The sequence below is a fragment of the Blennius ocellaris genome (genome assembly GCF_963422515.1).
Source record: "Blennius ocellaris genome assembly, chromosome: 19".
NCBI classification, from domain to species: Eukaryota; Metazoa; Chordata; class Actinopteri; order Blenniiformes; family Blenniidae; genus Blennius; species Blennius ocellaris.
This window is the reverse complement of record NC_137668.1, coordinates 7,887,182-7,959,270: the sequence shown is the minus strand read 5'-3', so window position 1 is coordinate 7,959,270 and position 72,089 is coordinate 7,887,182.

Genomic DNA, 72,089 nt, shown 5'->3' with positions numbered 1-72,089 from the left:
GCATGACTTGAAGGCTAATGCTACTCTATCTTTCATGGTAGCATCTCTGATATCTCAGCTCAGGTCTCAGCGTTGTGTTGTGTCCGCTACTCTGAAGAAAATTGTTAAAAAAAAAAAAAAGAAAAAGCTTTCTTTGAATTTTTATAAATGTGCTTCAATGTTTGGTGGGCCGATATGGAGAATGGTACGAGCCAGTTTTGTCCCATGTGCCTTCTGTTTGACACACATGTTTGATAGGTTCTCAATGCAAACTATGGATTTTTAAAAGGAAATGTTGAGCCATGCACACTGGACGAGTCACTGGTCAATCAGAACACAAACACATTCAACACTCCAGTAAATTGTCGCGCTGAAAAGTCTAAAACTATTATTATTTATTTGTATTATTATTATTTGTTCCCATGACACCGTTCTGTTGCCTGGGAGTCAAACCTATTGAATGAAGACTGAACCAGGCTCTCCTCTCTCTGTTATCCCTTCACATCAGCCACTCTCCCTTCCTCCACGTCTTCCACCTCCACCATCCCGCTACCCTCGTCGGGACGATGTGAATAAAAGATTGACAAATGGACGTGCAAACCTTGATTCGTGTAGAGGAAGCAGATCTCCGATGACTTGCAAGTCAAAGGAATTGCACAGATTTATTAGAATGATACAGTGCTCATGTTGATACGAGCATGTACGGGTACATAAAATAAGACCGAGACATAAAAAGCGGGGGCGTTAGTGGGAGTGATGAGTAAAGGTTACATGTTGAAGAAAGCAGTCTTTTTTTTTTCTCTTGGATTGACACTGCATATATTAATATATATGAACTCGACAATGCAATAATCGTCACTTCTTTAAAGAATGATACGAAAAAGAAAAAAAAAACCTCAATGCACACGCAACGGTCTAACTTATTTCTGACAGATTTATTAAACCCCTGGTGAGGTAAATGAAGATGAAGGGATGTTGTGATCTGCATGAACATTCAGTCCCTTCATTGATTGTGATTTCAAATTTGCATATTTATATTTATCTAAATCTTTACCCATTGGCAAGCACTCACATTTCCAAGCAGTATCTATTGATATCATTGCCAAGCTGCCCTTTATAGATTCCCTTCGTTTCCATTTGAAAAAAAAATAAAGGAAAATGAAATAAAAAGAGGCAGTATGTACTCATCTTTCTCCACAAGTATATGCAAAAAAAACTGCCTCCTTGAAGGGAAGTGCAAAGGTAATGAGGGCAATGATAAGAGGAAGTAAACATTCACAGCTTTGTATTACATAAGTTATGGCATTTATGTATGTGATTTGATTTTTTTTTTCCCCCTCCCAGCATAAAGCAAGAAATAGAAACAGGAATATGTGAAACTGGCCTAAAAACATGCGGTTCTTGCATGGATCTTGCGTGCATGACTGAAGGTTTGGACGGATCGGAACATCCGTGCACAGTACTACGACGTGGTCTTACTGGAAAACCTCTGATCTGAAGTGATCCGGATAAAACCTCAGTGGATTCATGAGGCTAAAGGTGAGCAACTCAAAGGGGCCTGGGGTGAAATAAAAACCCTTTAAAAGCACAACTTGGACTCGAGAATCAATACCACAAACAGCATTTAGCTCACTTAACAATTTCCATTCGGAGGGAGTAAACAGTGTCTCTGGTGCTTCTGAACAGCAGAGGAAGTCGGACAATAGCCGTTTGGTTGATTACTTCTTCATTGTAATGGCACTTCTTGGCAACAACATTCATATTGTTGGTTTTTGTCTCTTTTGGGTGCTGCCACATATGCAAGGAGCGCGCATTCGCAATGAGCATCAAAGCTGAGCAAACACCAAACAGGATTCAGTCACAGAATAAACGATTCAGCACGGTGAGGATTCGCTCTCATTTCTTCATGGGAGCGAGAAGGTGTTTTTGTGGGACTGCTTCTTGTGTCTGAAGTCATTTTCACTTTCACCCCAGGTCCTTTGAATAACTCACATTAACTCTTTGAATGCGAGCGTGGAGCTGTTGTCTTTGTATCTTGGGTTTGGTATCTTGGACGAGGTACTTTAATATCAGAACTTCAACATATGGAAACGGACCCGTCACAGAAACGCTGCTCGCTGCTTAACTCGGTACACGCTCTGACTCTCACCACTTCACCTGCAACCACAAATAGTTCAATAAGACCAAACGCTATTGGCTCATATTACAGGAGCATTTTAAGATACATAGTATTAGTCTTATATACAGCTCTGATGTGGCAAATGCTTTTATAATTCTGTGGCTGCTGTTGTAATCACCTGTTTTGGCTGGACACGTCGATTTCAGAACCACACTGGTCCAAATCAAATGTGTTGATCGGATCTGAATTAATTTGAAGTACAATCAATTCAATGAAGACAATTCCAACATCTCACACATCAAATATGATGTTTTTATAACTTTAGGAACTTTTACACTCACCAATTAACCTCGCATGAATGTTTTTGGACTGCGAGAGGAATTAGTAATTATAATACATCATGTAGCAGCGGAATGCACATTCATTTATCTGTGGTGTCACAAGGTAATTGGCAAAGAGAACGACAGGCGAGGGAACTTGGTCAGGTGTTCCACCTGGAAGGAAAAACAGTGCAAACATGCAAACTGTCACCATTAGAAATGTTAAGAATGTGTTATGATAACTACTCACATCCTTTGGCTTCATTAGCATAGAAAGAAAGAGCTGACATACAATATTGACTTTATTAACTCTGGTGTGATCACACTTGCTTATAGGGTCAGTTTACATTCCGCGGCGGAAACATGAGGTTAATTGTGGTAAATGTAGGATGAGACATATAGATATGCTCCTGCAGAGAGTATTTATGTGAATGCAGCTCAACAAAAAACAACAAAACAGAATGAAATGTTAATATTCTCTCTCCGTTTTATGTCCAGCTTTTAGATTACAGTCACATCAATGCAATCTAATCAAACCTTCAGGGTTTTTTTTTATAATGTCTTTCTCTCAAGGACACACTCTGTTGATGGACACTATGCTTTTGACCTTTCCCTGATGGAAAATCTAACTACTAGGTCACCCTTGTTTCTGTGTTACCTTTAAGAAATACTTTTTTTTTTTTTTTTTCATTATTCAAATAATACATTTGCATGATATCAAACAGTAGGAGGTCGGACGAGTTTTCTCCTCTGTTATTCTTGCAGCGATAATACTAAATATTCCCCCCTAAATTAGACGATAGCGAGAACATCAGTGGCACTAACACTGCCTGAGACTATTAGATAAGATAATGAATCAAGCAAAAATACGTCTTACTTGTTTTGATGTAAGAATAAGAATAAATGCACATGAGAATAGAAGTTATGCTTGGTATCTTAAAAAAAAAAATAAAAATGGGAAAGCTCGTTTATGTGCCTGTTTATCTTATATTTGTAAGGAGTGTGCATTTGTGGAATGAGCAGCAGAGCATACGACCAAATATAATCTTTATTTATGTCATATTTAGCACACATGCACGGCAACTACGCACGGGGAAGGGGAACAGGCTCTCAACTGGTCTAAGAACCACTGTAACAATAAAGAAATGGCTCACCAAACACCCATTTTCTCAGTTAAATCATTACCAACATTAATTCTTATGTGAGCGAGAAGTTTACATTGACATGTCACGGCGCCTCAGAGGAGCTGAGGCGATCACAGCTGACCACACCCACCCTGCACACCACCTGTTTGAACTGCTGCCCTCAGGCCGGCGGTACCGGTCCATCAGGACCAGGACCAATAGACTAAGGGACGGCTTCTTTCCTCAAGCCATCACTGCACTGAACACTTAAACAACTACCTACCTCAGACTGTGTGCAATACACTATTTTCTGTACATTAACATGTACCTTGTGCTCAAACCGCACATACTCAAGTAGCTAGTTTTGTATTTTCTGTAACTTATAATCGGTATTATAGCCTGCACTGCACTGTTTCTTTTTTTTACCTTACTGCACTAATGTCCTTCACTTACTCACTCATCTGGGTGTGTGTGAGCGGGTCTGTATGAGAGCTGAATGTGCGCGTGAATGTTTAGGTTATTCTGTATATATGGTATATCTGCTGAGATGAATGCGATGCTGAATGTGAGAATGGCTGCCTGTGTTCCATTGTATGTCGACTGTGTGTCTACTGTAGCTACACCGCAATTTCGTTGTACCATGTACAATGACAATAAAGCTTCTGATTCTGATTCTGATTTTGTTTTGTTATGAATTCTTGATTGAGGTCAATTTCACTTTCATTTGATCACAGGTGTCCATTTGTGGGATGGGCAGCTGAGCTGAGTATATATGAGGCACCGTTTACACGACGTTTCAAGTGAAAGTGCATCATTTTTCAGAATTGCATTCGCACTGCGTTCTGAAAACAATGTCCATGGTGAAACAGCAGAAAAGCGATACATAATGGAGTTCGTATGCCAGGCCACGAGTTGGTAATGAACCACACACACGTTTGCAGAGAACAATACGCTATAAACATGAACAACTTTTGGATATTTGAGATGGACAGATCACAATGTTGGATTGCTATTTGGAATGGCTCTCAACTCTCAAACTTTACTTACGTTTCCAGGGGCTCTGAGCACAGTAGTTGTGTAAACACATCCTCAAAACGCAGGAAAAGCTTTCTTGTTTCCATGTAGAAAACAGGGCCTGATTGTGACTTTCCTTTTCCATGTGTAACTGTTCGACAGTCTCAGAGCCGGCAGTGCTTCAGGTGATATCTTCTACCGCCAAGAGCCCACAGGTGAGGATCTGTTGATTTCCGACAATGTACCAGACCTCAACTCTCCCTTGGCTCGAACAAAGCGAGCGATAGGTGTGATCACACCGTGCCATGTTGGAAGGAGCTCATATTCAATGGCATGAGTGTGGTGGGTTTTTTTGTGGGGGTTTTTTTGTGACAAAAGAACTTTTTAGAAAATTAACTGGAGCTATAATAGACGGGCGGCGTGCCCAGAGTTTGAACTGATTCTCGACCCGACTGTAGACTAATCAATTATATTGATGAAGTGCTGTTAGTTCGCCTCTCATCACGCCACCTTTTGGCACCGTTATAAAGGAAGGGGAAGATGCCAGAGCCGCTAAAATTAACCAGTGTCTCAACAACTATGACTCCCGCTCCCGTGGATAGTGTCACATGCTGCCAATCCCCTCTCGACTTGGCAGGCTGCTCTTCTGTCTCGCCTCTGGTAAGATCCTGCGAGCCAAGAAGAAGAATAAACACACACACACAAGCAGGAAAAAAAAAAAAAAAAAAGTATACCAGAGGCACTGCGCTATCTGGGAGGAAAATCCTGGCTGACTTTGACAAACTGATTAGCGAGCAGACGAATAAAACAAGATTAATGTGTGTAATTACCATCAACATTGGTATCATCCCCGAAGGAGATTCCTTTTTTTCTTTCTGTGACAATGGGACAAACTTGAAGGTTTTTGGGGGGGTTTTTTTCTCTCCACCTCCGTCTCCATTTAATGTCAACATGTGTGGTGTAAAACTTAGTCTTCAGCGGCAAAAGCCTCAGGCGTGAAGCAAAGTACAGGAGAGGAACAAGAAAATCAGATGAATTGTTAATAGAGATGATGTTCCTGATGTATTTGTTTCATAAAAGTCGTTGGATTCAGGCAGTTCGCCCCGACTTTCAGTCAACGGTGTGTAAAGCTGCCAGATCGTCAAGGAGGAATGACATCAAACTCACAGTTAAGTTCTTGATGGATATTGTGGATTGGTAATTTACCCTGTCAGTACCTCACAGTTTGATTGTGTGATAATAACTCATATCAAACAATTTAATTCAAGAAGATTTTTTCTTTCTTTTTATACGTCCAAAGACACCGAAATAATGATGATGATTCATTAAATATTGTAATAGCCAGATTGCCTTCAGGCACAAAGCAAATTACTTTGTTTATTCTTGCAGTTTTCTCAAGTGTGATGAAAGATTTCACCTCCCAACTAAAAGAAACAACAACAAAAACAAGTAAGAGAACAGGAGCACTACAGCAACACCAGGTCTGCAAAATGTATGCTTTAATGCTTTGATTTAATATTATTGGTATGAAGCCTAAAGCGTCCACATTTGATCAAATGATCACTCATTAAATGATTGTTTGGTCATTTGACCTTTTATTCGTAAAAATCAAAGATACAGGGTCTGATTTACCAAAGGTTTGTGCATATTTAATGTGAATCGGATCGTTGAAAGTTCAATTCCCTATCTGTCCACAAGTCAAAGTGCTCTCGATGGATGGACGAGGCGCCTTGCTTAGCAACCGCCTCTGGTGTGTGAATATGTGTGTGTGTGTGTGTGTGTGTGTGTGTGAATGGGTGAATATGATTAACAATGTAAAGTGCATTGCGGGACTGCTCAAGCAGCGGAAAAATGCTAAATAGGTGAAATCCATTTTATTATGATGCATGAGCAGCTCTCTTATGCCCCATTTACATGAAAACATTTCAAGTGACAACACAATGATGGAAATGCTTTTGCGTTTTCCTTTCAGAAAAGCTTTGTGTTTCCACAGCAACATTTTTAAAACGATGTAGGTTTCATGTTGGGTGACGATTTGGCATAGTGGGTTGTTGATGGTTTTTTTAAAGAGGTCATATTATACAGCTTTTAAACATTAAACATTTTCACATTGGTCTCAGTTCAAAAATATTATATTAAAAGTTTGTTGCCCCAAATCCAGCTTTACCTTGATTTTCCTCCATTAGAATATTGGCTCAGAGGAGCTGCATTCAGAATCTGCTGTGTCTGTGTGAGCTGGACTGGCTCCACCCACACATGCTCATCTTGGGAAGAGGAGGAAGTACTTCCTCTCGTGGTGCCGGAGCAGAGCTGTCTAATTGTGGGAGGAGTCAAACGGAGGGCCTACCTTGATTGCGACTCGCTGAACCTCTGATGACACTATATAGGGTTTGATTTCTGATTGGCTGGTTGGAGCAACACACTTTTTAAAAACTGAAATAAGCCAGGGACAGAGATGACAGATTTTATTAACTTTATTAATCATTCCAGGTATATGGATGATGATTACTGTTGAAAAACCATTAGAAAATGAATTTTGCTCAAATATGACCCCTTTAAGGAAATAACAAACACATGCACTTACAGAACAATAAGCAATAATGACATTAGCATTAACAATGAAATTAGCAACGGTGTGTACACGGACATTCGTATGGGTGGAAGTTGAAGTTGGATTGCTATTATGAATGACACTGGGCTATAAGACTATCAAGTCCCAGGAGAATATGGACCTGGAGTCATGCCACTCTGGAGGCCGCCATTGTGGCCACAGAGACGTAGTTGAAGTTGGGAGCCATTTCCAAAGAAGTTGTGTTTACAGTGTTGTGTAAAGAGACCCCCAAAACCCAAGAAAAGTTTTCCATTTTCACTTGAAAACATTGTCATGTGAACGGGGCCTTAGAGTTCATTGAAATGGAGCCAAAGTATTGCAACTGAATCTGGTTAATTTCATTCTTTGCCTCTGGGCATGCGTGTTAAGAAATTGGAATAAACTAAAATGACATGGTCAAATCGTGACCTGCTAACACAAACCGTAACCATCGCTATGTTCGAGAAGACGACTTGAAAACAACAGGAACTTTTGAGTCTTGCATCAGTACAGAGATACTGATAATGAGAGAAGTGTGTAAACAAGCACTTTTTTTAAAGTCTATTACTGTATTTCTGAAGCCCTTGAAACCAAATCAGATCCGATTATTAAAATCCACTGATTGCTCTGGTTTGTCATACTTTTATGCTTGCACAAACAGGTCCATTGAGCCCCAATGACAGGAGAGCAGATAGATTAAACAAAAACAAAAAAGAAATGCAAAAGTGGACCAGACGGGACGGAAAAATCCAGCCGAAGCCCAACGTCAAGAGAATGACTGAAAATGTAGAGCAGCTTTCAGTTGCAGTCAGGTGGAAGTGAAGCGCTCGCCGCATCCATCATGATATAATGTAATACACAGAGTAAAAGAAGATAAAAAAAAAAAAAGTTTCCCTCCAAGGAGCAGATAAATAGTTCCTCCCTGTGCCGTCGCTGAGGCGCCGTACAATGTTGTGATCATTCCCGCGTCGAGTGCGATACTTCAATAAAAATGTTTTTTAGCGTCAAACCTAATCAGCGCGATCCGATCCCGCCGCATTCCTGCCAGCTATCAAAACCCACATCAGCTAATAAGCATGAGAGAGAGGGGCAGAGATGAGAGGAGCCGGTGACAAGTAAGAGGGAAATGAAAGATGTGCAGGAGCAGAGTTTCTGTAAATGAGCTGATCCTCCCAAGTTTTTTTTTTTTTTTCTTCTTCTCTCCCCCACCATCCTGGAGCGGTGGCCATTGTACGAGACCCCGTGTGAATTCATTCCGTAACAATACAGTATTGGAAGCGCTGTCGTACGATTCAGCTTATTTTCCCCGTGCAACGCAAACCTCCAGAGCTTTGGGACGTTATTATAGTCACGCCTTGCTATCTATAACCCGGGCCGCATCAGACAAATGTGTTGTCCTTGTTGCAATATTGAGTTCATCCAGGGCCAAAGACTAAGCCTTACTCACAGCTTTTTTTGTGTTGTTGTTTATTTTTCCTGGTGATGTTATCTATCTATGCACTTTGTGTGAGCTTCATCACGACCACATAGAGAACAGCACACCATTTCCATAAATATCATTAATTGGCGATGCACTGATACTGATTCCAGTATGAGATACTTATTATTTGGTACATATTATCAGGTATATATCATCTGGGTATATATTATCAGTTACTCGGAAAAAATATCTCACGCGTTGGCGACGTCGCCCGCAAGTACGCAAGAGAGCATGAGCGATAGAACATTAACCCTTAACGTTAGTATTTGTATCCGTTCTTTAAAAAAGTGGTTTTGGTGCATCTGGAATATAAATTGATAGATAAAATCAAAAAAAAAAAAAAAAAGTCATAATTATGAATGAGCTAATTAAAACACCTGAGGTGTATTGCTCCGAGAATTAATGAAAAATAAGTAGATAAGAGTCGATAGCTTCATCAGAGGATATTGAGGATCTGATAATGTCAAAAAGTTACATTTCACCAGGTAAAGGGAAGAGCCAGCCTCTATTCGGGGACGTTGTATACCAAAGTACACTAGACTATATATAGTAGGTATCATTACTAAGATTACAGTTACTCTAAAGTTGATCCAGCACTAAAATCTTGAAATAGTAACTGTTAAGACAACATTTTTGGCTGAAGCTAAAGTTAACGGTACGGTCAATAGTCCAGTTATTTTGAGCTCTTGAAAGGAAAATATTTGACGGTGGATGCTCCATCTCTGTGTGAACGGGAGAAAACGCAACGTTTTTCAGAATGGTCCAACTCCGTCTCCATGGAAACGGAGGGAAATTAATGTCTGTATACGCGCCATCGTTTTATGTTTATGGCGTGTATAGCTGTGTGTGCAGAAAACAGTGCCTACTCATGGCCTGGCATGCTGACGACATAATTTTCAGCATTTCTTCAGTTGAAACGGACATTGTTACCATGTAAACACCAAAGTTTACTGACAAGAAAACCTTTACTTAATAGTGTTATTTTATGACAAAATACACCCCACACTTTGTAAAACACTGTGACTATAAGTCAGTAAAGGATATCAACTGAAGGTGATGTTTGGAGCAGCTTAATATTTTGACCAACACCTGGTTTATTTAGTGTTTTTTCAGCCTGCAGCTGTGCACAGTTGTTTCTCATTTATCGCAGTGCTGTTTTCTGCCACTGCAGCACTAAACTCAAAGTGTACATCCCTTAAAAAAAAAAAAGAAAGAAAAGAGACTCAAACCCCACCAGGAGCAGGCAATAGCCCGAGATAACGAAGTCTACATTTTGTAACCCTCCTCTTCAGTTCTACACCTGAGCCCTACTTCTTTGGCTGGATAAAGATTCGCATCGGTGGCGGCGACTCTCCGTACGTCCCCTCCGAGTGTAATCATCCCTCGTGAACTTCCTTTCCCTTAAAAGTTGCCTTGAACATCATCACGACTGACACATAAACAGACAAATATACTCAATTTAAGGGGAATGGGAAGGAGTCAAAGCTGGTCTCTGTTTGATGTTCATAAGTACCTAATCACTGTGTTACAGACACAAGGTATCTAGGCAACCATTATAATGACCAAACTATGAAAATAAAGAGAGGGGGGGAAAAAAACAAAAGCAAGTGTGGCATTTATTTCGACATGCAGGGTGTAAAAATACATTTCCAGGTTAATTGTGCCTTCTGTCAAGTACCTGATTTGGTTGGAGAACAAGGTAACAAGGTTGGGGAATGAAGTGTAATTTAACAGTTTTTTTTTTCCCACGCAAGTTTTACTCGAGAAAAGCCACTAATGGGCTCAATGCAAGAAAACATAGGGGGGGAAGCATGTTCACCTTACAAAACTGGGTGGTATTTCTCCATAATATATGATGTGAGGAAACCACATACGTATAGACTGTAATAATACAAAAACAAATAGCCTTTTTGAAAGCCATTTGTAAAGAGAAAACACACGCTGCATTATGAACTTAACATACAATATCCCTTTAATTGTTTTTCTCACATTGATTTGGTACATGTTTCAGTAATAACTCCAACTTTTCATATGCATAAAAAGCTATATCAAGACCGCATGCATTTTGGTTCATTTAGCACATGTGAACACAGTTTTAACATAAGCAAAGCTAAAATAAGTTATTCTATGGTTAATAAGAGTCAAATAAAATAATTAAAAAAAAAAACCTTCACACAAGTGTGGTACTCAAAATCATATTTTGTAGTTAAAGGCCTCAGCCCCTATTGTTTTTTCTTGGTCTTGTTCTTTACTTTAGAGTCTTGGTCTTGTTTTGGTAACAATAAAAATAAGAGTCAAAACAAATAGTTAAAAATATCTGCAACCCCCTAAGTCCTACATTTGAAATGTTTGAAGTACATTTTTTAAAATATGTAATGATTTAGAGAATAATTTGAATTAAATAAAATGTAAAAAAATGTAACCATTACTTTGGAACATAATGGGGAAAACTTTAGATAATTCTTTTAAAATTCACAAAAGTGATTTTCCCATTTTAGGTAGACTTGAAGCATAGAAAACAAATGTACTCTATTACCATATTTAATTCAACCTTTTCTGTGTTTTTCGGTGGAGTAAAAAAACGAAATAAATAATGTTTGCTATTAAACTATAAATGTTAGACATCAAATTTACTTGTCAGTTTTTCTCTTGTCTTGAATGACAAACTAAACAATAATAATAAAATGAAGTCAATGAAATCCAGGAATGGATGCATTTTCAAAAACCAATGAATCCTCTGGACAAAACCAGTTGGGTTGGTAAAGACAGAGATCTGAATATGGGAGTTACTCATAATGAAAAGATAAAAACCAGGCGCCGTAATCCAGCCCGGTGTCATCTGACAGTGATTCATCGGTACATATCGACACACGCACGTATTACAGCTTCTGTTATATGATTGATATAGGCAGTCGATATTAAAGACCACCTCCATCACAGCGGAGGGATTTTAAATTCAGCGGTCATCACATGCTTCATTTATATCCTTCACACTAAAGAGGCTCCCCATAATCCTTCTTTAACACCGTGACAATGTCTTAACACCACACACATCTATCACTCCTCCATATCAGCAGTGTTAGCATGTCGTCACCTCACGCAGGAGGAAATCATACACCACCGGTGTGTTTCTGCCGCCCAGCAATGTGACAAATGGCTCTCATTTTCCTCAGGTCACGATCATTCTCAAATGCCAGTCCCATTTTTTTTTTTACTTTTCTTTTTTTTAATGTTGCAGTAACCGAAGGGTTGACAAACGACAACCAGACAGATGTTTTAATCTGACCCCCATGTGATTTTCAATGAGTGTGTTTGCAGGGAAAAACTTGATCATAAGAACGGGATGCAAATGAAAGGTGAGCTTTGGCTCAGTGCCAGATGTAGGTCTGTATACTTTCAGTGAAGTCATGATGATACTGTTCAATAAAGTGTGGTGCCGTATGGTATGACACTGTTCGATAAGGTACGGTATGATTCAAGACCATACCGTGTTGTACGCAACTGTTTGATATGGCAAATACATGGTTTTACATATTGAGAAGAAAGAGAAACAAAGAAAATCAACAAGACTGAAATCAACATGTCTCTTTTGTTTCAAGGGTCCACACAAAAACATGAATAAATAAAAAATAGATACATTATTTAATTAGTAGTAAAAAAGTATTTAAAATCAGAACCATTAAACACATCCATACATCATACCAAAATTATGATGGAAATAACAATAATAAGATGACAGTTATTATTATTATTATTATTATTATTATTATTATTATTCATAATAATAAAAATGAACCTACGATGATGATGATGATTATTGTTGTTATTATTATTATTGTTATTATTATTATTATTATTATTATTATTATTATAATACACCACCTTTACAACATGTAGTTTACTTTATTTTATTCAGGATGAAAAATAAATGGAAATCATCAGTCCCTCACAAAAATAAAAAAAAAACAAACCCAACTAAACAAAACAAAGAACACGATTATTGTGTTTGTGTCCGGGTTCACATAAACAGTTCAATAGCACCAATGGCAACTGGCTAATATCATTAAAATGATGTTTTATAGAATTCAGATTGTAGTCCTGAGTTGCCAATCAAGCATCAGTTTGCCTGAAGAGCTACAATACAGACAAGAGCAACCCTCTTCACCTTTTCACACTAATAACGTGTCAATTCTTCTTTTGTACAAATATCTGGAAAGTTTCAACGTGGATGAATGGAGATCCAGAAATGCTTTGTGTGACCCCGTCAGTGTTGCTCCCACACAAGCCAGGAATCATCAGGCGGTTCGTGGTGGTGGTGGTGGTGGTGGGGGGGGGGGGGGGGTTCACGCGTAGCGCTGACGGGTGTGTGGGCTATCTGGCAGCTGTCAGTCTTCATGTAGCTGCTGGCGGGGGGCTCAGCTGGCTCGGCTCCCCCTTATTTGTCGGATGAAATTGAGCCTCCTCCCACTCACCTGTCCCCGTGCTGTCCTTGTTATCCTTTAATGTGATTGGATAGATTCAATAATGGATTGTGATGTATTATTTACCAGGTGGCGTTAAAGGATGACTTATTGAGTGGAGTTGAGATTTTCTTTGGTTGGGGGGGGGGGGGGGGGTTTCTCGCCACTTCATGAGGAATTAAAAATCCCCCCCCCTCCAGCCACCCAAATAAAAAAGACAGAAGAAGAAAGGAAACAGCTTTAAGGTCATCTGTGAGATTTTATGCGATTATTAGTTTCGCCACATTGACGGCGAGTGTTGAGAGTAATATCTGCAGGCTCGTACAATTAACATACAGCTCTGTGTAGCCTCTGGCCCCAGAATAAGTAGAAGGCAATTATGAAGAGCGGGGCCTGGTGAGAGCCAAGACAATGACATCTTCCCCAATGATATTGAAGTCAGAGAGGCACTGGAGATTTTTAAATGAACAGACTGCATCGCCGAAACAGAAACAATGAATCCTCCGGTACACTCCACACTTAACATTGACCTGTGAGCCACATATATAGACATATACCTTCAACGGGTGAATTATTAACTTTGCCGCTTTCGATTTAAAGTATAAAAAGGCTAAGATCCTGCACACAAGGACAACTTGTAAATTCACCAAAGAAGCAATCTTTACGTTTCTTTGCGGAGTATTCAGCCATTCAAACTTTGAGCACCAAAGAGGCTTTTTATTCATGTATATGAAGGACAAAACCAGCAATAAATATAACTAAGGCGAGACAAAGTGTGTAACTGATCTTCAACAGAAAACAAGGGGCGTCTTTTTTCAACTCAGAGATATTTCAGGATAACTTCTTGAACTTTTTTTGGTCAGTTTGTTGCTGTTTTGGCTTTATTTAACGAAAATACCACTGGATGTTCTAAATGCAAATTGTGGGTCCAAACATAAATAAATAAATACATCTTACAAATTGTACATATTTTGGGAAATTACCCGCAATTAACCACAATTTGATTTGACATTCAAAATTCTGTCGATAAACTTTATTGTGTGCCCCAATCGGTGACAGGAATTTTCCTTTGGCAGCGCTGCAACAATAAAATACAACACATAATGAAAACACACTTGAGACACAAGCTCAAAAAGTACAGACGTCGAAAGGAAATGTTAAAAGGAAGCAGGAGCTGATTAAAAAATATACAAAATACATGCACAGTTCAGTGTCTTATTTCGTTTTGTTCAGGGTGATTATTGCAATGGGAATAAAGCAGATTATTATAGATGTTTTTGCAGGGCAGTGGTACTTTGCAACGTCGGCCTGATAAAAAATAAAACGAAGGAGTGATGGAGGGGGTGAGAGGGGTCCTCTGTGGTCAGGGTGGCTTTTCTCATCACAGAACAGAGCGGTTATATAGTTCAGAGAGCCGAGTCTGTGGTAAAACAATGGTTTTGCTGCCTGATTAACAATACGGGAGAGATTTGTATTGTGTTTAGTGGGGTTAACATACATCTACTGTGACAAGCGAGAGATATTTCATCACATCCCCGTCATAAAAGTACCACATTTCAAATCATTTACGAGTTAGACATGGCGGAAACAAGTTTGTTTGTTTTGACATCCTTGTTTCTAACCTTCAGTGATGGGTTCATGTAAGAGTCGGATTTGTAGAAAGAAAAAAAAAAAGTTGACGAAACAACAGTTGGAATAAGTCAAACAATCTCCCTGTGCAACAAGTTAATATTGTCTTATACTTAAGCCGCAGAGGGTAAGAAACAAATGCCCACACGTCACGGAAATCGTGCTTGACAGGCGATCGTGTTCCATATCAAGCGTGACGAGACATTTTGACAAGAAACGAGAGGAATGTACTCGGTAGGGTTTGGAGTTTTCGCAGTGAAGTCAATAAAACGTGATTATTAAAACTATGGAGCTGCATCTGAGGACAGCCGCACGTCTCCGTGTCTGTTTCCAGGCATCATACAAATTGGTGTCTTCTTTTCGACAAACAAGTCTCCGAGCGATGGAAAACATGTCATGCTCTCAGACATCAGGTGAACCAAAAGGGCACCCTATATGATGTTTCTGACGATACAGCGGGAACACATTTTATTTTCTTCTTTTTTTTTTTTATCTTACCATCAGTCACGTGGAGACATGAGAGAGGATGAAGGTGGAGGGAAAATAATCAGAATCATCTCAACAATATTAAAAGTCATGATCGGTGTTCAGATCACTATGATAATACATGTTAATGAAAAGTAGTCACGGCAGCTCACTGTTCTTAAAAGTGAGACTAAAATCCCAGCCAACAGCAGCCGTCAAACTGTTGTGAGGAATCCTGACAGCTTGTCAACACTTTGAAGGCTCCCTCTGACAGCTGTGTGAGGCAAATTACTCAATAACGGCAAAGTTTAAGCAGTAGTCTGTTGGTATTCACTACAGGTCTGCAACCATTGGGCCCACTTTCCACAAAGTGAAAGTTGGACTCCCGAAAAGATGTTCCACCTTTAAAATTAGGTAACGCAGCTAATTTATTTACTTATTTAGCTTTTACCAAAACTGCTTAGTAGGATTAGTAAGAAAGTTTTTAATGTTTTTGCAGCCTCGGTTGTTTGAGCTGTCTAACTGCTTGGAATTTTTATCACTTTTAAGAAATTAAAGTTATCTATTTTAGAAATTTTGCTTATTTTTTTTCAGAATTATCAACAGTTTTAGCCAGTAGTTTATCTGTAAATGCTGTTTTTTTCTGATTCAAGTATTTTAGCTATTTAAGTAATTACCATGTATATATTACCACTTTTTCATAAATATATTGACCCGAATTGCATGGAATTTTCAGTCATGATTTGTCATCATTCAATGATTAATCGATTACATTTTAAAAGCGATTGGGTCGAAAGACAAGGTCGAGGTCACAGAAAGGTCAAAAAACATTTTCGTCATAATGCTTAGTCATAAGTTGTAATCTGGTTGCTGTCAAAGTAATGCCACAATGTTCTATTTTGAATCCCCTGATATCCTACATGATGCAGTGATGTCATTATCCCAGTTAGCGGTTTGGGATCAAAGGTCAGGGGGCGGGTCACGCAGAAATTGTCAAATGTGTGTACCTCTGTGGGAAACATTGATAACATGAAGCAATTCAATCGACCATGACAAATGATGGAAGGAGTGGTGTGGTGGATCAAATAACCTTCTAAGCCATTGGTTTCCATGGTGACAAATGGCGTTGACGAAGACGCGTACTCTACCAAGGGCCCGTTCTAGTTTGACTTGTTTAAACCATTTGAGGTAGTTATATGTATTTTGGCAATTGAGCCATGTTTTTATTTTTTAAAATTGTTTTACCTGTTATTATTGGTTTTTGCCATTTCATCTATGTTTACAATCTAATGCCTCTTTTGAAGACTGCAGGAAACCACATGTGGCTCCAGAGTCCCTGGCTGCAGACCATGATAGTGGTTTTAGCATGCTAATGCTAGCATGCTAACATGCTGAAACCAATCTTTGTTACAAAGTTTTGTTACGTTTTTCATTAACAAGACTTTCTGAGCCATGATCTTGGCTCAATGAAATTGCCTATATGGTACTTTAAACAACACGCTAATGGTAATACGTAGAGATGGGCAAATGAAGCTTCAAAGCAGATTCATGAACCACTTTCTATCTACTGTTTGGAAGCCACTAGATGGCACTCTCTGTTCAATAAATGTTTGAAAACACACTTCATTGACAGTCTTTCAGCCTCTATCTTCAAACCAAGAGTGCCACCTGGTGGAGTCAGAAAATATAGAAAGTGGTTCATGAATCTGCTTTGAAGCTTCATTTGCCCATCTCTAGTAATATGCTAACATCAGATAGTGACAATCCTACTGTTGAAATAGTATGAACATTTTGAAAACATTATCACATGATGCTGGTTATATCAGTTTGATGGTATATACATTCATCGAAGTAGCCATGCTTGAGGTTATACAGTAGTATATGTACGCTCACATAATTAGTGATAATGTTAATGTAGAAATCTAATTTTAAGAAGCTTATGGTACTTTTCTTTACAAGTAATTAAAGTTGAGTAAGCCAACAGCAGTGGCTCATGTGAGCAAAATACTAATTTGTTATGATATGCTAATGTTGGCACGAAGAGAAGAATAAGCATTGGGCCGATGCTACTGGTTTATGTGAGACATGTTTGTGTAAGCTATTATCCTGTTTATTCACAACACTTTGCAGGTTGAGCAAGATAAATGAGTACAATTGCTCAACAGCTGAATCCAACTTGCCAGAGCGTCATTTCCTTGAGGGTCACCACAAATAAAATTGACCCAACAAGTTCTATTTATTTACCATGGAGGGATTCAATGGATGCCTGCTTCCCTGCGTACTCTGTTAAATTCCTACTTTATACCCTTTGCTGTGCCAAAATGGGAAAAGGGGATTGGTGGATAGGGATCTGTTAATGTGTTGAATACAGTTCCTCGTGCTTCCAGTGGAAATCGTTGAAGTCACAAGAAATGGCGCTCCAGTGCCAAAACTGATCGCACTTTAAGCTCGGAGGAATAAATGCCATGGCGTATTAGAGAAAGGTTGCCAGCAAATATTCCGACGCGATGTGGCCGATTTCCTGGGGACGAGATGCCAGAATGGTTTGACGTCTTATTAGGTCTTAAGACGTCTTGTTTAGGAATGCTGTGTGAGAGGCTTGGCTAATTAAATTGGCTTTCAAGCGGCGTGTGACTGGTGTGCATTGTGCATTGATGTGTCTGGGAAGGAGCTGACAAATATTCAATGCCTGAATGTCTCAATAATGAAAGGATGGTTGTTAAAGCTATGGCTGAGCATTCTGGAGCCATATAGCTTTTGATCCAGACTAAGAGAATGAGCGGAAGCTATGCGATGCATCAACGTTTGCACACGGAGACACCGACACGTGTTTTTCCTCTGAACTTCAGTCCTGTAACAGATGACGGCTGTAAAGGTCAGGTTCCAGATTACTTCAAAAGGCAGCGAATAACAGATGGGGCATCGTAGCAGCAATAATACACTAATTAGCAGATCTGTCTTTGGCTGCTATAAGTTCGTGAATTCACAGGACAGTCTTGCTCGGAGGGTTGAACTAAAGAGGTGGAAGTCTTGAATCCATTATGCCTTTTTGCATATTTGAGCTTTACAATTGGTCTGATTAGAATTAGACCTCCACAAAGATAGCACTTACGAACTAAAAAACAAGCAATCCATGTGCTTACAGAAGTATCGAAATGGTTACCTCATGTCATGAAAGTAATGTTCTTAGCAACTGCATTTGTTTTTCCAAATCAAACATGTTTTATGAATGAATGGTTTATTTATAGTTTATAGTTCCAGTGCAAACATTTTCATCTCTTTGTTAATTTTTTTTTAACTTCTTTTTTGTACAATTTCTGTAGCTTAAATGGATATAGGCTTTATTTGGCCGATACCTTAAAAATCCATAAATTTACCCAGGACACCATTGAACCAAAAAAAAAAAAAAACACTGAAAAAACAAAACATAACAGGAGTAATACAAAAGAAGAGAAAAACTAAAACTTACTCTAAGTTGTTCTTCTTTATTACTTCTGTTTTCAATAAGTGTCATTATGCCCATTAATTATTTCAGATTTCAGTGGGTTTTTTTTTACGCACAACAGATATTTACACAGTGTTAATCATCACTAAGTTCATTTCATAATGTGACTCATAGAAAGGAAACGCATCTATATTTAACAAAAACAAAAACACCCAATTATCTTAAATTATAATTCTTTTTTCTTCATAAAAAAAAAAACACCAGTGGAAAGACTTATTTTCACTCAAAATAATATTTTCTAATGTTTTTAAGTATACAATACCTGCAAATTTACCTACAAGGAAATTTGAGCGGAGGCCTTCTCAAAGTGCCGACACATGACAGATCATGTGAAGTCGATTGCGACGAGTAAAGCGTCAACATGAGCAGCTTAAGTAAAGTCGTATTCATTGAGCAAAAGCATCACACTGCCTTCACTGCTCATGCTGTTCCTGTATTGGCTGGTGGATAAGGGTCAGCATGGACCCACTGGCTGTTCTGCAGCCTCGTCCATAAGAAACTGTGCCGCTTGTCTGTATTCTTTCTGCATCTTTCTATCAAAACCAGCAGGAACTTCTGCAGAGTGAACAATAGCAGCAGGGCCCGGCCTTCTCTCCCTGCCTGTATCAGTCAGCCTGTCACCGGTTCACCTCTTTGCCTTTCTTAACTTTTGATGAATGCAGCTCCGGTTTTGAAGACGCCCCGGCCCCAAATATCCATGCAAGTCTATTTCTTTTTATTTCTAACACGTCAACATTGAATTTGAATCCGTCTCTTCTGCCGAACATGTTAAATGTTCTTAACTTATGCATCTAATATTGTACATTTTCAGTCTGAATGTCATTCACTGTTACACCCATCCACCAACACTCACACACCAGTGGCAGCAGCTGCAAGTTGCTCAACCTCAATAGGGGTGAATTCTGACTTTATTGTCTTAAAGATTCATGTGGACAGGGAAAGATGGTTGATTTAACCTACAAAGGAGGCGGCTGTGGCACGGTGGGTAAAGTGATTGTCTCGCGATTGGAAGGTGTCCATGAGCCTCCATTGGTGTGTGAATGTGTGAACGTGGTTAACAATGTAAAGGGACTGTTCAAGTGGAAATTCTTTTTCCATTTACAACCTTGCGATTGGAAGACAACATGCCCTACCAACTGACACGATACATAGATCCTACAGTTATAAAGGTCTGCGCTTTATTTTTGGTCAAAAGTGGTAATTCATGATAACCACTAAAGTGCGAGAGAGTGGAGAGAGTGAACCCCCCCCCCCCCTACAGAACCCCAGGATCGATAAGGACTTAAAAAGTCTACGTACGTATCGAACAGAAATACAAGAATCCAGTCTGTAGCTGTTGTTGAACATGAAAAGATTATTTTCTGGTGCCCATGACCTAAACCGAAAAAGGTTCATTAAATAGCAGAACGGGTACCGACACAGGATGCAGGAAGCGTTCTCTGTGCTTACTTGAATTGTGTAGAGACACTTCTGTGCTCTTCTAAAACTCACCACACTCCCACTGGAAGCCCACAAAAGAGATCCAAAGCGTCCTGATAGCGTGAGCATACGGAAATGCTCACAGCAGAGGCTACGAAAAGGTCACCTTGACAGAAAAGAATTAGAAAATGACAGAAATGTCAGGAGGCATTTTTATTAAAATGCCAATATTTTGCTATATCAGTCTAAACAGGTCATCAAGATAAGACCTTTATACTGTTTCGCCTCGCTGTCAAATTCTGGCATTTTCTACAAGAGGTGTGATACAGTCTGATTTCATTTCGGGAAAAGGACAGAAAACTTATATTTACATCTTTCCTTGGAGAGCCTAATTGTGTTATGTCTGCTGTAGAGAGACAGAAATTGTTGGTTACCTCGCAAATTTTCTCGGGAGGCAACTATTCTCTGGCAAACATATAAAATTGGATAATCTACACTATCAAATATATGTATTTTCCATTTAAATAGCACATCCTGTCAAAAAAAAAAGACAGGATGCATGTATATACACAGTGATTTAGCATCTAGTTTAATACGATTTTGTGGTGCTATACAAGCTGCTCTGTTTACCGAATGAGGTTTTTTTTTTTATTATTTGCTTGCAGGTACACTGTGAAATTGATGGAATATGTGTCAAATCGCTTTCTGACATCTGCTCATATTCATCAGCCTCTAAATCCCTGCATTGGTTCCTTCATTAGAGAGGTGACACAAAACTCCATCAGGACTTGATATCCCCTCAGCACCTGAGCTAAATTGGATTTTAAATAAATGTCAGAGTGAGTTTTACATTAACCGAGTGGAGAGAGACAAATATAAAGCCGGTATCAGGTTTCAGGCAGAAACGTCCAGTTCTGTGGAAGATAATGTCAAAATGTATCTTTTTCCACGTCATTTTCTTGACAATTTGCTCTTTCTTATATCGTCTCCAACCTATAATCATTTAGATGCATGGTGCCGAACAGTTAGCACTCTCATCAGTGAGAAATATTAATATAAATATCCATCATCTATTGTCCATCAATCCATCCATCCATCCATCCATCCATCCATCCATCCATCCATGCATACATACAATCATCCATCAATCATCCATCCATCAAATGCATTCCATCTGGCCTAAGTCACTTAGGTGACTTAGGCCAGTCTGTTAAACTGAGCCTAAGAAACCTGGGTGTTTTTCTTGATAAAGACATGTTGCTAGTGCAACACTGTAAACAGCTGACTAGGAACTGCTTTTTCCAGCTGAGGAGAATCTCCAAAGTCAGGAAAATGGTCTCACAAAATGATTTGGAGGTGATTATTCATGCTTTTGTGTCTTCACGTTTAGACTATTGTAACAGTTTGTTTTCATGTCTGAATAAGAAGGAGTTGTCTCGCCTGCAGTTAGTGCAGAACTCTGCAGCGAGAATCCTGACCCGCACAAACTGGAAGACGCACATCACCCCCGTCCTTAAAGCTCTCCATTGGCTGCCGGTGTCCTACAGGACCAATTTCAAAATTCTGATTTTAACCTTTAGAGCTTTGCACGGTCAGGCTCCTTCTTATATCAGAGACCTGATCCAGCCTTACGCCCCAGCCAGGGCTCTGAGGTCTGTGGATCAGAACCTCCTGATGGTTCCACGTACTCTGTTCAAGACCAGAGGAGACAGGTCCTTCCAGGCTGTTGCTCCCAAGCTTTGGAACGATCTCCCGCTCTCTCTGCGTTCTCTTAAGTCTGTTGATTCCTTCAAGGGTCAACTAAAGACCTATTTATTTCTTCAGGCTTTCGCTTAGTTCTTTTAGGGATGTTATGTATATCAATGTGTTGTCTTGGCCTTTTAAATCTGTATTTGCATTTTTTATTCCTGTTTTGTTTTTTATTGAAAATGTGAAGCGCTTTGTGACCTTGGTCTGAGAAAGGCGCTATATAAATAAAGTTTTACTTACTTACTTGCATTCCAATCATCCATCGATTTATCCCTCAAATGCATTTTAGTCATCCATCCATCATCCATACATCCACCTACCAAATATATTCAAATCATTCATCCATCTATCAAATGCATTCCACTCATCCATCCATCTATCCCTCAAATTCATTTGAGTCATCAAATGTCTTCCATCTATCCAAACATACATCCAAACATACATCCATCCATACATACATACCATGGACCATCCATCAAATATATTCCAATCATCCATCCATTCCAGGGCTTCAGTGTGCAGTGGTTAGCACCCTCCTCTCGCAGCACGTAGTTCCTGGTTTGAATCCAAGCTCGGTGGATTTCCTCTGCAGAGTTTGCATGTTCGACATGAATTTTCTCCAGGCACTTCAGTTTCCCCTCGCTGTTCAAATACATGCATTTGAGGTCAATTAGTCTCTCAAACAATTGCCCAGAGGTGTAACTGTGAGTGTGTGTGTGTGTATTAAAAGAGGTCAGGTCTGGCACCACACACACTCTGAGATGTAAAAGGCAGGACAGAAGATGGATGGAAATACTTTGATAATCACTTTTGCGGAACCCTTTTTTTCTTTTCTTTCAAAAATACACTGAACTTTGCACCTTAAATAATGTGAAGAAATCAGTCACGTATATTTAATTTATTCATGGCCTTATGTTACTGGACTCCTTACCTTGGATGATGGTAATGGGCCTCTTAAGGACCCGCGCCGTAAGATTTAGGAGGATCTTTTTAGCAGAAATGCAATATAGCATTCAAAACTATGTTTTCATTAGAGTATAAGCACTTGAAACTAAGAATGATAGTCTTTTTATTACCTCCGAACGAGCCCTTTATATCTTCATAATCTCAGAAAAACCAAACACTGGCCGCGGAGAGGGCGATGGGAACGCTCATCGCGTTCTTTCGCCGACGGATTTAATAAGCCCGTTATTATAATTACTGTAAAGCTCGGAAATATCTGATTGTGATTGTATAATAAGCTATTCAAGCTCAACCAAATTAAAATATTGGAATTAATATTTTCACGTGTCGGACAAAGAATTAGCGAACAGATAGATCTTTATTTCCTGATGAAGTGCTCACAACCCTTTAATGTCCTCAGAGGGAAATCCCGGAATGAAGTGAGAGCATCAACCGTTGATTTTATAGGTGGAAATCAGGGGAAGGGATTATCAATGTGGACCCTCTTCTCCTTGGTTAACCATCTGGTTTGTAATTGTTGCCATTATTTTATAATTAGAGAGAGCTGTTTAATTGCAGTTTCCAGACCTTTGTTTTTTGCAAAAAAAAATGTATATTAACAAACCTTGCTCGAATAAAACAATGTGTAGATGGTATAAAATGATATGCTAAAACTATACAAACTACAATACTTACTGATACAGAATAGAATACATTTGGGAAATCCCCGCAATAGTAGATTTAACCCTTTATGGGACTCTCGTTAAATACTTGGAAGTAGAAATGGAGAATTTTCCTCAAAACACAGCTTGTAAAAATCTCATTGAATTCACAAACGCTTGTGAAGGAAACTATAACAAGTATGTGAATCAAGCAACAGGAGCAAATGTAAAAATCGGTCGAGAAAATGACTTTACTTACTCATGGTAGAAATACAGGTGGTGGGGGGGGGAACAAACCCAACATGCCCATTAAAAAAGTGCTGATTATGTTGTAAGCACCGTATGCATGAATGAAGATTAAGCCGGCACATTTACCATGTGGGCACACACGCTCACGGGCTGTTTATCATAATGTTTAAGGTAGAAATATTGGCACCACACCAATGCCTGATGATGTATTAGGCCAGATAATACACACACACCCAGTCCATTCAGCACATTACTCTCAGTCAGGGTGGGACGGAGGGGATTTCCCTCCATTCAAGCTCGGCATCGCCATCCTGCAAAATTACTTCTATTGAAGGAGAAAATCTACCACTTTAACTGCCCCCATGTGCCCCCACTCTCTAGCCTCTATAGCATCGCATTTTCATTTAAGAACATTTTCACGTTTACGCCAATGTTTTGAAAAAGATGCTCATTTTCATAGAAACGTCACAAATGCTGAAATCGATGGAGCCTGTCTGCTCGGCCATGAGTCGGCGACTGTTTATTGTTTGTGTGATGAAACAACACACATGTGCCCAGAGAAACAATATGCCATAAACAATAGCGGAAGCACAGACATTCTGGTGGACAGACGACCAAGTTAGATTGTTATTACGGTGACTGTCAACTATAAAACGTCCGAGGAGAATACGGACTGAGGGTCATGACACACCGGCGGCCGCCATTGTTGTTATTGTCCGTCTCCTGAGCATGTGCAGAAGGCTGTGGTGTGCATGCACAGTAGCAATGTTTCGTAAAGGTTTTGTGCCCCCCCCCCCCCCCCCCCCCCCCCCCCCAATTTCCATGGAGATGCAGTAGGATCTGTCTCCATGGAGTCAGACTTGGTTTTCATTAGTTTTTGCTATATCCCCCATTTCCATAAAAACTCAGTGATAACAAAAGATTGTTTTCACTTAACATGAAAGAAAGAAAAAAAAAGAAAGGATATTTAAATGACAGTAAATCAAAGTACCATAAAAATCGCAATTTTATTTAAAAACCTTCTTTTAATTAGATTCTTTCATTCTTTTAAGTGGTTTATTTCTCCAGTCAGTTTGAAGACGTGTGCTTTCAAAAGCTTCATCAGACCAACAAAACCACCCACCAAACACAGATTTCCCTGCCAGTTTAAACCTGAAAATACGAGTTAGATTGGCAAAAAGGTCAAGCCGCTGTGTCAAATATTAAAGTCGGATGCTTAGAATGTATACCATTATTACAGGAGTGTATGGCCAGACACTTAATGGGCTTACATTCACTGATTCACAAGCCAGCCCTCTCCAGATAAATCGTCTGGCGTGCTCTCCCTAAAGGTCACTCCAATCACACCATTTTCCACGGTTTCATTTCATGTTCGTTACCGGCGCTCGACGCATGCTCCCACGCCTCTGTGTAGGTGTGGAGAATGTATGAATTACCTTTTGATGTTTCAGCTCCTCTGATCCAGAAGCAATTACTCTGTAAACCCTGTAATAATTAGAATGAATTAAAGTACAGTAAGAAGTGAAAGGAGGGGAAATGACATTCGGTGTGAACCGATCGGCCCTGTTCGCAGAGTCGGTTTTATTTTTAAGGAAATGCAAGAAAAAAATGGAATGTTTTCTTTATTTTGCTCGACCAGAAGTAACCTTTCTGATCAAAGCCGGCAAAGAAAATGCAAAGGCAGGATCAATATCCTCGGCTAGCGGCCTGATCAATTTTTTTTGTCTCTGCTCCGCTGCTTAACTATGTTATTTTCAGAAATAGAACTCATGACCTGAAAGATTGGATAGACAGACGCTTCCCCCGAAGGCCACCTGCTCACACAGCACTACTTCTCTCTTTACAAAACATGTTTTATTTCATTTTCTAAGAAGAGCAAAGAAGACACAAAATCAAGAGCAGCTAAATTATTCTACTTTTATGAATGTCACAATTGAATAATTGAATAAATACATTTTTTGAGTGGAAAAAAGACAAACTAAATTACACTGTAGTTCAAATAAAAAATGTTTTCATATATTTCATTTCTTAAATTGGTTTAGCTTTAGCTGTAAAGATAACTATGGTAAATTAATAAATAAATAATTTAATTAACACACTACCATTACTACCATTACTACTACTACTACTACTACTACTACTACTACTACTACTACTACTACTAATAATAATAATAATAATAAAAATAATAGAAATTATACATTTTACAATTTAAAAACAATATTTGACAACATATTGAGGGTCATCATTTCCTACTCAAACCAATACCGAAATAAAACCTATAAAAGCTGAAGCACTAAAGCCCAATGCATCAGGTAAAATAGCTACAACACTTGAAATTGGAAAATCTTGTAATTTTGAAATATCACAAGAGAAATGCTGAATTTCAGAATGTTAAATCTTCAACTTATAAAAATATGGATATTTATACTATTAAAAGTCATATCAAGAATAGAAACCATAACTTTCCATTTAATTTTCAATGTACAATCACAAATAAGTACTGTTATTAAAAAAGTGAAAGTAAAATGACATGCAGTAATACAGGAAGTCATTTTTCATTATGAGTGGCATTCATTGCAGGCATCATACAATGCAAATGGTGCTAATTGAATAATAAAAATGATGATGACAATAATAGTATTCGTATATATCTTCATATAATAAATAATATGATAATGCAAGTTGAATTAACTGTCGTCTTTCAATAATTAAACGTATTCTCATCAAACCTAATGTGGTTCATTGGCAGTCATTTTGACACAAATATAATCACTCACGTTCTAATTGCATAACGTGTACTTTTGGCACGTTTGGCAGGCGAAACCATCCACTCTCATTTAAATAGGTTTCCCTGTTTAGCTTAATGCCGTTAACACTGTTTGCACCCACTGCCTGCATTTAATGTCGAAACAAAGGGTGTGTGTGAACTGCTTTATCAGCTCCCCTCTCAGCGCCGGCACAGATAAATCCCCAGAATCTGCTTGTCACTTACTCAGCTAAACACTAGAATCTCCTCAAACTGGGGTCAAATGTGCGTCCGAGACATTTACTGTACGCAACATTTAGGAAAGTATCACTTAATTAAGTCACGGTGTCTCATTAGAGTTGGAAATGGAAGTTTGTGGTCTGAAAGTCCTGCAACGTCTTTAGTTTTTTTTTTTTTTTTTTTTTTTGCGGGGGGGGAGGGGGGGGGGGGGGGAGCCACTGAAAATGCAACTTCTTGAAAATGCTCTGACTCTGTATCCATGGAAACAGGGGATGAGCAACTCTTGTGAAACACTGCTACTGCGCTTGCATAGCACGGCTGTCGTAAACCGTTCTGCACATGCCCAGTAGATGGGCAATGACAACAATGGCGGCCTCCAGAGTGTGATTACTCACAGTCCATATTCTCCTGGGACTTGGTGGTTTGATCGTTATCTAACTTTGTTGTTTGTCCACACAAATGTCTCACTATTGTTAATGTTTGTACCGTAATGCTCTCTGCACGTGCTTCTGCCATTTCTGGACATCGTTCAGAAAACGTTCCAGTGTAAACTTGAACCTTTTTTGAAAAGAAAACCATAAAAACAATGCTTTTTCACTTGAAACATTTATGTAAACATCATGTGACTTTGGTGCACATTTTATACATTTTCCCTGACATCAATTGAGCTTGTTTTTTTCAATTAAATGTATCATATCTTCTGATTCTATTGTACGGATTCAGACTAGTTAAAAAAATACACATTGCATTCAGGATATTTGATCTAAATACATGTAAATATAGAAAATAATGTTAATCAGTAGTTTTAATTATGCTCAGATAAGTTGGTTTGTACTTCATCAATCTCTGTCACGGAAACTATCTCTAAATTGCAAAACACGGTCTTTTCAAAAGTATCAGTCACTCATGATAACTTCGCAATCTCATCACCCACATGTGGCTGCGACTGGAAATCCACAAGAATCTCGGTCAACGTTTGAAGGAAGCAACCGTTTCCTCAAGAACTGTTTGCTTTCGCGACAACATTAGACTCTGATTATCTCTTTTCATTTCCAGCCCACATGCCCTTCCTCCTGCGATATTCGGCCCAAGTGTTTGTCTTGAGACGCAGACCGAGGGGCGGGAGGGGAGAAGAAGGATGCTTCATGAGCAGTATCCCCTGTATAATTGCACAAGCATCATTACTGTAAACACACACTATCAAGTATTTCAGCATGCAACATACAAACAAGCTAAACAAAAACAAAGTCTTTACCTGGGCCTTGTTTTCACATATGCCTTTTTATAATGAAGACCAATTAAAGAGTACGGGCTTTGGAAAGTGGCTTGGCAGAAGCGGGATGAATACATTCTGACATGCCTCATAGCACCGGGATAATTAGGTGAGCTGGGTGCAAGAAAAGGGCTGTGCACACTTTCGACTGCGAGCGAGGAATTGGCAGGGACCTTTTGGAAAGAGGAGGTATGAGATTGGCAACAGTCACTAGAGAAAATGTTCCCCACAGGGCAAAATAGCTTCAGGCATCTTGAGCTACTGGCATGACGCTTCTGAAAAAAGGAATGGTGGTACTACAGAAAAAGTCGTGTTGGCCTCCTGGCAGAGTCTATTACAGTAAATGGGATTGTCACTGGAGGTCAGACATACCTCTCCATATTTATCAATGCTTAACAAACGTCGGAAATGAGGAGAGCCGACCTGTAAAGTCCTATATCAGCTAAAAGTGACGGGTATTTACGAGGTTTACCGCGGGAAAAATGAGGCTCGGGCATCAAGAAGCTGTTTTCCTTATCATCGCATCGACAATACGAGCACTTTTGAAGTGTTGATGCACTGCGGCACTGTGAACCCATAATAGCTGCCCGAGTGTTACAAAGAGGGATCTTCAACTGTTGTGATGAAAAACATCTGTTTTCTGGTTGTAAGGTGGTGTAGTGGTTGGCTTTTCCCCCCCTGCACAGCGAGAAGGCAGCTGTTCAATTCTGGACTTGGGACTTTTGGGAGTATCGTTCTCATTTTATGGTATTTCACGAAGTTTACCAAAAAAAAAGAGTTAACAGGACACACAACAGTGGAAGAATTCCTTTATAAAAGGAAGTAAACTAGATTAAGTCCCAGTTTACACAACAAGGTTTTTTGAAAATGGCTCCCAAAGTGGAACTTTAAAAAAAAAGTGTGTGTGTGTGTGTGTGTGTGTGTGTGTGTGTGTGTGTGTGTGTGTGTGTGTGTGTGTGTGTGTGTGTGTGTGTGTGTGTGTGTGTGTGTGTGTGTGTGTGTGTGTGTGTGTGTGTGTGTGTGTGTGTGTGTGTGGTTTCATTACAAATGCAAACAACAGCACCCACCAGGGGCCCAACATGAAAACTACATTGTTTTCTGTGTTTCTGTGTGAAAAAAACGTGTAAACGGGAATCTTGTCTGACATAAGAAGTTGCAGAAAGAGCCAAAACAATACGGTTTTCACTTGAAAAGTTCTTTTTTTTAACTAGTAAGTCTGGGCTTGGGGACGTTTATGTTTGTGGATTATATCAGTTTCCTCCAACAGTCAAAAAACATGAATTTGAGGTAAATTATTTTCCCAAAATTGACTACATGATCGGGCTATTGTCTATTTCTCCATATTTCTGTCACAATGTACCGACACCATATCCAGGGTATATCCTCCTGTAATCACTATGACCCTCAGTCCAATAAGTGGATTTGTAAATTTCACTTTCCAATCACTTCTGCTCTGCCAGAGTCGTCACAATTAGTGACGGCTGCCAAGCAAGGCGCGACACCCACCCACTGGGAGCGATTTGGGGTTCAATGTCTTGCTCAAGGACTCTTTGAACCTGCAACCTTCCGATTGAGGGACGGCTTGCTCTACCAACTGAGCCACAGTCTCCTCGAGAGGGTTCAGAGATTGATGACGAGACATCCATTTCTGACCCACCGAATAAGAATTAATGGGCGTTCAGAAAGCATATGCACCCTGAAAGATAAATGTGATGCTGCCATTAAACTTTCACATGTAGGTTTTCAGGTTTGATCTGTTGCAGGAAACAAGAAAAACACCAAACTTTTCTGGTTTGGTGTTACACTGGTAACTATATATATATATATATATATGTTACCCAGCCTTTGTCAGTCTATAAAAGTACTCTAAACGTCACCAAAGTTCTATGGACTTGCAAAAATAGCTTGTTAATTTTCATGTTCACTCAGTATATAGAGTCGTCTGTATAAATCCACATCCATAGTCTGTTAGATACATTTCAGTGGAGTTGGGTTGTCTCCTCCATCATCCCAGTCCGAACATGACTTCTTCTGCTCGTGTCATTAGTACAATTAGATCCAGAGCCAGACAGTCGCTCCCAACGGTGATGATAAGCTGTCCGAGGAGGAGAAAACGCTGAGTCACTGTTCATCACAGGGGCCGCAGGACTGTATTTAGTTAATTAGCTGGTCGGTTAGTTAGTTAGTCAGTGCAGTTGCCATAGAGATTTGAGGACCTGCACGGAGGGGCTCAGCAGCATGAGCGAGAGAGAGAGAGAGAGAGAGAGAGAGAGAGAGCAGCAGACCAGAACCAAGGACATGAGCATCTATCAATACTAAAGGGGAAAAAAAGGAGGAAAAAAATTCTTCTACATACATCCTTAATGAAAACCGATCATTTTTCATTTCTCCAGGATGTTGTATACTGGAAACACAAGCTGGAAAAGACACACGGACAGAAATCGGGCCGCCAAAACACCAATCAAATGGTAATAATTTCAAGGAAGACATTATTTTTTTTACAAATATGTAAAAAAGAGGCAAATATAACACAACGCTGAGACCCGAGCTGAGAGATCGGTGGCGCTGCCATGAAAGCTATCTACCGTGTTGCTATCAAACTCGCCTCACAGTGTGACTTTGTAAATATGTGCAAAATGCAGCAGTCACAGGTGAGTTTTTTGGGGGGGATATTTCACTGTATTTTGCATCAAAATGTATCATTAATATTAACTTCATGTTGAGATTGTATTCAATTTTGGTAGTAATTGTTTGGTTCTTGCTAAAATATAGACAATTTCATCATGTGTGCGCCACATCTAAGAAAAACTTTACTTTACTGGTCCAGCCCACTCCGGATCCTCAACTACAATATTTTTACATGATTCCACCATAATACACACCCAATATAAGCCCAAATATAAGAAGAAAACTCTTGAAAACCTATGTAACAATCATCGAAATACAACTACAGATACTGAGTGCAGCCTTAAGACTCTTTTAAACTTTAGTGTTGGCTATACCTTGCAAAAAATAACAACATAATTCAAATGCTCCAAAAATAGTTACGAAGAAATGTTCTTTATCATTTTGGATGGGATCTTTTAATATAGTTGTTTCCAAATGTATTGAAATTAACATAATAGAACAACTTAGAGTCTAAAATCAACTGCTTTCATAGACATAGTGAGAGTAAGCAAGAAATCCAATGGCATATGTCAGACCCACCATGTCTTCCACATATGCAAAGAAATAATGCGAGTTCTTTTCATAATAAGTATTAACGTGTTGCATCAACGCTTAGGAGCAGTAATCAGCAACAACAAAAACTATTTTCCAATGAGACATGTCATCTAGAAATCCAGGATAAGAGCCCGCTATACAACATAATTAAAAACAAACTAGGAAATTACCGTTTATTTACACGTCAGGTTGAATAAACCTACCAGGAGCCGTTACAGAGACGCAGAACAGCAGCAAGATGCAGACTCCACGTTTAGCCATCGACGTGAATACCGATAAATACAACTGTAATAACGTTTTCACTTAGCACACGTCAAATTAGCCTGCAATTAAAACTGAAAGAATGACACCAGCATTAATTACACCGAGTTAAACTATTAGCTCCATTATGCTCTCGAGTGGAAATAGTAAGAAAAAAATAAAAAAAAAAAGCTCCTTGGGGAAATATGGGCATCAGTGAATCAATCTTTTCTTGTCACTAAAGCCAAACAACAGCATCTCCAAGAGGGGTTCTACACAAAGGAAACGCTCATTGATTTCAAACAGTTTACAGCATCCTGAGGGAGTGGTTCGCAGAGAGGCTTTCTGGAACGGCTCCGAGTCCATTCGGACGCCAGCGAAACTCAAACAACAGAGGTGTTGCACCTGGAATGATGAAACGTTAATCAGAACATTCATTTTTTCCAACTATTCAGATCATAAACATATTATTGCTTTATTAATTTATAAAAAAAGATTTTCTCCTAAGATTGTTGGCTTCAGCTTGTGAAATGGAACTATTGTGACTGTGGTCACATGGCAGGGTCAGTCTGTTACAGCTGGCTCGTTGTTGAACTGCAGATGTTTACTTGCATTACGTATGTAAAGAACAAATACTACAAACCGTGTGCAAAAAAAAAAAAAGGCTTACATGATGTAAAGGATCAGCTAACAATGCCATAAACAATTGTTAAGTTTCATATAGAAGCTTAAATATGGAGAGATAAAATGAACAAACCAATTAAGCAATGAATAAACAAACATACACACTAATAAATGCACTAATCAATGAAATAGCAAACGAACCCACAACCTGAACAATGAACCAACCGGTGAACCATTAAATGAACCAACAAATCAACCAATGAACCAATAAAAGAATCAACCAGCTGACTGAACCAAACAATGAACCCATGAATCAACCATATAGAGAAGGAAAATACACAGGTCGAAAAATAGATAAACAAAACGACCAATCAACCACAAACAAACAAACAAATCAACCAGCGAATGAAGTAATGAATCCATCGATGATTCATGAAATGAACAAACCAAATAACAAACAAACATTTAAATAGTTAACCAGGAACCAAAGGAGCTAACTAAACAAACAAACAAACAAACAAAAAGCTCAAGAATGAGCCACCAAACAAACAAATCACAACCAACAAATACAAATTGATAAATAAAAGTACAAACCAGTGAATTAACCAAGAGATCAATAAACTAGCTGACTAACCAAACAATGAATCACCAGTGAACCAAACATATAGAGACAATAAAGTACAGTTACACAAATAACAACCAACAAATGAACTAATAAACCCACAGACGCATCAATAAATGAATGAACGAAGCGATAAACCAGCCAGCAAAACCAACTCATGAACCAACAAATGAACAAAGAAAAGAAAAAAAAAATCAACTATTGAATTAAACAACAACAAAAATGTAATAAACCAACAAACTAACCTATAGACCAATAAACAACCCAACAAACTCACCAGTGAACCAACAAACAAATGGGTGTCGGTGTGTAAGATGCTCTGCCTTCCTGTCTCTGCCAATCTGTTAATATAACATCAAGTGGAAGCATAATAACAAAACCAAAAATCCCAGACTTTTTTTTTCCTTATTCACAAAGCTACAGAAACTCTGTTGGTTTGCTGTCAGTTATGTAATCTTGCTTGTACTTTGTCAACACGACTTTTCTCCGGGTGCTCTTCCTGACAACTGCACTCGTGACAATCCACTCGGTGGCAAAATCCCTGATGCAACGCTGCCAAACATGTTTCTCACACATTTTGTATGTCTCTGATTTTATCTGTTGACATAGATAAACCCAGAGGTTTAACACACACACACACACACACACACACACACACACACACACACACACACACACACACACACACACACACACACACACACACACACACACACACACACACACACACACACACACACACACACACACACACACACACACACACAGACTTCAGTAAATGATGCCTTCAAGGCCTTAAACAATACATACTCATGTTGGTAATACGGTAATATGAATTAGATTAAATGCTTTTGTGTTTCTTATTAATCACTATTGTGGAATTGCTTTTCATTTAGCTTCAATTACTTTTTGTTCTACATGACGATAGCGATGTCATCTTCAGCCTCACGTGAAGCTGTTGTCTTCATAGTCACTCTTTCACTCAACTCCCGTTTAATGGAGGAGTGCCTCATTAACCCTGAACTCACTCAGTATCCCTGGCAACAATATGAAATATGTACTGCTCTCAAGTAACTTTTTAAAAGCGGCTCCCATTGTGGAACGTTTGGAAAATGCTCCAAATCTGTCTCCACGGAAACGGGGGGGGGGGAAATGCAACTTTTCTGAAATGCTGCTGGTGCACATCTGCACTACAGCTGGAGTGAATAAACTGGCAATAACAACATGTTCCAACTTGATAAACTGTCCATCGGAATGCTTGTGTACTTGTTATTGTTCATGTTTATAGCATATTGTTCTTTGCACGCATACATGTGTGTGTGTGTGTGTGTGGTTTTATTCCAAAAGCAACCAACAGCACCAATTGAATATGAAATACTGGCAGACATTGTTTTACAATGTGTTGCCGTGCAAACGTCAAACTTTATTTTGGAACAATGCATTTTCACTTGTCATGTGTACGGGGTTTCAAGGGGGCTCATATTATGCAAAACTCCCTTTCTAATGGTTTTCCAATCTGCTGTGCCTGTGCCAGTCCAGCTCACACAGACACAGCAGATTCTCCATTCAGCTCATGCAATCCAATATTCAAATGGTTGAATAATCAAAGAAAAGCAACAAACTTTGAATACAATGCTTTTGTCACCAACGAGACCACTTGAACGTGTTGAAAAGGTGGATCTTTAAATCCACAACGTGAATCTTCCTTGTGGCTTTACTCTTTTTCTGCTTGATAGTTTAACTCAGTTGTGTTGTTGCTGATGGTTTTCGTCATTAAAGCATATATTGATTATTCTTCAACAAGCTCGGACATCTGCAGCAGCGGTTCCCAACCTTTTTTGAGCCATGGGCCAGTTTAATGTCAGACAATATGTTCACGGACCCGCCTTAAGGTGTGGCGGATAAATACAACAAAATGAAATGATACGAGCAACACAACTGTGGTATTTTTGTAAATACAATAATAAACGTGAATCCCCTGTGTACTTGTATGTCTTTCTACTTACTTATATGTTATTCTTCTGTCTCCTCACTGGGCCTTTTCCCCTTTGCAAAGAAACTTTCTTAAGATGAGGTTGTTGTTTTTTTAACTCATTTTGCTGCTTGTGGGTTTAATATCAGCGTAAATGTCTCACGTGACCCACACAAGTATGAGTCATAGACGGATGCAACGGTGAGAATTATCAAAATAAAAGATTGTTCAGACTCGGATAATAAGTAAAACAGAAATAATGTAAGTTATTTATTCTTTTTGTGCCGCCCGGTACCAAACGAACGCAGCCCGGTGGTTGGGGGACCGCTGATGTAGAGCATCTTCCTCCCACCAGCCAGTGTAAAATCAGCCTCAATGAGTGAGTCATGTTTTTTGATGTAATTATAATTTTTTTAGGCTTTTGCTAGCCAGGGAAGTAACTCATCGAAGAAGTACCAACTGTGACATACACTATAATGTGCATCAAATAATCAAAAAATGATCAGCAGAGGCTTGGTTGTCAGGATTAATGAGGAAACTGCAGTTTCCAGGTCACCGGGTCACATTTCCATGTCACAGAGATGACGTTGCAGCTCATCAGGATTAAACTGTTTGTCACTGTCGACAGTAGCCGACCTCACTTAATTTTCTTGTTTATTTGCACAATCTTTTGAGCATTTTCCCGGCGTACTACACGCACTTGTCTTTGATTGCAGTCACGAAAAGCTGCTTGGAGAGCCGCACTCAGTGACAGAAGTTTAAAAAAAAATAAATAAATAAATAATTCAAGGTCAGTCAAATGTGCAACTTCGTTTTTTGTTTTTTCGTGTTTTGTTCTGCAGAACGTGTTGATTTCACTGGCAACAGACGAAAAAGATTGTGGCTGTTTATCACTCAGCAGTGTGTGGGCAGGATAGTAATCATTTTAATGAGGAGGAAATGTCTGATTGAACACTGCAGAGATTGTTTTGTTGATTGTTTGACTACCAGGGTTCATTTGCGGCCTCTCAGTCTTGAGCAGCAAAGCCCATCAGCTCAGATTTGCTTCAACAGCAGTAAAAATCAAAAATCAAAAATAAATAAAAAAAAAGACTGAACCTTTTCCTGACAGGACTGGTGAATCTAGAAAACAACAACAAAAGAGCAACAATAGTAAAAACGTCTTTATATGTTCAATTTTGGTCCGTAAACTGAAAATTCCTTTTGTCCATTGTCTTTACTTTTACCTTATAAGTCATGAAAATCACAAATGCAGTATAGGATGTTTAATGTTTTCTGTGTCCAGTGTATGTTTTAGTCGTAAGATTTTCCGTTCAGAAAAAACCCAAAACACTGGTTATTTGATTTTCATTCTAGAATTCAAGTTATTTTTCTGTATCATGGTCAAGAAGAGATACAAACAAAATATATTTCTAAAAATCATGAGGAGAGAGAAAGAAAAAAAGTCAAATCAAAATCAACGACACATTTAGTTTTATTTTTTAAATATCTTTTCATAAGGGAAAACACTTACCGGTACAACTATACGTATGCGTTTCTTTTCTTTTTTTTTTAACCACTTTCAGATTTACTTGCTGTGAGGTTACTTGCTGATATGTTTACTAACTTCCTCCACAACATCCATCCCCATGGTGTTGTCCTTCTAGTTTCTCCACACTATCCATTCACTCCGTGGCGACCGCGACCAAACAAACACAGAAACAAGCCGTTTCCGAAAGATCCTCCTCGTGTAAAAGCCGTCCAGTGCACGTGAATTCTTCATTTGCTCTAGTGTGATTTCTATGTTACTCCTACTCTTTGTGTGGCTGATTGTCAGCACATCTTATAAAAAGACTCCAACCCTGAAGCGTTCCTCTGCGTATCGGAGCGCTTCCTCTTAACATCTGTGTCAGGTGAGAATGTCACTGAATAAAGAAACGCTGACTTCAACACCCTTGTTTTCAAGGTAGTGATTCCGTCAGCCGCGGCACCGTGTCTATTAAAATTCGCTCCTGTGACCGTCTGCGAGCGTTTCGCCGCTGCGGCGGATCGCTAACACGTCCGGGATATACAGCAGCCATTACCTGATGTGAGCTGGACAGGCTCCAGGCTGCGCCGCGACCCTGCCACAGGTAATGGATGGATGGATGGATGATGCTCATCCCAGGCATCAAAATAAATCTTTATCAATCCATAAAGCAGTCACTGTCTGATTTGTTCTCCTTTTCTGGAAATGCTACTACCTCCTCCCCTCTCCTTGTTTTGGCAAGCAGCTGGATTTTGTAATTTTAGCAACATATGGAAATGTGGGTGTTATTATGTCATTATAAATCTTGATTCAGCTTGAAATACCTACTTAGGGGAGATTTAAGCAGCATTTCCTGTGATAAAATTAAATGAATGTATATGTGGGGACAAGAAAATAGCTGCACGGCTGAATAAATCAGCACGTAGTGGGGACAATGTCCTTCCAACGTGGAAAATAGATGGCGAGATAACTGGATCCACAGTCCACTTGACCGTGCATGATTAGCGCACATGGCAGCATCCACAAGATGGATTATGCAGTATTTCATCACACACCAAATGTGACCCTGTATTATGTGCCTTTTCCATATTAAATTTCAAATTACATCCTGCTAATTTGTGGATGAAGCATATTAAATGAAACCTTGAAACCATGAAGTATAGAGGTGGAGACCAAGAGGCATCACTGTATTTAATTTGGGGAGCCAGTGGTCTGTCAGTGAAATAAATTAGGAGTTGAAGTTGGCAGTAAGTGTGTAATTGTGTTTCCGTGATACATTATCAATCAGTAGATTAGAAGAAAAAAAAAATATATATATATATATATAATCAGCTGGTAAACATAGATAACACATTAAAAAGTAATATAAGTAATATTCCTTTACTATTATTATCATTATTATTAAAGGTATTATAATGTATAATTACTGTATAAAACACACAAATACAGTATATCGTGTATTCCATAAATAGCAAGCACTCGATTTGACGCAACGTGCCTACTCTTTCAATAAGAATACAGACAGAGTCCTGACAGGATCTGAGGGGATTTGCAACTTGGCCACACTGTTCACACACCCGCAACAAATTCCGCCGTTCTTAATGTTTGACAGCGCTCACAACAGCGCTTGTGTGTGAAATGTGTTTGCAATAATTCCCATTTCCCCTGACGTTAGATTTGCTCCCATCATTAAACAGTTTGTGGACGAGGCCCAGCTGGTTGACCGCGCTGCGAGGCTTTTTTTAATTACAGAGAACCTGTTGTACATCAAATAACGACTGTGTGTTATCGCCTCGCGTTTCAGACACGTTGTGCCTCTGGATTGACTCCACCGGAGGAGAGTGACAACCACTTGGTCTTCCTCCTCCTCCTCCTCCTCCTCCTCCTCCTCCTATTCCTGTCAGTGCTGTGGTCAGGTTTGTCTTTTTGCTTTGCAGACTTGGCACGAACGGTAAATGGCAGTAAAGCCAGTGAGAGAGAGAGAAAGAGAGAGAAAGAGAGAGGGATGGTACAGTAAATGTTAGATTCGGGATGGGACAGGCACTGTTACTGTCAGATAAGCGCAGAGCTGAAATCGTGGCACGCAAGCAATCCGGAGGGAATCGCCTGTGTGTCAGTGAGGTGAGGAAAAAAAAAAAAAAAACTGCAAACAAGGACGGAAGAAAAGCAAATCAACACTGAGCTTGCACAAAAATTATGCACTGAAAGGCTTAACAAAAAAAATTTCTCCTCAGTTTACATTCCTCAAGAGAGCCAACAGCACAAAAAGATAAAGCAACATAAAAAAAAAAAAATAAAAAATCCGATCGCCGCTGAGCCCTTGTGTTTGTACAAGTCCCCACAAGTCTGAAGTCTCCCGGTCGCCCAGCAGATGCCCCATTCTTGAGTGGTGGCAGTAAACATCGGCAGCATTATCAAAGGCCTCAGCTTTGCCCGGCTCTCCATCAAGTCTCCACTCAGCTAATGCCTGCATCTGTAATGTCCCAGAGGCGGCCTTATCTCCCCCGGCCACTTGGATTCGTTGCCAACCTCCAGTTCATGGCAAAGCTCTGATCTGAAGACAAGCCCAGCCGCGTGCCAAGGTGGGCAGCAGAAAAAAGTGACCTCCCGCCACCAGTGCTCATCTCTTCCCACTCACGGCGCCGGGCGCCAAGCAGCTTCCCCGCCACACGCCGACGATGGGAAGCAAACGCGGGAGGCCCTTTTTGGTGGATTACCGGCCGCACTCTTCCTGTGTGTTGTGTCTCAATTTCGGTTTCCTGCAGCGGCTGTTCCCATCAGTCCCCCCCCCCCCCCCCCCCCCTCCCTGTGTAGCAGGGATCGACACGATGGCGCTCAGACTCAAGTCAAACATGGATGTAATATATTCTTCAATGATTAACGAGCTGCTTACGCAACGTTTTCAAACGAAAACAGCAATCTTTTGTTTTGTTTTTTTATATTTTCTCAATGGTTTGTAAAAACAGCTTCTCAAAATGCAATGTTTTCAAAATGTGCCACTCCGTTTCCATGTAAACAGGAACCACTGAATGTTTCCAACCCGTACGATCTGGAGCGAATAGATCAACATTTAAGCATTGAGTATTTCGGCTAATTGCAATTTAAAATCTAAATCACTTTTCCAACAACGTGTACAATTACTACACCATCATCGTACAATTACTACACCATCATCTGCGTAAGTGGAGACTCATTTCTTACGGAGAGCAGACACTGAGTCAGTTTAGACAACAGTGCTGTCTGAACATGAAATAATTTCTGGAACAAGACGATTTCAGTTTTTAGTCGATAAATGTCTTGGTGTCAAGATCAGTGATTCTTCACTGGTGGGTACTATTTTCAGTGTGTCCTGAGAAAAATGTATGATAATTAAATCAATAGAACTGAAGGATGTTAACCTGTGGAATGCCATAATGTTGAGTTTTGAGCTCAATACGAATTGATATTTACTTGATGTTAATGTCTTTTTGCTTTGTGATTCATACGACCAAAGCACCTTCTCTATTGCCCAAAATTTACAGGAACCACAACCAGCACTTTTGCTTTCTACTTTTCCACTGCTGCCACCGGGAAGTTTGTAGTGTTGAAGTACCGAGGTGGAATACAACCGTGCGACACCAAGATGTTAGGAAAGTGACTGACGTTGCCATTCACGTGGCAAATTCCTGTCCAGCACAAGCCCCTATGAGAAACGTGACGGCAGTTATGGGGCATATCGTACGCTTTCAAAAACAAACCCATGGTTCCATTCCCACCTGGCGGGAGCTTCTTCACGCCACTAATTTGTCCGAAGGTTGGAAACTCAAAGCTTGTATTTGGAAGTTTAAAGGTTTCAATTCCACAGCTTGCTCAGGAAATTGCATCCTACATTTGTTGTGTGTGTGTGAACTCCTTTTTCAGTGTTTGTGCAGTTTGTGTTTAAACAAATATTACTATTTAAAGTATTGCCATGCAAACTCAATACTTTACGGAACGGAAAATTCAAAAACATGACGTTTTATCACATCTACATGGAGGGCAGGGCTTTTAGGACAGCAAGGCTCCATTCAACAGGTCAAATATGTTAACACGCAGACATAAATGCATCATTTCCCCTGCCCAGTCTGGATCTTATGATATTTACACATTATTTAATGTTGCAGAAACCCTGATTTTTTCCAGATGTGATAGGATTTTCAATTAGTGAAATGACAAAAGCAACAACAGACTGCTTTTGTTCCCTAAGAAATGTTCGGTTGTCCATATGATGTATTGAAAAAATGCAATAAATTGAAAGCTGTCAAGCTCTATCCCAATGTTTTTGCATTACAACACTGGGAAAACCTTTGTCAAGTTAATCAAGCGTCGCTGGTCTCAGTTTAATATCTCTGCTCAAACTAATAACTCTATTTATATAGCACTTTCAAGAACAGGTCACAAAGTGCTTTACAGTAAAAACTCACAAACAAAAAAAAGTATGAGCAATGATTATGGAATTGATGGAAATAATTAACTGAAAGCTATTATTTATAATCAGTTAATTGATATTTGTGTCTTTAGGCCACATTTCTTAATTTCCGGCTTGATGAATATTGGGTTTTTTCCAGCTTTTATTAGTCCTATCTAATAACTGGAATACCTCCTGGTTTAGAAGAAAAATAATATATTGTAAGCTGTATTTCAGTTTCCAGAAATCAGTCTCTTTTTTTATCTCACCATTTTCTGACAATATTAGCTTGAATCACTAATTAATCTATAAAAATGTGAGTTGCAGCCTTAAATTTGGATTTTTAATGAATTCATTTTTTTTACATCAATTTTATCATGCGTTTGTGATTTTACAGTTCTATCTGCAATAGAAAATATATCTTATTAAACTTTTTATGTGCTTCATGCAAATAAACGCTCTTTGTAAACCTTTTTTTTTTTTTTTTGTCTTGAATTTACAGTTTATCATCTCATTTTGAGTTCCAATCACCATGTCACTCATCTGAATAGCATTTTAAAATGTAATAATACGTCATACATATCAAGTTTGATAGATTTGACAGATTAAATGCTTTAACCAGTCCATCACAAGGCAAAGAAAGGGAAATAAAAAGGGAAAACTGTTGTTGCTTTTGTTCGGGAGGACAAAAAGCAAAGTAAAACTCTTAAAAAAAAAAAAAAAATCATGTTTTGCAGTCTCTATGAATGTAAGTGTTTTTTCCACCTTTGGAATTTAAAAAAAAGTATAGAAGTAAAATAAGTGGTTTCTTCACTAGAAATCAGTTAATACGCATCAAGTAATCCTGATAAAATACCCGCTGATCTCACCCACTCAGTTCATCTGAGAGACGGAGCAGAGGTCAACTGAGTTGCTCCGAACCTGCAACCTTTGTTTTGGCCTCCATTATGCAGCACATTATTTTTCAGCATGAATAAATTCCCCGCCGTGTATGTGATCCAAACATTAAGGGGAAAAAAGTGAATATCTAACTTTGAAAGAAATAGAGTGAAAAACATTTTTTTTCTTTAATTTGGCCTTTTTAAATATCGAATCAATGCGTAAGTATCGACAATCATATGAAGTTAATGTCATTTATCATCTCGTCTGGCGTGGTGGTCTTCTCGTAGCTACAGGGATCCATTATTTATTCATATACTTTCATGAATACAGTTGTCCCTGCTGTGTTAGTGGGGGGGGGATCTTGCAGAATAAGAGAGGATTTCCCTCAGAAGAGATCATTTAATAGGGCCAAACACGCCTCTTCTTTAACAAAGGAATAATTTTGATCGAACTTCCCATGTTTTGACATTGTGGATCAAAAAAAATTACTGTTCAAAGTGGATAAATTACTGCCATCAGGATTTAGCATCATGTTTAATTAGCATTTGGTCAGAGAGTCAGGATCAGTCCGCTTCGTGTTGCTGTATGAATGCAGATTAAAAAAAAAAAAAAAAAAAAGCCTCTTTGCTGAGGTTATGATTTAACAAGGTGCGTGGTCACGCGTGCAAAATAGCACAGGATGCAATGATCAAACACGCTGTGATTGGCCTCCATCCTCTGAACCATTAACCTTAAAATAATGTGATGGGCTCTGCAAAGTCAGATCTTCACAGGCTCGTTGGAGTGAAGACGATGTGGGAAGACAGACCGCCAGCCAAAACACACTGAATAATGTACATTCACAGCCAAGTGAACCGGACAAGATGTCAATTTTAGTCAAACTGCAGATGCTACAATATCATTAGCTCTTTTTTTTTCTCCCCGCTGATAAAACATTTTGTTTTCAAAGAGACTTCATCTGTTCGGTGACCTTTACAGTACCCGCCGCTAGAATTAAGACTTGTCTGAAACGAGCCTTTTCAAAAGTGTATCTCAAGGGAAAGATGTAATATGCAATTTATTGTGAAGAATACATGAATGCACATGACAGAATAAAGAAAAGTACATTGTACACAATGCACACAAACCAGTCCCCGACAGAAATGTATGATTTTTGTACTGCACTTCATGTCATGTCCTCGCAGTTAATGGGGGGGCTTTAAGTCAAATCAAATCAAACTTTATTTGTGCAGCACTTTTAGTAAAAAAAAAAAATGCAACACAAAGTACTTCACAGGGTAAAAACGGAATAAAAGAAAATACCTTCTCACCCAATAAATAAATAAATACATAAATAAATAAATAAAAAATCAAATAAAGCCCACAACTGATAGAAAATCTGCATTAGTTATTAACAGTAGTGTGCAGTCAGGGGCAGCAGGTATAGCGCTGCTAGCCCTATCAAAAATCATTTTTCTTTTTTTTTGGAATAATTACAAAAGTGATTCTGAAATCTGTGTCTGGAATCAATCAGTGACTTTAGCAACTTTGTCCAGAAGACGACTGGTTCTATTTTGTGGAGCTCAAATCTCCTATGTCCTCTAAACGCATCACAGCTCCTTTCCTCTGCTGGGACCAGCAGTAACTTCATCGCTGCCCTCTGATGGAAGCTGGATGCTGTTATTGGGATAAAATGTTGAGTGACAGTATCATCAGCCAATCAGATTTCGATGTGTTATTGACGGACCACCTGAGGTCCAGCAAAGTTTCAAGCGCTGGTCTTGTCGTCATTGAAATGAGCTTGGCTGATTGGCTCATGGGCAGGTGGTGATGACTCTGTTATTATCTGCTACTCTGGAGTGACGATTCCGGGTAATTTAATGAGCGAACTCAGACCATCAAAGGTCTTCTTTTTACTTTCTCTGGATTAGATTGGCGCTGCTTTGGTATTTGGTGCTGTTTTTTCATTGTAAAGTTGCGTTTACCATACAATCGTGCACACAGACAGACAAGCACGCATGCATGACAGTAGTGAGCGAGACTTGCACCTCCCCTCTGTACAAACCCGTTGGAAACACTGGAAAACGATGTGATGGCAAAGTTGCACACTGGTGTCTTGATGTGTTGTGGTTGTTAATTAGCTGTCATGTTGGTGTGGATTAAGTACTGATGCATAATAGTGGCCTTACATTGGATTCGGATTGTGTTGAACTGCTGGCCCTGACTGAAACACCAGCGCACGCTACTGGTTATTCAAAGGGAAGGTATTGAGTCTGACTTTAAAATTATGAACAGTCTTGCATCTCCTTAGGTTCCATTGCATAGCATGGAAGGTCACTGGTTCGAATCCAAAGACCACAACAACATTTTTAGTGGAAAAATATACTTTATCTTCTTCACCATTATTAACACTGCTGGGGGCCCCTGGGTTTTTAATGGGAAGTTATGACATAGTACTACTCTAAATGTGTCTATCTGGGTAGATATGGTGGTGCTATTGAGCAGTATTTAATCTGTACGTGTCGGCATGTATGTTGGTACTACTTCAAGTTTGTTGTATTTATTCTCTATATATTGGTAAGGGATGTTGGTGTTACTGTTCAGGATCTAATATGATATATCGGCATATATATGTGTACTGTTCTATAGAAGAGAGTCTATAAGTTGGTTATTGTATTGGTTTCATTGGGTAGTTAAACTAGATTTATATATGTTGGTACATACATCTGTTATATGTGCTTTTTTTTTTTTTTTTTAGATCAGTGCACACACACAACTGAGCATCACTTCCACTTCATGTTTCACATTCATAACCATCAAGTACACAGAGTTCACTGGACTCAACGTCCACGTCATTGGATTCAACAGATCGTCTCACAGTGTTATTCTAACCACCTACGTGGTGAGACGTGACACGCCACATCATCTCTTACACCCGGTAAATGTGTCATGCCCACACACGCAGTCATAGAATTATATCAATAACACAAGGGCTGCTCAATGTGGCAGAAATTCATCAAAGTCAGCAAACAGGAGCGGGCTGTTTTTCAAATTGCCAAAGATCTGTTCAATGAGCCGTACTCCCAAGAGATTTATTCGCTCATCATTCATGCAAATGTATAGTTTGTGATTAAAACGAGAGGGAGATGTAATATTGTTAATAAAAGAGGGGGACTGGGTGATACAACTAATGTGCACTGTGATATCCAAACATCTTGAAGGACGGGTCGACTCAATTACACGGGGTTACTCAAATATGAAGCAGGTCTTATTTAAAAGGACATTTAAAAGACTCAACAATCAGCTTGAAGCTTGAAGAGGATATAAACGGCAAAGCAACACTTCGATATAAATATGTAAAGTATCTGATCTGTATGTGTTAGTGATATATAGAATGTTGATGGTATTGGATTGTATGAAGATTATGTAAGTTCATGTTAACTGTGTGTCATTTAAACTGTTGGTAGATATCCAGAGGCCTGTACTTGATCAAGATATCCAGGATCGCTCTCTGTTTCCTGGGTTGACTAGTCCAGACAAGTCATATCCTGATCACCGTTACTACAAAGCAGGTTATCCACTCACTAGTTAAACCCAGACCGACGTGTGTGCGTTCACATGACAGGGGCGGAGCTTGCAGTGTCCGACCAATCACACACACAGAGAATCCCTCGAGAACAATTTACAGAAGGCGTCCACCAGGGGAAACAGAACACTGCTGACGCGTCCAAAGTCAGAAGATTCCTGACTTTTTAATGCTTGATTTCACGAGATTGCACAATATTATTTAATCTGCAATAAAAACAGACGGCACTTTGATCATTCTTTTTCACTTTATTACAGCAGAAACGATTCACGCTGAACTTCTCTGCACTTGTTTTTGATTATATTTTCCATCCTGTTGTTTTGAGGCTGAGTTTCCTCCGTGTGAGTGTGTTTTGTGTTGGAATATGAATTCATCACCGCGACGGCACGAGTAGGTCTGCGTTCCATACATTCATGGTTCTGCAGTTCTGTCAGGTTTGATCATTAACCTCATTGTTCCAAATCAAACCTCTTGGAGAAAAACAGACTTGGAACAAGTCAAGACCAAAAACATCCTTCAGCGCCTCAGTGACCAGGATTTATTTTATTAGTTAGTGTGGATTGTATAGTATTAAATTAGAATATTTTAATGAATGTATTAGCATTAACTATATAGTATTTAAAAATTGGTTTTTATTGAATTTTATTCAATCTGTATATTATAAGTAAACATTGTAACAGTAAGTAAAAAATACTTGGGTGAGCAATCATTAGATGGTATTTAATGGTTAATGTATGTAGTTATTTGATTACGTTTAACCTGTAAATATTGATACATATATTATATATGTTAAAGTTATTATATAAAACATAATCTGCACATACATTGGTAATACATTTGCATAGTTGGTAATCTGTATAGATTGATGAATATATTGTTGTGAATTGGATGGCAGTTAATATCTATATATTGATACATGCAAGAAGTTTTAGATATATTGTAGAAGTATTGAATCAGTAGCAATTGATAAATATGGATGTGTTACTGTAGAGTGTCTACTCTATATATTTCCCAATATGTTGGAAATAGTTCCAAAGACTTCATTTTATTTATTGATGAAGACATTAATGTTATTGGACAGTATTTAATCAGGTCTTATTCAAGAGGACATTTAAAAGACTATGAGTTATTACGGCTCTCATTTGCAGCTCGAAATGAACATAAAACTGGAAAGCAACACCCAGACTGACACCAGCACAATAAACAACTTCAGTTTTTTGGACCAATCGGCCATTAAGAACACAACCCAGGCCTCAACTGTGACGTTAAGCACGTCCCTCGACGGGTCCGCTAGCCTCTAATGGCTTCTGCTCGCCGAATCTCTCTTAGTTAAAATAAACATGTCAGCACCATGTGGTACAAATGCTCTTTTGTGTCTGAGTGTGTGTGTGTGTGTATGTGTGTGTGCATGTGCAGAGCGGTGCTTTTAATCAGTGTTATGGATAGTTTTAATTTGGCAATGCTTAATATTCCTGTCCCCATTACACTCAGATAGTGTTTAAGCTGCAAAATTGAATTTTCTAAACTGAATCATTGCAACTGCAGCATGCACCACTAGCACAGATAATTCAAGTTGAAAAATAACATTGCTTTTTTTTTTTTTATATATTATTATTATTATTATTATTCGCTTCTGCCCAAAGGAGGATGGATAAGCTGCTGCAGAGAGGCATCACACGGACAATGATGATTACTGGGAGCTGTCTACCTCAAATACAATAAAGAAGTAATGCTTCATTCACCTTGTTAGGATTACTTTTAGAATTGCGGTAACCAGGACTGCACTTGAGTGAAGGACGCTGTATTAGCACAACACGCAACTGCATCTAGTGTTGAGCACAAAGCCCTGAAAAAGATGCCAAATGAGAGGTCATCAAAATTGGATTCAGACGTCAAAGAAAAAAACTGAACAAGACATTTCTCTGGAACTGCCTTCTTATTTTCTTTTTCTTTTTTTTTTTTTAATAAAAAGAGAGAGGCTACATTCACATGTACTCAAGTTTTTACAAAAGCTGTTATTTCCCCCACTACGTTTACAAAAAAAAATCTTCATTGACACTGACTCGCATAACCCCTTGGTTCAGAGCTACAATGAGCATGCCCAACCTGTAGGGGGCAGTGTAACGAGAAGCATAAAGCTACGATAGCCAATCAGAATCCTGGAAAAAACACAATTGAGATGAAGAGCTCCGTCTACCATGCTTTAGATGTAAATGAAACACTGAGTTTTTCTAAATCTCCACTGTGGCCGGAGTTTTGGGGTATTATCGTTTGTGGTGTAAATGCCCTAACCCTAACCCTGCCCAAACGCAGAGAAATACCCGGGAGGTATAAATGCAGCCTTTGACTTCCTGAGAGGTGATATGGGGGCACTCCAAGGTAAAATGTGGGGAATGTAAGGTCTCACCAGATAAAAATTGTGTAAATCATGTGGCTGAAATTCCATCTTCTATTGGATTAATGCATCACATTGTCTTTAAATTGCATAAAGCAATAGTTTCCAGACCTCCTTGGGGGCGTCTTAGAGATCGAAACTGGTGGTCAGATTTACATTTGACTGTCCAAAGAAAGCATATCATGACACTTTGTCGGATATATGGGTCAGCCCGTATCCAAACCAGGGTTTGAATCCCTCCACACGATCTGTGTGTGCCCTACCCTTTTTTCTCCTTCGAGTCCAAAACCCCAACTGGAACCAGAAACTGTCTCCACCTCTGAGTCTGCTTCTGCAGGTTTCTTCCTGTTAAAAATTTGTTTTTCCTTTCCACCTTTGCGTGGAATTGTTGGGTTTGTCGCTGTAAAAGTACTTTGAAATTGCATTTGGCTGTATATAGTATACATAGTATATATAGTATATGTAGTAAATAGTTCCTCTGCACACTGAGACAAAGAACAATGCCTCGAGAGTGTCATGACTCCCAGTCCATAATTTCCTGGGACTTGGTTGCTTTATAGTTGAGCAATTCAACTTTGTCATCTGCACATACGAATGTCTGAGACTCGCCATTGTAAATGTTTATAGCGCCTTGTTCTCTGCACACAGTCTCTTCTAAGATCAATAGTCGAGCTGGAAGATATCACAAGTATAAAATATCACATTTTGAAGGTGTCTGCTTTTTTTTTTTTTATCTATATGAAGTGCGGGTCTGTTTGCTCAGGTTTGTCTTTAATGTGATATTTTGCCAAATCAGAAATCAGCGATGTGGCACAACTGGGATTGTTATCATCAATCAACGGAGACAACCAGGAATAAAAAATAAAAAAAATAAAAAAAAAAGCTAACTACCAAGCTAAAGTTCCACAAAATCTACTTAAATTTTAATGATTCAGTGGTAGTTGCTAAATAAAATAACATACTGGTGAAGTTTCCAACTGGGTGATCAGGCTGCCGTGGGAGGTGCTTTCAGATGTGCTGCATTTCACTGCTTTGACAGTATGTTCATGTGATGAATAAAGAACTGCTTGACATGCATGAACCCCACCGAAAAGACACCTTTTAGAAACTAAAGGCCGATGGAAATGACCTCCTGCTTCTGTTTTGAAGGCTTCAGCTGGTGTCCACAGGCCATTCTTCAAGGCAAATTGAAGAAGAGGCTTTGTGGGAATAGAGAGTATGTGGTAAGGCTCTGCATGGGACTCTTCTTTGCATAATGACTACTTTTAAGGCCATTAAATTATTAATGCTTATGAAGTTTAGCTGAAGCCAGTAAATGCATTCAATCCCCTGCTGTAAAAACCAGACACAGTGTCCTCTTTGCTGTACATTTCAGGCTGTAAATACTTCGAGATCGCAGTTATTTTGGGATATATTTCAACCCCTTTTTGCGGTTTTGCTGGAAGATGCCTCCAATGTTTGACTCGACCCGGCAGCGACGTGCTTTGGCAGAACGCGAAGCCGCGCCTTGATGTAATTATCAAGCCTCGACTCCTCTTTTACAAGTTTAAATAAAAAATTAATCAAGGAAGTGTATTTACAGTGATGGCTAAAACCTCTTCATTTACTTAATTGTCAGTGCTGGAGTGTTCCCTCTAACCCTGATTAGACAGCCACCATAAACTTGAAATAAAAAAGAAAAAAAAAAAAAGCTGCATATCTAACGCACTGATTCTGTAATGAGAAGTAGATGTGAAGTGATGTAAATGAAGCGCATATGTTTTGCATGTATTGGTCGGTAACTTTGCCACTGCTATCGCCCTCATACTTGTACAATTACTTGTTGTAGACGGGACTCCTTGAACGGAAATGGAAATTAAAGCTACACTGTGTCTTTTGTTAACAGTGATAATGGAGGCTTTAGAACACAGGGTTTGAGACGTACCCCACATTGGGCAAAAAAAAATTCAAAACCTGCCACACAACACTGAGAGCTGTATTAATCCAACTGGACAAGCTCGCTATATACTAAACCTGGGGTGTCAAGCAAGCGAAATGGAATTACTACTTCTTCGCACGTTGGGGGCCAAACAAGCTAGCCAGTTAATACACACAGTACTTGCAACAATTTGTAAGCTCAATATCATTGGTACTGATTTGTACTAAAACGGGGCGATCAAGCAACCAAACTATCGTAACGCAAAGTTGCAACTTTTGTTACATTTTGGGTGACCATTTACAGGGCAATAAAATAAATGTGTCCCCATATCTGGGAATGACGCAACAGAAGTGAAGAAAGTATGTCATCAGAAGTCAAAGCCTGGGGGTTTAGCCAATCACAATCAATCCCTTTGACTCCTCCCACAATTAGGCAGCTCTGCTCTGGCACATGGCACTACCAGAGAAAGTACTTCCTCCTCTTCCCAAGATGGGCATATGTGGGCGGAGCCAGGGCAGGTCACACAGAAAGAGCAGATTCTGAATGCAGCTCCTATGATAAAATGGGTAAAAATTCAAGAAAAGCTGGATTTTTCAAAACACTTTGAATACTACGTGTTTGGAACAATGAGACCAATGTGAACATTTTGAAAAACTGTATAATATATTCCCTTTAAAAGACATATCTTGTGGTGCACAGTACAACGAGAATAAGACCAAAGCATAAAAATAAACACAAAGATTAAAAAATATAAATAAACACATATATACAACTGAGTCAATTAAAAACTTGAAATAGGTTAATGGTTAAAAAGAAAAAGAAAAAAGATTAGCCTGACAGCCAACAACAAACGGGTATCAGTATATTATACTTTTACGTTTCACTGAAATGCAATTAAATGCAATGTTGAAGTTATTGAGTGATCAGTATTTGGATTACACTTGGGTAAAAAGGCCTGGATGGACCTGTACCTCTTCCCTGAGGGCAACAGTGAGAATAAGTTGTGTCCCAGGTGTGAACTGCCAGAGGTGATGTTTCTGGGCTTGCACGGACATCTGCTGTTGAAGATGTTTGACAGAGCTGTGCTCCCATGATGCTCTGTGTCGATTTCCTGGCTCTTTCCAGTGCCTTCTTGTCAGCCTGCAAACTGCTTCTTTACCATACCAGGATGTTTTAGGCGAGGATACTCTCCAAAGAACATTTATAGAAGGACAGCAGCAGTTCCTCATTCGTGCCCCCGGGATATCCTGAGACATGTATGTCCCCGGGAATTCTTTGCCAGATTAGTAGTTTAATAGCTGAGAGTCACCTGTATTAGTAATTCTTGTGCACAGGAAGGTCTGTGTACTCCCATTGTTAGTGTTTATAGCTCTATTAGCATCGAGTGTAGTTTAATTACAAAAACAACCAACAGCACCAACTCCTGGCCTGGCACGCTAACTACATGATTTTTTGTGTTCCTACTATTTCAGTGTAAAATGCGAAATTCTTGCAAACGACAATGCAAAAACGAAACGTTTTCACTTGAAACTTTGCTGGGGTCTTGGATTTTCTGATATTAATGTGCAATCATTGTTGTGCAAATTATATTTAGCCTAGTATATGCTTGCAAGATTGTACTGCTACTTTAATAAAGGCGTTGCAGTCCTTTACTGTTTTGGTTGATTTTGGTGGACGAGACTTGAAACCCATGGACGAAGATTAAACAACGTGTTTGTCGCTCAGGTTCATTGAGACCCAACTGAGCTGTTTGTGGCCCCTGAAATAACATAGCCTGACATATTAGGCAAAGATTGCGAGGCTACATCAGTGTCCATCAGTGTGAGCATCTCATCACACATGATGGGGTGATCGCTGTAGAGGTTGGCGGTTCGAATCCCACTCTATCCAAGCCATTGTCGTTGTGCCCTTGGGAAAGGCACTTTAACCACATTGCCTCGTATGTATGGGCATGAATGGTGCATGAATGATGGTGGTGGTCAGAGGGGTCGTTGGGGCAAAATGCCTCCGTCAGCATGTCCCAAGGCAGCTGTGGCTACAACGTAGTTTACCACCACTGGTGGGACTGGTGTGAATGAATTATGGTTTCTGTACGCACTTTGAGTCAGATGAAAAAAAAAGCGCTATAAAAAATCCAAGCCATTATTATTATTACATGAAGAGGGAGTCAAATATGAAACACCTGAGTTCACGTCTCGATGTATTTTTCCTGCAACACGTTGAAGCTGAAGATGTGCGAGGACTCCTCTCTGCTCGCCAAGTCCCTGACAGATCACTGGCGCTGGCCAAGCCGATGCCATGTCAACACAAATGAATTAATACGCTAATTTTCAGTCTCTGCCTCCTCTGTGCTCGGAGTGATAATTAAAGTGGATGTGCGAAACTTAATCCCAGAAGCTGGGCCTGAGAATCCACACACAGATGTGAGGGAAATTACCTTCATTCAAATACATACAATTATGTTTATGTTTCCCTGTCAAATTAAAGGTATTCACTTTTTTAAAAAGCAAAGTAGTTTTTGATAGTTTTTGATTAATACGTGAAGTCCTTCTTAGTATCTCAATGCTAATTTAAATTCTTTAAGTCAACCGGTGCTGTTTTCTCTATTAAACATTTTCCATATTGTAAATGTAATACGTAAAGTGTCCTAAAAGTGTATAAGACATAGTTTTACAACATCAATCAGGCAAGTTGTTAGCTCAGCCAATAGCTCGCCTTTGTAATGTCACTGAGGCTTTATTGTTATTTTAGATGTTGATTCACACTTAAGGAAATATGGTACAATTCTACCAATTCATCATTGACCATGTTCTTGTTTGTGGAAGAAAAATAATACCTAACCCTTGTTTTCCTTGAAGCTTTATTAGTCAAGTAAAATATTGGCACGAACGCAACCATTATTTGCTAGTTGATGAAATGTCATACGATAGAAAAAAATAAATAAAAAATAAAGCTAAATAGCTCGATGACCCCCTGGTGGATGGTAGTTACAGTGAAGATGATGAAATACTGCTCCACGGGACCTGAGCTACTAAGATCCTGTATAAAGTGTGCGAAGCTGCATGCTCTCAGATAAAATTCACTTTACGTTACATTTTGATGGCGATCAAGTACGTAACACCACAAATCACGCTAAAAACATACGCCAAAATCAAACATACTTTTATGGAGTTCCCAGGTCCCCAGGTTGGGGGCAGTGACATTAACATATATAATGGAGTGTGAGAATACATACAATTCACTAGATCAAGCTAAAAAAGATTTCGACCCGGTTTTCGCAACATGTGAAAATGCATTGTTTTTGCACCTTTTTTTTTTTTTAAAGGACAATGTCCCTATCATGAAGGTGCATCCTGTTCGTAGATCAGCTTCCACATGTGTGTGGGTGAAATGTCTCCTTTGTAACTGCTTTTACACCGATTTTTAGACGGGTAGAAAATGGTCATAAGTTATCATTACACACGGTTCCTTCAATATTCAGCAACCACAAGCGAAATGGAATGACTTCCTGGATGCAAACTCAAAGAACCCCACCACTTTGGACACTGATAATGTATTTGCCATACATTAAAATCCTGCTGAAAGTTACTACATAGACACAGCTTTTGATGATTAACCATTTATTTGTATTTATTTTTCTCTACAAACCCTATTTCTTCTTTATTAATTGGTCAATTATTGCTGTAAAGCCAGAACGATATATAACAGTTGAAGGCTTCTCTGCTTGTACTAGACACAGTTAATTGGGTCAGGCAGGTGGTTTGGTGGAAACTCCTCGCCACATGCTCCTTTCCATACAGAATATGGTTACAAATTCGATTGCCAGCCTCCCCTGGCCACATCCAGGATGGTTTGGCTCCGGGTTTTGGATGGTCGGACCCACACGTAACGACTTTGGACGGCTCCTCGCACTTTTGTTTGCTTTGTCTCCACTTCTTCTGTAATCAAACCTCTGATTGAAACGAAAGAGGAAACAGCCCTTCATGTTCTGACATGGAACGGCGAAGGCAGCCATTAGTGGGGACGACAATGGCGACGGTGCTCCGACACGTTTGGCCGGATGATCTGATGGCAGATGGGGGACGTGGCTGCAGCCCTTCATTAGAAAGCTTTCTCTACCTGGCACATAATGTTCCTGGTTGTGTGTCACCTTTGAAAAATTGAAGCGTCCCTCTCATCTGCTCGCTCGCTGTCATTTAATTAGCAGACCCGCGGACACCCGAACACATTACTCTGTCTCTCTTCCTGTCTGTCGCTCGCCATCAATCGTAACAGCAGCAAAATATTATTGTAGAGCAGGAAAATATAAGCCAAATATATCCTGTGCAGGCATACGAAGACAATGACCAGACACTTTGTCACATTCAAATCCCAGAATAGAGGTTTTTTTTTTTTTTATTCATACTTTTGCCAAAATAATGTAACATATTTTTCAAAAAGTTCTGCTCCGAGCACCGTGGTTGTTTTAACAGAAACCCAAAACACAACAAAAGTTTTCTTTTTTCATTTAAAAACGATGTTTTGTAAATGGGACCAACATTTTTTGAGAAAAATACACTTTTTTACACAGTTTTAAGAAGGCTTTATAAAAATCTCCTTTTTTGGGAAGTTTTTGGACGCTTCCCAAAAGATTTTGCAACATAAAAAAAAGGAAAGTAGATCTTAAGCAACATCCAAAGAGTCCAGCTCTTGTTTAAATATGAGGACGCTATTAAATGATTCCTTTTGGTGTCACAGTTTCTCATCTTATCACATTCCAGGTGCACTAACCATTTCCACACACACAGGGATTTAAAAAGCATCAATGTCAATGTAAATATATAAGAAGTTCAAAGCAGAAATGTCATTTTACCTGTCCCACACAACAAGCATACATTTTAATATTTTCTTATGTGATCTTCAGAGGAGCCTCTGAAGATCACATAGGTCGGAGACCTGCTGAAGAAGATCAGGTGCTTTTGCTCTGTTTTCCACCAATAATGTAAACTGATTCTGTAAAAGGCTAATAGATGGCATCCGATTAGCATATAAATGATTGCGGAGTCTCTGGTGATCTACGACTGCGGGTGTGATTCAGTGGTGATGGAGCAGCAGGGACCGAGCCGGAGATACGCTGGAGGAGCGGGAGGAAAAGAGATGCTGGAATAGTGCATCAACAAAATAGGGCAGAGTTTCCTTCAGCTTGGCAGCGAGATAAGCGTTTCTAATCATGCATCAGATTCCTTGGCGCTCTCTATCTCCACAAAAAGAACAAGCCTCGTAGTCGATCAGGTGTTTTATGTTTTTTGGTTTTTTTTTTTTTATTATTTTTTGGCTCAGCTGTTTTTCCACAATTATAAAAATTGGGTTACGTACACAGGCTGACCCGGGCGATCTTTGTGAATGCTGGAGTTCTTGATTCATATCTGCAAGGCTCCTTTAGCTGGAGGCGAAATGTGAGTGGGTAGCCAGATTTCTTCTTCTTCTTCGTCTTTAAAGTTCATTTCAGTTGGAGTTGCAACAGATTTGACTGGTATTTTTATGTGCTGGAAGTCAAATTTCAATCTGCAGCCATTTACTAAGATACTCCATAAAAAGTGCTGAATCGCATGTAAATGCAAATACACCACGGTTTCACTCCGTGGAGTTTACGGAGAATATCACCACGGTCAGTTGCAGACAGGAGCCTTTATTTGAGCGTTTCTCTTGAGTTACACCCTGTTTACATGAGGACAAACATGCTGGAAACTATGGCAGCCACAAAAATGTCAAGTTGGATGGCAAATAAATCTAAAGTCCCGTTTATACGACCAACGTTCAACGTTTTTTATTTACAAGGCACCAATTTGGAAATTAAGTCAGTTTAGAGGGAAATGGCAGAAATGCCAAAAATGATGTAGTTAGCATGTTGGGGAGGTGCTGCTGTTTGTTTATGTAAGGAAACCACACACATGCGCACGGAAAACCTTTTACTGTAAACATTGACAATGAGAGTACACGGATGTATTAAAGCACACTCATGTTCATTGAGGCAGATTTGTTTATTGTGCTACGTAAACCAAAGTATCATCGCCAAAAAAAACAACCTGTTTTGAATATTAAATCTGCCTTTATTTACATTTCAGCTCCTATAGATCCTATATATTCTCTTTGTACAACCTGACTGGGAACGCGAGCTGGGATTAGACCGTCGTGAGGAAGGTTCGTTTTACCCGACTGATGATGTGCTGTTGCATTAGCGGGTCTGACGGTGGACGGTGCACTCAGCCATCTCCTGGATGCCACTGGCCAAGCCTCAGGTGGTATAAGAGCAGTGGCGATCTCCACACAGCGTGGCTACATATATTTGTCCTCTTGGGCATCCATGATGGAAATAATGAGTGTCACATGTTGAACTGGGAAGTGTCTTATATTCAGATTTCTGTGTCCATGTATGACCTCAGGCAAGCCCGACAACATTGTGACAAGTATCGTTATTTCAAAACTGGTTTTCACCAAGAACATGCAAATAGTCATGCATGTTGTATGTTATTTAATTTTTTAATAACACCTTTATACGATTTACATGATCCATTGTTGCATTCTGTACAATTCTGTAAAAGAAACAAAGAGCATTTTGGTCATGCTACAATGCAAAATTAAGTTTGCATTGTGTTTCGCTGCTGTTTTAACATTTCTTAAAAGCAATTTTAGTAGTTTCAGCCAATTTATATTTTTTCTTTTTAGCAATTCAAAGGAGTTTCAGCGTTTTGACTTGGTTTTTTTGGAGTTTGTTTTCTGTTTGTTTTAAATTATTTTGAGCTATTCCACCTGTTTAAGCAATTAAAATTTTTTGACATTTTAACAGTTTTAGATTTGTCCTATCATTGGAGCATTTTGGCACTTTTCGCTTGTCCTTTATCTTATTTTTGCTATTTCAGCCATTTTCGCCTTATATTCTCGATTAGTCATGTTTGCTATTCTACCATTTTAAAAACAATACACTTTTTTTTTTTTAGTATCAAGATAAAAGTCCTTTTAAAATTATTGTAGGCAAAAAATAAATAAATTATTCACTGTAGATTTTCACACGTGTCATCCTTTACCGTCACTTCCACAGGAGTCCTTTGGCGAGCATGTCCTGATCCGAGCCATGAACGGCATAATGGAGGCAATCCTGTGTAAATGATGAGTAAGATTGCATGAATTATTGTGTCGGTGTCTGCAGGCCGGCTGCAATCAAACGGAGACCTGAGGTTGTTGAGCGCTCCGCTGCAGGTACCAGGAGACCTTCCCCAAAGCTCTCATGGAAAATCACATCATTTCTCAGTCAACTCCACTCTGTAATTGCTCTGTGATTCTCTATTTTCAAACACATTTACTCCACAAGTACCAATGTTTATTTAAGCAGCTCCTACTACAGTGTTTCCGCCTTATTCTCCTGTCTCCAGTAAAGCTAACATTGAGACATTTTTTTTTTGTTTTATGAAAGATATGCACATTGTCAATACAGGTTTGCATAAAAGGCTCGGAATTTAACGAAAAAGTCATTGAAAACATCCTTTATTGACTCCTTTAAGTTGTGTTACATAAAAAATGATAATACTTTAAACATTTGTATTATACTTTCACTCAGTTTTCACACAACATAACCAATATGTACACTGTACTAAAGTAAATACACCGACGAGTTATGAGTCCAGGATGTACAACAGACACCAACGGAGGAAAAAAAAGAGAATCCAGACAAGCCTGCAGTACGAAGTTTGACACACTTAAAGTGAAGTAATAATCCCGTAGCTCCATTGATAATGAAAATAGTACTTCTACTCATCAGCTGCATTGTGTGACCGATGCCGCCGTTATTAAGCCATCAAAACCAAAAGCTATTCATATTTGGGCTCCACAGTACTTTAATGTGCTATTGATCCAGGGAAGTTGAGACATATCCAAATGATAATGAAAGCAGAAGGCCATCCGTCTCCTCTGGAAATGGCAGCTACATCCCCCGAAAGTGCTGATCAGCCTCTTTCTGAGATGATGCACGGTTAATGGCGGCCATGTAATGGCTTCTTCCGCCGTGGCCATTTGTTCCGCTTTAATAGAACCCCATGGTATTTTCAGGCTAGGTGCTGTTGATTTCCTGTTAGCGCCTCCTTGTTTATGTTTGTTTAAGTATTGAGGATGTTTCAAGCATGGGTGGGATACATACAGTGGGTGGGAGACGCCGTCAATTATTGTGCCGGCTTTCATCAGGAGGGAGTCCGTTAGGAAATCGATGGGCACTATTTTAATCGCGGATGTCCGATATTAGCCCGGCGGCGACAGAAATGCTGGGGCGTCTAACAAGCGAGCAGAAGTTTACATAGTAAACTCACTTAATCCTGGTCTGGTCTGTTGAGAAGAGGCAGAATCATGAAAGCTGACCTCAATCTTCCTCTATTTTCTGACCGCGTTTTTAGCAGCAGGTGGTTTTAAATTTCACTTCCCTCTTCATTCTGAAAGCCGCAGCATCAAGAATATATATATAAATATATGTTTTTGTCCTTGCCTTCCCCACGCCATTAATTTATGCAATTTATTTTCTAACGAGTCAATTAGATGTAGATTACAAAAGGGCCTACGAGTTTAATTAATCCATAATGGATAATACGGCCCAGATCATTTGAAACTTTCCCCACCGCGTCTGCATGTGGACGTCCTCCTATAAATTCTGTAAAGCAGAACCAGGCGGATAAACTCAGGCTCATTAAAAAACAACTTAAGTCCTTGCCGTGACATGTCAAAAAATGGTCACGCTAATTAACAAAACACAAACCGGCAGAATGCGCCCCGATGTGAAAAAACAAGATTACATTTTTGTTTTTTGTTTTTGTGTTGGGGCGATGTGTGCTCACACATGTTGTTCAGAGCGTGAGAAGAGCCCGAAGCCAGACACCAGAGATAATTCAGTAAATGTGATAACGCCAGTGATTCCACATTAGCTGGAAAAAGCATTGCGGTGGATTTCAGGGAAGGATGGTGTGCACAGGAAATGGGGCAACAGCATCAAAAATAGCTGAATTGTACTTTAAAACAAGTCTGTGACCGAGTATTTTTGCAATCTGTTGGTGCCCAGCTGAGATTCAAGTGCATATTTCAGAAGGAGGTTTAAATGTCTGAAATGAAAATGCCAGACACATTGCGTTTTCACTTGAAACATTATATAAACAAACAATATTCCAATTATGATACAATTACAAAGACTCACATAAAATTCATGGTTTAATTAAAAAATAAACCCTCACTGTAAGCAATTTTAAAGATGGCTGCCGTTTTTAACAAAAGTGTATCAATATGCATTTGCTTCATGTGCAAATTTGAAATATGTTAAAGTCATACTGTTTTGAGAAAACAAAGAATTCAAATTAGCTAATCGTGAAAAAAATAAACCTGACGGAGTTCGACTGGAAGTGTTGACTAAATTGGATTTAGATTTAGTTTTTAAAAAGTTTTGATGATTTTTTATCTCAGCTGAAGATAAAGTCACATTTAACTTTGGTCTGGGTTTTTACTGGCTTATACTACTTGAGCCAAATAATGTATACTGCAATTCATCTGAGCTAAATTGGCCGGTGCCCTCACAAACTGGAGCAGCCAACACATTTTAACATTAAGAAGTCGAAAGGTTATTAGACTTTTCTTACATCTCATATTTTATAATCAGCTCATTGCTTTTGGCACAAGCTCATTTCTAAACACAAACTGTATTCACTGACTGTTTACCAGCACCCTGCTGGAATGCAGCAGATTTGTGATAAACCTCTCTGCACTTTTCTGCTGAAGATATTTCACAATTAGCCCGGCTGACGCGGCCGTCGTTTAAAGATTCATAAATTCAAAATAAGCAGGAGTGGCACTATTTGCTTCCTGCCAGCTCGCAGATAGTCACATTATGTTGCACACAAATGGAAAAGGACAGCTCCTGCTGACTGCATTATTTTTCTTGACAGATGCTCTTTAGATTATTGAAGTTTTCTATGACAAGAAACATATGAGGTGGTCAGCAATCACTGCCTCATTCCTGAGGCCAATTTCCCATCTGAATTCAATACCCTGACAGAATGTAGATACATGCAAACGGAGATGGAGGATATGGAGAGCCCATTCTTATGAGTCATTATTATGTCAATAATCTTGTGCTTTTTGTATGAGAAGAAGGACGATTTAAGACAGTAGTGTTAAATACGAGGCTGTCGGGCTCCAGATTGGTCCACAAGAGGGTTTATTCCAGGCCTATGTTATGATGTTTGTGTCAAAATTGCCGAGAAAACATGAACCCGAACCAGGAAAGATGAGCTAAAAAAAAAGATTTGGTTTGTCAAGATCGCTGAGCAAATGGAAGCACGTGATTTGGAAGATTTGGATTTTAGTATGATGTTTTGATTTCAGGCTTCCTTGAAACAGTCCACCACTGGCAGAAGGGTCAAGCCGCCCTGACATTACGTGAGTTTATGAGGCGTCATAAACTGATTAGCAGACGTCCTCAGATGCCATGGGGGTCTGTTGTTTTCCCATATAAAACTCAGACCTGCTGCCTGGTGTTTGTGTTTCTCTGCAAACTCTTAAATAATTCGTCAAAATGCTGACTCCTCATCTTTGCCTCTGTCGCACCTCTGTCCACACCACAAACAATGATGGAATGCTGTAGTTTATTTTCAAGGCCACTAGTTGGCACTAGTTTCCGTGGTGCAATTGAATACTCAGGTTTGTGGGTTTACCTGAGGGGCTTGGTGCCTTGGGTCATAACAATGATGCCCGGGGTTCGTCCAGATCTGGTGGATGCTCGCATGCATGTGTCAAATAACTGGGCAGCTTTTACCCAGAACTCCTTATAGGAAGTGATGGATCAAATATCCTATTCTTTCTATCATGTTAGTTGGACGATTTCCTTTCAGTGGGAGCACTTCCAACTTGTTAGTTGGAGTATTTCACTGTTGCACCCTGATGAACAGGTCACGATAAAAAACTAAACAAAAAAAACCACATTAAGCCATTTATCCTACATTGATGTTTGTCCTTGATCGCTGGGAAGAATCGGCAGTGGCTGTATGATGAATCATTCACAGTAGTAGTAGTTTATTTATTTGATAATGTCTTATTCTGGCTTGGAAATGATATATGATAAATATTCCAGAACCCTTGCAAACTGTAAAACTCTTGACATTCAATAACTCAAACCATTCAGGAACCTTCAGAGATTCTAGAACTCTCAAGGATCATAAGAAGCATCTATCTCAGTGTTTTACACTGCGTGCTGTCCGTCTTTCACTCGCCAATGTGAGTTGAAGCAATAAGAGACGTGAGAGTCACTGAATATGGCCACGTGTCCATTAAAGCTGTTTGTTCTTCTCGTCTGGCTGAATAAAGATCAGTCGAGGTTGTATGTTGAACCGAAGTGAGTTCAACACCCCTGATCTAAAACCAATTTGAACACTTATTCCCACTTATTTTCTGTATTGTTTGAGATGCTGCTGGAACTAATAGGACACAATATGGTAAGACAGAAGTCTCAATACTTGACACTATTATGTGTGACATTTGGTTGCATGTTCATCTTATCTCGCTGCCTGCTTTCAAAAGCAAAACTACTTTTCTTTTTTTTTCCCTTTCAAAAAAAAATAAAGCGGCGTCTGTATAAATATTTTACAAGGGAATAAATTTAGCTCTCTCTCTCTGTTTTTCTGCCCATCTGCCACCAACTTAGGACAGCCTCCAAATAAAACTGAGTCAGTCTTGATCAACAACTGGCATCAAATGAGACCATTAAAAGGAAAAAAAAAAAAAAAAGGCAGATTTGTTGGGAGGAATATCTTCTGCAGAAACACGATGGAAAAAAAAAATCCTCTCACAGACAAGACGTCTGGACCCAGAACAGGCCGCTGAAGCTCCAACCCTTCTGCAGTGACACAAGATGATTGGCAAGGGCAATGACAAAGATAACTCGAGCTCCTTATGTAAAATGACCAATCATTAATTATGCATACACTTTGATAAGATATTTTATTTTTAGATACCGCTGAAATCCCTGAGGTGTGACCTTTTTATGGCACCAAGAAAACGTTGAGGCCTCCTTGATATTTATGACATTATTAATTCAGGACGATGTGACAACGACGGACTATAAACACTTGTACATTTATTTCAGTGTCTGGGAGTCTCTGGGCTTGATTTAAAGGTGCTGTATTTACATTTGTAACTCGAGAGCGCTATGTTATAAATCATATTAGATGAATCCTCTGAGGCTTATATGTAGTATCCTAAGCAACTAAGTAATCCACTAAGACACTATTATAGTTGAAACAAAGAATCAAATCCTCTTTTTTCTTGTATTTCTGATGTTAGTGTACGCCTATATATATTTATCTTCTCTAATGAAAAGCTTCACAGTCACTTTACAAGCCAATATTATTCCATTGACCAACACTTTAATATGCAATTTTATATTAAATTGTCATAATGCAATGAATACCAAATATCGTAAACCATAATTTTATGGAAAACAAAACAACATGTGAGATGTGAAAATGGAGACATTTTAAAATCCCATAGATAATATAAGCTTATTTTTTAATTTCAATGTAGTTTGAACAAGTGATGGAGCATTTGAGAAATGATGAGGTTGTCTGACAGCAGGTTCCTAACATGACTGGGTATTCCAGGAGCCTTTCAGAGATGAACACAGTGGAAAGAAACCAAATAAAAAAAAAAAAAAGTATAAGTTTAATCCACAAGTTTTTACACCATACATTTGACACGCTTGGACAGTGTTCTTCTGGTATACGTTCTGTAGTTATTGTTCTATTGGGAATACAATATTCAGTGGATTATCTGTGTTTAGTCAAGACCACCTAATCTGAGACTAAGTCAAGACAAAGACCTGAGCATCCCAAGACCAAGACTTTAAAGGGCTGAGACCATAACTTGAGCCTCCAAAGACCAAGACTTTCAGGAGAGGAAACCTAGTCAAGACCAAGAATTTAAAGGGGCCGAGACACAGTCAAGACCGAGACCAGAGCCTCCCAAGGCCAGGACAAGACCAAGGCTTAAATAAACGGTGACTGGGTAAAGACTTAAGACTTTAAGAGCCTAAGACGATGTCATGACCAGAGCATCTAACACCAAGACTTTCAGGAGCAGAGACCATGTCAAGATCAAGACCTTACACTCTCACAACCAAGAGAAGACCAAGACTTCAAGGTGCCAGGACTGAGTCAAGATCAAGACCTTGAAAACGTTGTCTTAATTGCAAGACAACTCTACAACACTAGTTTCTGTTTACAATGGCCAGAGCATCCTTACTTTTGGTGGAATTTGTGTTTTAGATGAATAGATTTAATTCTGTGACAGAAAAAAAACAAAGGATTAGATTAGGTTTTATCCTGTTAGAAATCGTGTTTAGTTCCCTTTTGAATTCTGCCACATTCCAATGAATCATGCATTTGTGGGACGAGCCGCAGAGCGGAATCTGGAAAACCAAACGCTTTCCAACCAAACGTTTTCTGGCCAAACGTTGTCTGGCATGTTTACACATATCAGTTGTTTGCCTTATAAAAGAGAGGGACGAGTCTAAAAATGATCAAATAATTCAATTGCAATGAACCTCATGCTAACCTCGTGTTGAAATTTGCTGAGAAAATAATGAAGCCTCGCCTGACCTACAGGTCAAAGACCAACAATTAAAAAGTCGTGTTGTGTTTGAGTGTGTGGGCATGTGCATGAGCCATTCGGGAAAATGGAGGGCAAATCACTCTGAAATGAGCATGAGGTTTTCATAGCTTTTCACATGTGGATACATCTATTTCCTAGATGTATTTTTAGCATGAATATTTCATGCGTCCGAATTATAATGCTGCCGATAATTATTAGCCAATAATGCTAATTTGCTTGTCCAGAATGCACTTTGGGGGCATCACGGTTACTTTTATTCTTATATTTCTGTTTCTGGCTGAAATATAACATGGCTTACCGGAAATGTGAGTCAAATTAATGGTTGTTTAAGTTTATTTAAAGATTACTCTAAGGCAGGGAAATAATAGCCGCAGGAAAATATTGGAAATTAATATGGAAAAGAGAAGCATCACACAACACGGATGCCCAATGGCTAGTGGACCTGAGGGCTGACCACAGTGACCTCCCAGAGCAAAAAGCAGTGAACCTCTCTGAGGTGATGACGTCCAAGTAAGAGTGTGAAAGATGAAGAGTTGGACATCGCCAGGCCCCGATATGATTCACGCATACTGGCTGAAGAAGCTGGCTTCACTGCAGCACAAAGACTGGCTGTAGATACACTGATGTGGGCCAACAGTCATTTCAATTAATAATATTGCAACAATGTAGATACACTGCATACCGATACTTTACAACAAAGTTACAGTTAAACCAAAAAATATTAAATTACATTAACAGGACTGTAAGTAGTTTCATTATTTTGTTCATATATCTGTAATTGTACCGGATAGGATTAAATAAATAAAAATATACTTGATTTGAATAGAATAGACTAAACACAATAGAAAATGATAGAATAGATAACAGAACAGAATAGATAAGAACAGAAAGGAATATCACAGAATCAAATCAAATACAATATTATAGAAATACTTCATTCGAAAATACAGTACATAAACAACAGTAGTGTACTGTAAACAGGTATAAATCATCCTGTTTGTACAGTGAAAGTATCTGAAGACACGAGTCACTATGTGTTTGTTCAAGTCTCTCACGTCAAACAGTCGATTAGTAATAGTTCCTACTTTGGGGGTTCTTTGTCGTCTGATGAAGCAGAGACACGCGTCCTCGGATTCACTTCTTTGAAAAATTGCAGGCAACACTCGAGCAGACTGTGAAGCAGCACTTCCTGTCTTAGAAAGAATCACACTCCTCACTGCCTCTGGAGGATGTGCAGGAAAAAAAAGGAGAGAGGGTAAGAAAAAGTGTGATAGTTTCCATTAGTTTGAGGCTCCTTCACTGATGGTATCTTTGGCTTCAGACGGCCTCCTCAGCCTTGATACAGAGCGGACCCTCGCCTCCGCTCCTCCAGTCGACATCACCAGATTGACGTGTGCAGATTAAACACAGGAAGCGGCTCCTTTAATTAATTGCTCTGGCATTAAATATGTAACACTTAATGGCCTTTGTTGTTAAGCCATATTGGCAGCTGAAGGAATTGTGGAGTTGAACCTATAAGCAGCTTTATGGCAGAGAAAATGGAATAATCATCTGTAAACACATTAGTGCCTCCATATAATTTGCCCCACTAATGGCTACAGACAGCTCGAATGAGGATAGATATGCCAATCACCCGCAGGCTGACTGGGAATGATTGATGACTGCCAATTTCTTTCACTCCCTTCGTAAGTGAATCTACCTGAGGGTCACACTGGATCACATCCGCTTGCTTCACTCCAATATCCATAATCCAAAACAAACTTTACACATTTACAGATCGGATTCAATTCTACTGATGGCATCATCTACATTTCTTCTAATAGATAATGTCCAATTATGATAGAAACACCATGAAACATGTCCATCACAGCTGAAAATATAATAAACAATTGCAATGCTTTCCTTTTACTATGGAAACATTGGTCAAGTATGACCAATTTTGTAGGTTTTGCTTTACTTTCACAAAGTATTTCTGTGTTCATACTCTATTATAATGGAGAGGTTTCCAGCCTGAGGTCCAGGTTCCCCTTTGGGGAATGCCTGAGGTTCATACAGGATCACTTCCATTGCCCTAAATTGTATTCAAATATTTACTCACTCAATATTTACTTACTTTACTCACTCAAGTCAACAACTGTAATTTCTACATTTCTCTTAAAGTACAAAAGTTCCCATAACTGGAATGACACCCTCGAAGTGAAGAACGTCTGTCCTCTCTCTCCCTGACATGTTTCAATGTTTAAAAAGTGTGTTGCTCCAACCAGCCAATCAGAAATAAAACCCGATATAGTGGCATTGGGGGTTTAGCCAATCGCAATCGAGGTAGGCCCTCCCTTTGACTCCTCCCACAATCAGGCAGCTCTGCTCTGGCACATGGCACCACGAGAGGAAGTACTTCCTCCTCTCCCAAAGATGGGCATGTGTGGGCGGAGCCAGTCCAGCTCACACAGACACAGCAGATTCTGAATGCAGCTCCTATGTTCCAATATTCAAATGGAGGAAAATCATGGAAAAGCTGGATTTGGGGCAATAAAGTTTGAATACAATGTTTTTGGACCAACAACATCAATGTGAAAGTGTTAAATAGCTGCATAATAATCAGAAACCCCTTTTATCATAGGGTGACTCAGAAATAGTGTAATAGAATACTCCTGTCACTCCCCTTGTTTTTTCTTTTGGAGGGCAACAACCAAAATTTACCCTGTGAACCGTGTAACAACCAAGCAAACAAACGTGTGTTGTGCTTGTTTGTTTTCAGCGTTTCGGCCATTTCTGTGTAAACAGACCTCGTTTTTAAAACATTGCCATGCACATGTGAAACCTTTCTGAAACAAAAACTTAAATATTATGCATTTTTACTTGTCATGTCCATTGTCATGTAAATTGGGCCTGCGTTTAGGCTCATTTAAACGTCTAGACATACATACAAAAAGAAATAGCATACCGCTGTTTTGAAAAATAAAAAATAATCACCGTTTAACATTTAGGTTAAGCTCTATACAAAAAGTCCAGAGTTTAGAGAGGATTTGTATATAACTATTTACACATTAGCACGACACGCTAATTGACTTAATTACAACTGGCACAATGCTTACTTCTGATTTTCAATGATTAATCGAAAACCTACAACAATTATGGAAGCCTTAACAAGTAATTTTCAGTAACTTGTGCAACTAATAGAAAAATGTTATCAGATTAAATTGTTTAATGGAGCAGAAACGTGTGGTGTAAATCACGTAACCTAATAGGATTTAAAAAAATATCCTGTTAGCATAATGCTATCAGTAAATAGCTACTCTATTTAGTAAATTAAATCAACATGATGTCTGGCTTAGTAATTAGTTTCAAATGCACTTGCTTCCCCTTCATTCTGCACCTTTAGAAGTTCAGTTGCATAAAATACATATTAATGAATCAACATTTTAATATTCCACAGCTGATGACGGTAACCTCGCTCTTATGCTTTTGTCAATAGACTGAGTGAAAGAGAATACTTTTTTTTTTTATGTGTACATGCATTAGTGCCACTTCACATGCATAAAGGCTCAATGCCAGTGAGGAGATTAGATTTCTTTTTCATTCTAAGAAGCTTTAGTCTTTGGGCAAATGTCTCACGTTGCATTCAATTAATGAATCACACGGCATTTAATTTACTGATGCACTTTTTTTCTGCTCAGGTGAAACCGAGGTGATTCATGGAGAACCCAGAACTACACATATTAGAAAATGAAGAAAGAGCGAAAGATGGTCCATGTGCATAAACTGAAGTGAATCCTGCCTGTTGCTTTTATGCGCATCTACATTATGGAATGTTATGTAAATTTGACACGTTGCACATTTTACAAAGAACATCAACTAACACCTGCACCTAATTCACACACTCACACATTTCTATTATGCCTTTTAGGCCCCGTTTACACGACGTTTTCAAGAATAATAGGACATTTTGTTGTGTTTGGATGTCCCTTTAGCATTTACAATGATGCTTGGAGTCATTGAAGTGCAACTTTGTGAAAAAGGAAACTTTTCACAAAGAACTCCCTACTGCCGTACTTTGCATGCGCCCTACGGCTGGAGAAAATAGTTCATCTGCACATGCGCAAATAGCTAAACAATAACAAAAATGTTTGCCTCGAGAGTGTGACGACTCCCAGTCCATAGTCTCCATTGTTAATATTTATGGTTTATTGTTGTGTGTATGTGTGTGTGAGTGTGTGTGTGTGTGGTTTCATTGCAAAAACAAACAACAGCACTCACTAGCGTCCCAACATGACAACAACCGTTTTTTTTGTCCTCCCCCCCCCCATTTCCATGTAAACAGACATCATTTTCAAGACATTGTCATGTAAACTCGAAAGGTTTTTGAAAATAGAAATCATGCATTTTCACTTGCAACTGTCAAGCCCCGTTTTGGGGGTGACCCCCTTGAAGCACCGCCACAGATTGCTTCTCGGCAAAGGCACCTTTTTGGCTAATATTTCACATGTCAAAATATTGCAGAGAAGCCAAAAAGACACGTTAATGAGTTAGTTTCTTGTCTCTTTTGGCTTTTTTTTATGCTTCTGGTGGAAAATGTTCAAGAGCTTGATGCCAACTTGAGGAGCACTGTTAGAATTAATATTAATAAACAGCCTTGTTTGTATCTTCTGACCTTTCATTACCAATCTATTTCCTTGGAGCGTCACAGAATTCTAATTTGTCTCAACATCTCGAGTCACCTTACTATCTATTGATTTATCTTGCTTTTATCTCATGCTTATTTCTAAGTGCCCATGTTCCGTTCTGTGTTTTACTTTATGTCTTATACCCAGATATTTTTATTTTTTTATTTTTTACTTTTATTTCTATTCTATTGTATTTTATAATATTCGTATGTACCAGACTGCTGCAACAAAACAATTTCCCTTCGGGGATGAATAAAGTAATTATCTATCTATCTATCTATCTATCTATCTATCTATCTATCTATCTATCTATCTATCTATCTATCTATCTATCTATCTATCTATCTATCTATCTATCTATCTATCTATCTCACAGGGTTTCCCAGAACCCTGGCTGCGATCTGAATAAGTGGGTCTTTTTTCTTGCCCTGCAAGACTGTGTGTAATAAGGCTTTTTATGACGGATTAGAACAACTAGTTAAGAGCACGACTCCTCCATGGTTTCTCCCTTCATTAGGTTGACCAGCTTGGATGCTTCAATACAGTGAAACCACTTGCTAGTTAACACACAACCCTCACCTACTTAGCTTTTATTTGAAGAATGCATGGCTTAGCTATCGTGAGTTTCCCAGCTCTGTGTGAGATTCTCAAACATTTCTGGGTTTTCTTTGACATCTAATTCTGACAACCTCAGAAATGGCGCCTCAAAATTGTGGTCCGAGACCCCGGCTGGACAAATAGGCCATTGTAGGATTTGTCTGTTTTTCCGCCCTGCAAGGTTATGTGTGATAAGACTTTGTATGATGGATTAGAAGAACTAGTTAGGAGCACAGCTCCTCTGTGGTTCCTCCCTTCAGTTGGTTGGTCTGCAGTCTGGACGCTGTGGGCCAAAGCTTATGGGATTACAGTCAAGGTTCAGTGGCAGCTAATCAGAAACAACCAACAGATACTTTTAATATCCCTATGCGCTTGTTAAAACATTGCAGGGAACTGCCACTACAAATGTGGATTAAGTAGTTGAGTGGGTTATAAATTGTGAGACAATGCCTTCAAATGTTTTTTTTTTTTCTTCCCTTGCCATATTTTGACTGCTTTCCAAGTGATCAGTCTGACAGGAGGTCTACAAATGTACCATTTGTGTCAAAGAGCAGCGGAATATAAAAGATCTCGCTCCTGTCATGAGTCTTCAAATGTGACTCGCCGTGACCCCTGACAAGAGCGACGCTGACAAGGAAACAAACTGTCACACTGTTTGAAGCAAAACGTCCCCAGTCTCCCTGTGCCCCGAAACAAAGCCATGATTTGTTTGATGTGAAACTAATTATAAAGGAAAAAGGGGAGAACAAAAAAACCAAAACATATTTATTGTGTGCTGTGGCAGCTCCTGACAAGCTGATAATTGTGGGTTGTTGGTCAGTGGAAGACAGACATATTCGGATAGTGAATTAAAATCAATGTGTTATGCCAAGCAACTAAGTAATTCCATTTTAAGTGTTATTTGTATCAAACAGTCTCTTAAAATGTATTAAAAACCGGGTGAGTATGCAGCAGGAGGTTCACTATACAGTATAGCTTAATGTTCAACAAGACACAACACCAAAAGCAAAAAGAAGTAAGTCCCTGGGAAAAAAAGAAGAAGCAAAAAACAAAAAATTAACTGTGAGTAAAAAAAAAATTAAGATAAAAAAAATACTCTGAAAACACAAACACAATTAGTTTGTCATTCTGAACACAGAGGAGAGCCAATTATTTACTCTGTATTACACAGTGCACCATTTGACAATTGTTTGATTAAAAAAAAATATTCATTGAAGCTCCCGTTTGTTGTTGGTGTTAGAATTAACTGGTGCAAGAGACGCAGCGAGCAAATAAGTGTTCTCTTCCTTCAAAGAAATTTCTGTGATAAAAAAAAAAAAAAATAATTCCACTTTATTGGTTTTAAATGCTGAACTGTGTTGACTTAAATCATATGTTGGTACACATGCGTAAAAGAAGAATGTGTCCGTAGTGGCAGGAGTGAGTGCTTCATTACAAAGAATAAGAATGACAAATGTGCGACATCGTGAGGGATAGTGTTGTCCAATAAGTTGCTAGAATTTTAAGAATTAGAATAGTAAGGAAAAATGGTCCCTATCCATTCTTCCATCACTTCATCAGCATTCATCCATCCATCTATCATGCACCCATCTGTCCATCCTTCCATCACCTGCCCGTCCGTCTGTCCATCCACCCACCGTGGAGCTACAATCAACCTTCATCACTTCTGCGTTGTTAATTTGATTAGTTAAGTACCTCTCGGAATTGTTGTGTGTGTGTGTGTGTGTTGCGTTGCGTTGCGTTGCCTTGCCTCAGTGGAACATCACTGCATTCCTATTGACCTTCCTGACTGAGTCCATGCGTCTGAGTGACCCCCTGATCCCGAGGGGCTGATTAGCTCACATAGTTCACTTGCTAATTTATTCATAAGAATATTTGTAAAAGCTTTTTTTCCCAGTGGTGCAGCAATTAGCGCCGTTGCCTCACAGTCAGAGCGTTCAGGTTGGAGACGCAACTTTCTGTGGGGAGTCTGCATGTTCGCCACGTGTTTTTCCACAGGTACTCTGGCTTCATCCCAAAATCCAAAGCAGCGCTCGCTTAACCGTTGGCTCAGAGTTGTACATTTGATTGTGCGTCTTCCCTGTGTCAGGTGACCTTTTCCAAGGTGCCCTTCGCCCAACATGAACTGCGATAGGCCTCCCTTCCTTTGATAAAGCGTCCATAAAAAATAGAGTGGATGGACAAAGGATCCATATATACACACACACACACACACACACACACACACACACACACACACACACACACACACACACACACACACACACACACACACACACACACACACACACACACACACACACACACACACACACACACACACACAACACACGCACGTATTCTGTGCACTTAAATACCTTTAAAAAGACATGGTAGAAATAGCTGTCGATGGGCACAGGAGTCGTCTTTGCTCTCTGTCCCAAAGGTCCGCGCTGAATTATTCAAGAGTCCTCTTGTACTCTCGAGTCTGCACGGAGCTCATTGCAATATAATTTAAGCTCAGAGAAAGATTTACAACACACGGAGGAGCTCTCATTGAGCAGAATTCAACGCGGAAGCAGGGTCGTCCCCTGATGTCGCCGCCTGTTTTTTGTTAATTAATTTTGAAGAATTCCCAAATTCTTACTAAGGATTAATTCCTTCATCACGTCTTTTTTTTTTTTTTTTAATAAGCTTGATTACTTTGTTATACCTGAAGAAACATGTACATGAAACCATTTCAACCCTTCCAATAAATTATTGCTGAAATATATACCAGTTGCAAATGTGATGTAAATATGGATATAATCTGAGCAGGTTGCAACCAGTAACTCTCAGATTTATCAGTGATTCTTTTTTTTTTTTTTACATAAAATAATGTGGCGGGCCACATTTGGCCTGCGGGCCTCGAGTTTGACTTATAGGGACTGATGGATGTGTTTATTGGGCAGGAATATAGGGGAAGAGGCATCAAGAAGGACGCTTGTGTTGTTGTGTTGCTACATTTCTTTGAAGGTGATTGCATCCATAAAACATAAACATAAAGAGGCAGCTCTCGTCATTTATACTTTCTTTTTTTAACACAATATTTGTCTTGTCTTTGAGCTCAGTTCCCACTGTACAATTTGCACAATTGCGACATGTGGCTGACAACAAACCAAGGACAGGAAGCCGCGATGGAAACGAAAGGAGGCGAAGGGGAAGAAAGTCCACGGAAAAGCAAAATAGAGTCTTTTATACTTTACAGCCTCCCTTCATTCCTTTGTAATTGTTTGAGATAGATAGATAGATAGATAGATAGATAGATAGATAGATAGATAGATAGATAGATAGAGTTACAGTGTAGAGAATTACTATTGCAACAACACATCATCAGCCGCAAAAAACTAACCTCATGTTCGTAAAAAAAAAAAAAAAAATTAGTTTAAGTTATTTACTGATTTTTAACCCTTGATTTTAAAGTATAATCTGGACATTTTAAAATCATATTTCAAGATTTCTTTGAAAAAAACATGTTACTGCATGAACAGAAGAAGTTTTCTTCTAAAATGTTGTGTTCAATCTTACTTTTGGCGACTTTCTTTCCATTGTAGATTTGTTGGGTTGTTCTCTCTTAAAAGGTCCTAGAAATGACTGTGTTGTATTTGGTGCTATATAAATAAAGTTGAATTGAATGGTAGTCATTGGAAGAAAGCTGTCCTTGCTGTGTAAATGTGAAAATGTGACTTAAAAGGTGCTTAAATGCTATTGAGATTCTTATCAATTCTCAGAATCCTGGACTAACAGAGCCTCTCTCAATATTCAGCACAATTTAAACAAACTGTAAATCCTGTGATAGTC